The sequence below is a fragment of the Mercenaria mercenaria genome, chromosome 3, assembly GCF_021730395.1.
Source record: "Mercenaria mercenaria strain notata chromosome 3, MADL_Memer_1, whole genome shotgun sequence".
NCBI classification, from domain to species: Eukaryota; Metazoa; Mollusca; class Bivalvia; order Venerida; family Veneridae; genus Mercenaria; species Mercenaria mercenaria.
In genome coordinates this window covers 32,661,629-32,733,717 of record NC_069363.1, presented here as the reverse complement: position 1 = coordinate 32,733,717, position 72,089 = coordinate 32,661,629, and the positions used below count along the sequence as shown (strand labels likewise).

At 34.7% G+C, this 72,089-nt stretch overlaps 1 long non-coding RNA gene across 1 annotated transcript; it reads left to right on the top strand.

The window, feature by feature from the left end:
* Window positions 1–26,233: 26,233 nt before the first annotated feature.
* On the top strand, window positions 26,234–32,478 carry LOC128555542 (uncharacterized). The gene is made up of 4 exons (XR_008370149.1): window positions 26,234–26,543; window positions 28,384–28,519; window positions 29,124–29,292; window positions 29,767–32,478. It is a non-coding gene; the product is annotated as an uncharacterized LOC128555542 (long non-coding RNA).
* The last annotated feature ends 39,611 nt before the right edge of the window (window positions 32,479–72,089 follow it).

Genomic DNA, 72,089 nt, shown 5'->3' with positions numbered 1-72,089 from the left:
CATCTTTGACACTTCCTTATCTAAATTTCAGTAGGATTAAATGGTATTTTTGTTTTATGTTTTAAAATATGTTTCATAATATTACTGTTTTAGACCGACCCTAATGACACTCGGCAGTTTCCGTGCCATTACGTACTCTTGTTTCCTATTTCGGCTTTTTTCGGACGGAATGTAGCTCAACGAGAACATGGCTGTCTGTAAAAAGCGGAGGAAGTCGAACCCCACATGTAGAATAGGTAATATAACGGGCCGGTGTAATGAAGTGTTTCGACCCCCATAGAATAACGACCCCCTGGTCATTATTCTATAGAAAATGTGACTCCTTTCCTGTAAAATATTGACTCCCCTTATAAAAAACTGACTCCCTTTGAAAACTCTATAGAATAACGACCCCACGGTCATTATTCTATAGAAAAACTGACCCCTCCAAGTAAAATACTGACTCCCTAAAGATGACTCCCTTCGAATCTCATAGAATAACGACCCCGGTTATTATTCTATAGAAAAAGTGACTCCTTCCATGTAAAATACTCATTGCCGAAATTACTACATTCGAACTCTCATACAATATCGACATTATTCTATTTAAAAAAGTTACTCTTTCCGTGTAAAGCACCGGCTCCTAAAAAGACTTTCTACGATAATATCTGTTAAAAAGTGATCCCCACCCAATCTGACTAAAGTACATATCCTATAACGCTACGCATAGGATCTGAGAACGACCTATTCATTGCCTCGTTCTGACGACCCTTTCGCTAACCAATCAGAGCCTAACTTACAACATCTTGCAAATCTACCTGTAGCCTTGACTTTTGATATTTACAATTCTTATATCATGATGTATCAGATAGCCGGTTAGCTCAGTCGGTAGGCCACTTGCTTTGTAAGAGAGGGGTCCCGGGTTCGAGCCCTGGAATGATTGCACATTTTTCTTACTCTTTGACATCCGAACAAGTCGTCTGATTGGATAAAATAAAAATAGCAATACTGGAAATCCAAAATATACAGAAGACGAATGTGAATGGGTCGTTTTCAGATCTTCGTTTAGAAGATCAAGTACTTAAGTCAGATTGATCCCCACCAAACCTAACGGACAATTTTACTAGATCTACAACTCTAATACCCTCCATTACCAATAGTTAACATTTTGATTGTACTACTACTACTGGTGCTGCTACTTCTATTGCTATTACTACATGTACTTCTTCTTCTACTACTACTACTACTACTACTACAACTGCTACTACTGATACTACTATACCTGCTTCCACTAATACGTCTTGTACATCTACCTCTTCTTCTCCTGCTGCTGTTGTTGCTGTCATTTATTCCTCTGCTGCTGCTGCTGCTGCTACTGCAACTGCAACTGCCACTACCACTGCCACTACTACTACTACTACTACTACTACTACTACTACTTTCTATTGTTGCCGCTACCGTACTTTACTGCCACTGCTAAGTATTGCAACTTCTATTAATACTAAGTTCTATGCTAGCAGTTTCTTGTGCAGTTTTCTTCTGAAGAATTACTTCATACCGAAGTTTGCAGGGATTATTGACACTGGTGTGTTTTGTGAACGTATTGTGAATTGTTATTTTCCTGAAAAAAAATGTATACACCAAGATACAGCGTCTAGAAATAGAATCCCCTTTCCCGTTGCGGAATGCTCTGAGTTCTATGTCAAGTGATGGTATCTGGGGCTTATGGTCAAACGGAAGGACGGACGGACGGACAAGGGCAAATCTATATGCCCCCCTCCCCCGAGTGGGGGCATAAAATGCAGCAATTAGGCCTTCGATACATGAGTTATCACTAAATTTGACCAAATGACCGGGGGTCGTTCTTTTGTGGGAGTCAATATTCTTCGTGAGGTTCAGTTTACTTTACGTGGGGGAGTCATAGTACTATGATCTGGAGGTCATAATACTATGACCGGGGGTCACTTTTTCTATAGAATGATGACCGGGGGTCATTATTCTATGGGGGTCGAAATACTTCATTACACCGGCTGTATTTAGGGCGGCTACACGCTGGCCTGTCTGTCCTTTTTATTGTTTATAAGTTGATTTTAGATTGATCACGTTTTGATGTTAATTACTTATTTGTTTGTTATTGTAAATGTCGTATGTCACTTAACCTTAGACCACTATCAAATAGTTATGTACTTTATTAGATAAACAGATGCAAACATTTCACTGAAATTTACGTACTCTGGATATGGTGACATTTCGCAGACCTTTAGGTATTCAAAATATAAAAGTTTTTTATGTAAGAAATATTTACAAGGTAAAGTATAAATATGTTCGTGTAATTGTAAATAAATTGTCTAAGGATCCGAACCTTCTTGTTAGCGTTGAGTTTACAGATGTAATAGTAATACTTTGATTTTTGTATACAATTTTCGTTGTATTAGAAAAATGAATTTAACGATCCGTTATACCCGAAAACACGCGTAAATTCGATAAAATACTGCAAACCGAGCGAAATAAAGGCAAGAAAACGTATGATCAAATGTTGGTGTCAGACAGAACATCTTATAATCAGAACTTTGTGTCAGTAAGAACCTTCCCTGCGAATCATGTGGTGTCAGACAGAACATTTGTGGTCTATCCATCCGACTTGAACACCTCGTATTTTCGGAAGTAATGGAGATTTCGCCGGGATATTTGGCAGACAAAGAGACAGAATGCTGGAATTTTTATTGAGGGTAATGCCATGCTTTGGCCTCAGAAATGAGAAAAAAATCCGCGGTTCAATATCCAAAACATTGAAAATCTGGCCGTTGATTTGTTGGTCTTTTTAATTCAGAAAACATTCCTTTGGATGCCTCTTTCTATCCTCGAAACCTGGTAGGAATCTGGTTTTCGTGTATAGGCAAAATTGAAAATACTTACTGCAAAACGAAAACAATCTCTGAAAAGTGTCACGATGTCCAGTTATTTTATCCGTAGGACATGAAAATAAGAAGCGACAGACTCGCCCGCACTCTGAGAGACATGTTGTTTTAACCAAGACGAGAACTGACCTAAATTTTAACCATATATCAGTAAGAGCAGTCTGTCGCTTCTGACTATTGACAATAAATAACAAATGCTGATTGAATGGGATAAGGCCGTGACTTTTATTATTATAATATCATTACAGAAAATTATTTAAATATCATGGCATATTGTATGAGATAGAAGTATCATGAAATGAAGCATGAAATGATAGATTTCTAGCCAAATTGCATAGAAACAAAATAGGCAACGCTATGATGCTGAAGCTCTAAATTTATGATAAGTACACATGTACTAGACAATAGAAGGAGAATGCAAAATTGCAAATTCTGCTAGCAAATCCAGCTGCCGAAATTCCGAGGCCAAGATGCTCAACGAATTATCAACATCATGATAATGGATTTTAAGGAAACAAAAATATGAATCCGCTGCATGTGCAAGAGAATATATAATTAGAATAAAACTGCCAAATAGATACCATATTTTTGCCATGTTTATGCAGCAATATATCAGCAACGAAGTGAACAAAAGTCACGACTAACAATTAAAACTTAAGTCTTTAAAATGATTTTTTTTCTTTTGCTCTTAAGAAGATGATATTTTGCAGCAAAATAAACAAGTCCGCTGCTGCCCGCGTGTTTACTTGATACAACATAATTATCATATTCTACAAAATTAAAAAATATTTTCTTTACTGAATAAAAACAAACAGTTTCTTTTGTTACACAACCTTAAAGTTTCCTTGAATCTATTTCATTTTGTTAACAGGACTATTTCAAAGGGAAGTCGAGTAACTGCGAGCCGGCTGCCTAACCCCTAACTCCTATTTATATATCTTTTTTACCCTCATCTTTTAGTTATTTATCTTAATTTGAAGGGCGGAGGGGGGAGGTAGTGATGTCCAAATGCTGCAAACAGAAAGGTGTCTCCACCCCCGACTTCCTTGATCTATAACATTCGTTTTTCTGGTATTAAATGAAAATTGGTCATGATCCAGGTCTTAACATTTGGACAAATTAAATATACAGATAAATACTTAAATAAACTGGGGAAAAAACCGCTGAATTTCGTATATGAAACACTTTCATATCCATGAGCAATATCTTAAACAATCCATAATGAAGCCTTCATATACATGGTGGCGAACGTTTGACTTCTTGGAAGGAATAATTGTCTTTATCCCTAAAAGGCACTGTATACCGGTGTGGCAGTATGTGGCATGACCTGGTGTACTGGCGCTGAAAAATATATAACACGACAGCAGAATTTTTTCCAAAAATTGTTAGGGTAAGGAGGAAGGGTATTTTTATACATGAAGTGTCGACTTGCCTGCTTAGTTATTTGTGAAGGAATGAACCGGTTTGAAATATAAAATTGATCAAAACGACCAACCCGTGAACCACTCGTGCGTGAAAGTGATTAATCGAGGCACGTTATATTATATGGACTGGATTAGAGTAATAGCAGCAGAAATTATAGTTCATGCGTACCTACTGAAAAATAACATAGATTTTTTTCTCAAGAGAACATAAATTCCTTTATTTTATCCGTAGGACATGAAAATAAGAAGCGACAGACTCGCCCGCACTCTGAGAGACATATGTTGTTTTAACCATGACGAGAACTGACCTAGATTTTAACCATATATCAGTAAGAGCAGTCTGTCGCTTCTGACTATTGACAATAAATAACAAATGCTGATTGAATGGGATAAGACCGTGACTTTTATTATTATAATATTATTACAGAAAATTAATTAAATATCATGGCATATTGTATGAGATAGAAGTATCATGAAATGAAGCATGAAATGATAGATTTCTAGCCAAATTGCATAGAAACAAAAAAGGCAACGTTATGATGCTGAAGCTCTAAATTTGTGATAAGTACACATGTTCTAGACAATAGAAGGAGAATGCAAAATTGCAAATTCTGCTAGCAAATCCAGATGCAGAAATTCCGAGGCCAAGATGCTCAACGAATTCTCAACATCATGATAATGGATTTTGCTCTGATTGCCTAAATTATACTGGTGATTGTGTATACAATATGCCATACCGGAATGCACAAAGTGTGTTGAGGGCCACCAAATATTTTATGAAATAAAATTCGTCCATACAATGGTACATTGAATATTGTATCTAATTACTGAATAGCCACATGCAAGCATTCGTTTATTTAATAATACCAGATTTTCCGGATAATTTACTTTCAAAGATGGCAATATAAGCTATATTCAACTCTATTTGGCCATTATTTCTCTTGATTTTATCTAATCAACAATATGCAGCAGTTACTTTTTCCCTGATAATTTGTTGGATCTAACCCGAAACAGGTCAGGTGGTAATCTTTATAAGACGCGCACTTTATAATTCAGCCATTATTCAAGTATGTAATTACGTATGTTTGAATAGATCAAAAATTTTACTTGATAGTGTTTTGCTTACCCTGCTAGCAAAGTTTCCATTTACTTTCACCAGTCTAAGGTGAAAGAACTCTACCGAGGTCATGCCACCCTGCCACTCCGAGTTTATATTTAGAATTAGCAAAGTCTCATGCAAACCACCAAATGGTTCGACAGTGCTCTCAGGCTGCGCTTCTATTCCTAGTGTATTGTTTGACTCGACAGTGCTTCTTCCTTGGTTCCGGTATAATGACATATATCGACAGCACAACGCCTGTGACAAGAGGATATAGAAGCTGCATGCACAAGCATCTAAATAAAAGTAAATATAGTATCAAAATTATTATCTATTATGTTGGGTTAACCCCCTCGGAATCAAATAACTAAATAATTGAAATACTATACAGATGTTGATTATTGATAAATGATTTCGTGATTACGATAAAGTCACAAAGCGCACAGCCCTAGATTTGGCAGTGTGGACGAAAATTATTAAATAGATGGCGGCATTAAGATACCATACTATTGCAATATTCAAGAATCAATGTTACTGCAATTCCTGTACGACTAAGCCACTGGCAGTGTAATACGGAATATTTTCTTACATAATACATGCATGCGCAGGCACCATCTAGCACTGAAAACACAGTCAAAATCGTAATTCGAAAGCAAAATTTATATGACATATGCCGTTCAGATCAGTTCGATCAAATTAACTTCCTTAGCAATTTTGATTTAACAAAAGCCACAGTAAAACAATTCAATTACAAGCGTAAACATAGATATTACAGACATAAACCCATGTATAGTCTGTATCATATACGGTAGAACACGGACCAAACACAACTTTTCAATAACATCGACTTTTCATCTTTCGCTTCTACGACATCCACATCAAAATAGTTTTTGATAAAAAGCGTTAACATAAATAATGTGGTCATAAACCGATTTACATGGTAGAACAAAAGGGACCGCAGACAACGGTATAATAACATGTAGCTTTTACCTGACTACTTACCTTCAGGTAATGCTACCAAATAACATATTTTAACTACCTTACCCAACACCAGCATAAATTTCTGTTGTCCACATGCCTGTTTTCTTTACCCATCGCCCAAAAGAAATTTACTTTCAATACCTGCTTAAAATAAAACAAAACAATAGATTGTACTTCTGTATAATGAATAAAATGTGACACAATCTTATACTTAATGTATGATTAATTTAAAACCAGTTCCAGTTTCGGAAGGTAAACATAGTACTGCTGTAATTATTACCCGATGTACAGTAAAATGCATAGTCTAATCATCATCATCATAACCGCCACCACCATCATCATCATCACAATATCTTAATTTTGCGTTCAAAGGTATGATTACTAGCCCAACGTCATCATCAACATCATCATCATCATGAGAATACCATCAAAATTATAAAATTAGAACAATTAGTAAATAACCACGATATTATATTTCTTAAACTAGAGATGCTTTTGAAAAAGGCGCATATCTCCCACAACTGCCTTATCAGACTTTCAGTGCTTTGACTATAACGCGACTGCCTTATCAGACTTTCAGTGCTTTGATTATAAAAAACAAGTTCCAAGGGCCTTCATTCCGAAGTGCCTGGGCCGATTGGCAAGTTAACGAACTTGGCAGAGATATTATGATCAAACACATTTTCGTCAAATTTGGTGAAGACTGGATGTGAAATGTTCATCTTAGAGTGCGGACAAGTCTTGTGACAGACGGACATATGGATACAGACAGACAGACAGACACGCACGCACAAACGCACGGACACACGGACACACACACACACACACACACACACACACAGAGGAATGAATAATATATGGCGACCACACCACTATGCGGACCTGCAAAACTGAAAAGAGAAAAGATAAGTTGATATCCAACGCACAAAATACTGGAGAATGCTATTCCACAAACTGATAAATTTGTTTAGTTATACATTGTACGCAACAGACACGGGTGCAAAGGTGAGGATCGGGCACATTGTGCCGCGCAATAGTTAACCCTTCATGCAATAAACTGCACTAAAAGGTAAAAGGTAAAGGTAAAGGTAATTTTATTTACCGTCGCTTTGTGAAACAATTAACATAAGTTCTGCAGAGCTTTTGAGCGACCCTATTTTAAGAACAGTTAAAACCATTTATACCTTACCCCCAGCAGTTTGCTGGTACCCATTTACAGCTGGGTCGACTGTGGCAAACGTGATAAAGTGCCTTGCCCAAGGACACACCGCAATGGGAGTAGCCAGGATCCGAACCAGGGGCCTACACCTCCGTGGGAAAGCGTCTTAGCCCTCTCGACCAATGCGTCCACTAAGCGGCACTCAAGGACATAAACAGGCGGGTGATGTCTATTCCAACATACCCAAATGTTAGAGGTTTGTAGCAAAGTGATCCACAAATATATAAAATATATAATATGTACTGACTTACAAGTACACATTTATAAACAACTTTCGACGGGTCAAAGACCAATTGGCCGAAGAGTTGTAATCCCTGTTTAATATAAGATACAGTCAATTCGAGAAATTTGGTTGAACGGCCGACCATGTATGTCAAGGCCCCCTCTAACGGTTAAGAAGCGCACGCCCTTAACACCAATAATAAGAGAAGGCCAGTCGAACGCCAAACTTAAGATGCTGATCTAGTGGCCAACGTAGGAAGTGAGCTTGAATTTTAAGATACTACCGCAGTATCAAACCTTTAAAAGGCATACCAAAATTGTGGATCATATGAGCCGTGCCATGGGAAAACCAACATAGTGGGTATGCGACCAGCATGGATCCAGACCAGCCTGCGCATCCGCGCAGTCTGGTCAGGATCCATGCTGTTCGCTAACAGTTTCTCTAATTCCAGTAGGCTTTGAAAGCGAACAGCATGGATCCTGACCAGACTGCGCGGATGCGCAGGCTGGTCTGGATCCTTGCTGGTCGCATACCCACTATGTTGGTTTTCTCATGGCACGGCTCATAAATTTTATATAGCTCACGTGATCAACACGGACAGCGTAAAAAAGCATTTTTGAACAAACAAACAAAATTAATTCTCCTGTACGAGTGCGTTGGACCAGTATTTCCTCTGAGAGACATAATAACAACGTCAGTAATAAATTGATAATCATTGTGATCATCATCCAAATCGTCCATTCCAATATCATCATAAGAATCGTCTTGACCACTAGTCGTGTTCACCAACATCGACCTTTTCTGTACATAAATCTACTAAATCCGTTCTAGTATACTTAGTATTATAACCATCTGCAACGACAGCAACATGACCATAATGGACAGCATGATAAATTATTACGCTTTATAAGTATTCAACTGCTAGTAGCAACAATCATAGAAAGATGCGTTCATTCATTCTCAAAAATAAAATGTTGTTGATAATGCTGTTGTAAAATATGCATGTATTGATGCCTTCGGTCTTGAAATGTTCAAAGATATTTCATTTATTCGTTGAGGATAGTCGTTTAGTTTTGACTGTATAAGCAGTGTTAACTTTGAGCTTTCATCCTAAATTATTATAATTTTGCGACGTGTCAAATCTTTGACATGAGACATGTAAAACTGTCACCCAATATCCAAAACACAACGTCCCAACAAAACGGCAACAAACAAATAATGACGATTGCTGCAACTTTTCAATAGAAACGGGGATTTCCCTCGAAAAGAACCCAGCCCCTGATACCGCAAACAACAAATGACTGTTGGACACAAACAACACATGAAAACATCCATTCATGTGCCCCAGCGGCCAACCACTGCAGCCTTGCACCCTTCTTTAATTTAATGAAATACACTGTAAAGGAAAAAGACAATTTGTTCAAAACTTATCTGCATTTTTCTTGCATCCTCCTCTCTGTGGCAACATTACTGGAAAACCATGTGATGAACATATTTTTATACATGAAGTGTCGACTTGCCTGCTTAGTTATTTGTGAAGGAATGAACCGGTTTGAAATATAAAATTGATCAAAACGACCCAACCCGTGAACCACTCGTGCGTGAAAGTGATTAATCGAGGCACGTTATATTATATGGACTGGATTAGAGTAACAGAAGCAGAAATTATAGCTCATGCGTACCTACTGAAAAATAACATAGATTTATTTCTCAAGAGAACATAAATTCCTTTATTACATGGGGCATTCTAACCATAAAATATCATAGTATGACATACATATATACTATTGTAGTGCAATGTTGTACTTACAGAAAATTCTTCTTCCATCGTCTTAGTCGGCGCTTTGTCAACCTGGTGTCATACGTGTCTTTATGTCCGTGTCTTAATAGTTAACACTCACTGTGTACGTGTTATTGTTTAACACATTTCGTGTTAAATAAGTCGAACACACGCGTAAGTAACAAATGTTTCACCGATCAACATGACTTTCCCGTATATAATATATGCTTTTACACTGATTTTATAAGAGATTTTTTTGCATTAAACATTGTCTTGCAGTACTTTCTCATAAAATGTAACAGTGACAGACACCAAGAGTGAATAAATATGCACTGCATTACCTACTGAAGTAAATTATGAAAGCTGTGAAAATGTAAATCTTTTATGTTTTAACCAAGACCAGTGTCAGACGAAAGTTTGGCAGGTACATACAGCTGTAGAGCACCTGTGTTCCAACGAGAGTGACAGTAGAAAAAACATTAGAATTACATGTACAGTAGCTGACTTTATTACATGTTTTTCAGTGAAATATTAGAGTGAAATATAACTGGTATTATCAAATCATACAATCAAACCTGTGTTAAAGACTACCTCTGAACAGAGACCATCTGGCTCTAAAGATCAAATGTTTTGTTTCCCATTTTAACATTTACAGTGTATTTTAACCTGTGAATAAAGACCACCTCCCAATAAACAGTTTTGCTCTCCCAACGGTGGTCTTTATAGACGTGTATTTTTCACTGGTAGGAAACTATAAAATGGGTAAATTTAGTCAAAACATGAATTGCCACTCGTGAAAATATTGCATCTGCATGATGTTTATAATTAAAATATCTTTCACGGGTTGAAGGTGCAGATGAAAATGTCTGGCTCGAGAGTAACTGGTTAGGCGGTAATGAGGCCCTGCATCTGCACCTTCAACTAGTGATAGATTCTTTTTTTTTGCAGCACGTGTGTCATCTTACACCCTGGTGTGTAAGGCGATTTTCTAGCACCGGCAAAAACATGGAAAAATCCTTTCTGGTATAAAATAATTTCAATAGTACAATGAAACAAACAAATATCCTCTCTATATTAGGTTAATTAGTAGACAAGTGTTAAAAAAATGAAAGGCGAGCTTTAGCTGATTTAACGTTATGTTAGTTTAATTTTTGTTTTGTAATATACTTAAAGAGTCAAGGTATTTGATTTCTTTACTGTTTTACGTCTCACCACATGCAGGTCGGAATTTATTATGATACTAGATAGATACCGTATCAGATTAATAGCACATTATACAGCAACTGATGTTGAATTATGCATAAACTTATTATGTAACGCTGCTATGCTGCATGACGCATGCTTTTATATGATAAGTCAAACCTGCTTAAGAGACCACCTGTATTAAGCAAAAACCTGTGTTATAAGACCATTAATTTTAGGTCCCACTATAATGCATTTCATATAGATTGAACCTGTATTAAAAGACCACCTGTCTTATGAGACCACTTTTTTGCTCTGCCTTAAGTGGTCTCTTAAAACAGGTTCAACTATCGTATCTATGAAGCTGGATGAATTCTTTTGAAAATCTCAACTGTTTTGTAAATATTTTGTACCATCAGACACAATGGTTAAAATTCAAATTATCAGGTCTGTTAACTGACTGATTCTTCTTATCACATGCTAGTTCCGGAAACTATATTTAGTGCGACCTTGACTTTTCATCTACAAACGCTAGTTTTAACAGTAACTTCAAATCATTTGTACCTTACCGTTGTAGGTTCGAAACTACATTTGAAAAGTAAAATCTTTCATGTGAGAAAGCCATCCAGTTGACATACGGAAGATCGGTTGTTTTACCAAGGTGTGCTAGCGTCTGCTTGAAATAATGCTTCGAGGGCAACTGATGTCTTTTTCCACTAAGAAAAGTTAAAAGGTCGCCTCATGATCTATAATTGTGTCGGCAGATGTTAATCCCAACAAAAAGGATAGTGATCATTCCTTTTATCGGTCAGAAACTGGTACAAACAAGTGACCGAGTATTGCAGTGGCAATACAGAAGTCCCCTACCGGTGGAAAACTTTGTTAGTGTTCGTCCCGTTTGGTTGTTGGCAACAGTGTTAGTCAACCAAACTGGAATCGTATATACGGAAACTTAAGTATTTGTGGCACTAAAAGTGTACGGCTTTACAAGTCCACTAGCGGGTCCAATAGGGCCATAAACTAGGTCAGTAGGTCATGTTTTAGAAAGGTATTATTTATGCTGGAGGTTCTGTTTAGCAATAAAAAATCTTTGGATGCAATTAAACCGTATTGAACAAAAAGCCTTATACTTCACCTTCAATGCAGATAAAAATTATGGAGTGGAAACAAATTTTTATTTGACCTTAAACAGTGACCTTGACCTTTAACCGATAGGCATATATCATGTGTTGACACATTGTCTCATCATTTGGAACGTGACCTTGACCTATGGATTACAAGCATAAGTCATTTACGTGCATAATCTACATATTGTCTTTTATTCACATATCAAGTTTTACACTAGCTTGAATACATTTTGAGTAATTGCTTGCGGACAGACAAATGTACAGACGAAAGGCATTCCTATAGTTCCCTCCGATAGGGGATTGAAAATACAACAGTTTCGTCTACCTATATTGCCAAGACAGTGGTCCTATTCATGCTTTACATAGCTTTAGGTTTATTTAAACAGGAAATTTCTGGAATCTAACGAAGTAAAACAAAATTTGCACAAACCTTATGAAATTCAGATCCGCAGAATATAAGTTGTTTAGAATTGAGATATCCTCAGAAATTTATAATCGTACCTTGATGAACACGGCAAGGTATTTTGGTAAAATTCGATAGAAATTTGATGAATTAACCATAAGCCATTACCGGAAAACAAAAACACAAAAGACACAGAATTTTGACTTCATAAGGATTTGTCAACAAGTTTAAAAAAAATAATGTTGTTGTTATTCTTCCCTGATGAAGGCTTAACGCCGAAACGTTGGAAGTTAATAATTATCTATGAACAAACGCTACACGTGTTTTTGTTGATTTTTCCTGTTTATCAACAAGTTTTTAAAAAAGTTTTTATAAAAGTGTTAAAATAAATCATTTTAATTATTCAAAATATACATGAATTGATCATAAAATTAATATAATATAATTAGGGTACGAATTTATAATTTCCTAATGGCAGTAAATCTTGAAATTATGGACCAAGTTCGTTGTAGATGAGTGAAATGTCATGTTGAGACGCAGAAATGTGCTCGGTATATCCGAGTTCGTTATATCCGTGTGTTTTTCAAATTAAGCATATAGAAGAAAAATCGACCCAGAAAAATGAATTCCTGATAACAGAGATTTCATTAAAACCGAGTTCGCTGTAAGAGTTTTACTGAGTAAAATTTTTAAAATGATAAGAGTATTAAATCACTTGTAAGTTGTTAAAGGCCGTGGTCATATAAATATGTGATAAGTCGTAAAAATATTTACATTTTGACTTGTAAATCTAATTTTTTAATAACATGTAAAACTAATATAATACTTAAAAAACGCACGTTTACGGCTTCCGTTTCAACGATCGTGCTCGTATTTTTACCATTCATCTCCCGACACCACGCATTCTACATTTTATTCCACTGGAGGCCTACCCGCATCAACATACCTTGACAACGCCCTTCTCCTTAAAGCTTTATTACCCACATTTACCTAATATTTTTAGACCTGCGCCCTTTCCCCTGGGGCTATATTACATCTCCTGTCAGATACCAGTGCATAAAGCCTTACATGGTACGCCCAGACGTGCTGCATATAGAGGTTCAAACCCGCTAATTATTGGTGCCATTGTTTTACTTAAGATTTCTAAACAAGATCGTGCTTGCGGACACCGTTACAGAATAACATTTTGTATGTTGTTTTGATATCCTATTTTAGTGATAAAATTGTAACAGGAGGCTGTAGATTTGCTACTCAATTTCCTTTCGCAGGAAGAGGGGAGTTTTTCTATCAATACAAACGAGCCCGAGTTTCAGCAGTCTGCTCTGTGTGCGCTCTTTATGTATGTCTGAGTATATATGAGTGAATGGTTTGTATTCTGGACTGTGCGGGCATAGATTATTGTGTGAATAGTTCTCCCAGCCTAATCCGAATTAGTATCGCTCTGTAAATATGATACCATCAGATTCGGTCAGTGTACTGACACCATAAATTGTCAAAACATTTTCCAGATACAGAAACTACCTGTTTTACAAACTTCAGCAAAGTTGCTCTCGCTCTTTTACTTTGAGAAGCAAAATAATTTCACCAAATAATAAAACACAGAACAAATTTAAGAACCTTGAGAAAGACAGAGATGATTATCGGAAACAAATATATCGTATTGAACTAAATGGCTATTTATCTAAAATCGATATACTAATCCTCAACGATAACAAGGTTCCCGCCGAAACGCGAGGACGATTCTATTTCATGATAACCGATGAAATACCAACCCATAATGCTTACACATTACCTTCTAAGTAAATATTAGAATTTCTTTCATCTTAACTTTTAGCATGCTAGATAAATTGTCGTCTGCTGGAAATGTCGTCTGCTAAAATTGTAAAGTTCATTCAATTTGCTCCAAAATTGGAGAAATATTGTCAGAGTAGCAAACAGCTTGGAACCTGATCAGACGCCGATTTAATCGGCGTCTGATCTGGTTCCAAGCTGTTTGCAAAGGCTGTTAAATTCGCCTGCAGCAGGCTAAGGGTTAAATATACTATGATTACATGGAAACATAGCTCAGTCGGGTAAAACGCAGATAACAATTGAACATAAGCAAATCATTTTGTGGGTTCGAATCTTCGTGAGTTTTTTTTTCAATTTTTGTCTTTTTGTGTTTTTTTTTTCTTTTCGTTTTCATTTTTACTTCCGTATTTTTGTTTCTTTCTTTGATGGTTTGTATTAATAAACTTTGATAATGTGACAAATGACCTCAATACAATCGACACTGTTAATTTTCCAAAACAAGTAACTAATAATTGCTTTGCAATATAGCTCCAAGATAATTTCATGATGGTTTATCTTTGAACACCTCTGGACTTATTGGACTCAACTGCCACATTATCAAAGTTTATTAGTATCTGTATGTATGCCTTTATATAACACAACAGTATGTTTATTATTTGCATGGCTTAAATGCATGCATTTAGTCAACATCATCTTTAATATAATGCAAAACTTTTCTGATCTGCCATATCGGCTTAAGATACTTCTCTGTTGTGTTGACACATAGTTTATGAAGCAATCTACATGTTTATAGAAATAAAAATTTAATGTCGATGCTGAGTTTCGAACCCACACGGCAAAAGATCTGTTTAACATGGACTGTATGCTTTACCACTGAGCTAATTTCCAATTGGTACAGAAATATTTAGATTGTAACATGTTAGAAAAATGTTGAATTCCCTATGTTCCATTTTAATCTATTTATAGTCATGTTTGTAAATATCAAGTTATCGTTGGGGCATAGTACGTACACCCATTTGTTGTTCATTTTTGTCGTAAGTGTTCATGGATATATAATAAAGTTTATAAATGCATTGAGAAGAATACCTGTATTTGTTCTGGCGTTGGGGTGTTGCACATATCATTACCTCTCATATAAAAAAGCAGTCTATGATTTTGCTTGCTTGCGCTCTATGCTTCCAAGTAATCTGTTAACTAATTCGTAACATAGTGTAAATTGAATCGTGAATAAATGTTTAAATGTTATAGCGTTTTGTATTTATTGCGCACTCTGATTTATCACATTATCGAAGCTTTCTGTCATATGTACAATGTATATAGATGCTTTCTTTCATGGTTAATAAACTACTTATTACAAAGAAAGAATTTATACACTTATTTTTATTGGGTAAGGTGATTGCTTTAAATGATCCATGTTTCTTCGAAAATGAATTCGGATTCAGTGTTGTTAAATTTTCCTGTCTTTTGGAACCATGGAGTCAATTACATGTTTCTATTTGGCGAATATCACCTTTTCTGGTTGGCGAATATCACCTTAGTTAGGTCCGTAGACTTGCATGTTCGCTGATATTATCAAACAATAAATGTTTTATTTTATTACTTCACTTCAAAACAGTTCTGTGATTGATATATCAGTTAGACTGGTCTGCTGATTAGATTACGCGTTGATAAATGGCTAGTGTTTGACCAATATAATATATTATAGTATATCTGAAAAATAGTTGTTCGTACAAGTTTGAATACAAACATATCACTTTTTGGCGGTAACTTGAGATAAACAGAATTAACGAGTCATAAAAATTGCATATATACAATGGATTTAAATGACATTTGTACTATTTTATTATAAGGTTATGGAGCCTGCATATCACCGGAACTGTCAAAAGACAAAATCAAAAAGCAGGCACAATATCCAAAGGGTGATTATACAATACCCAAAGCTATGAAAGCGAGTAAATTGGAATCACCTAAGCGAAATGTTCATGTTCAAGCTGAAAAACTAAACACTACCAATAACACAACATAAAAGTTATGCTAGATCGAAATATAATGAAATGAAAAAGTGGAAAATCACAGGTCGCCCAACACAACATAAACGAAAATGTTGCAGCTCGGTTTGACTGAGTCTGTTTACGGACGGTAGCGGAAATGCAAACTACCGTCCACGTCCTGTAGCCCCGGGTTGAGCATAACTCAACATTTACATATGTTATAAGTACTAGAATATAATTTAGAGACATCCGCAGATATATTCATACGACGGTGCACAGAAAACAATGGGCAGAGCTAAACAAAATGGAATTTAGAGAGGGGATCTATGTTTATGGAGCCTGCATATCACAGAAACTGCCAAAAGACAAAATTAAAAAGCAGGCAACATATCCAAGGGGTGATTAAACAATACCCAAAACTTTTAAAGCGGAATTACTGGAACCATCCAAGCCGAAAGGTACAAGCTGAAAAATTAAACAGTACACTAGCAAAATATTAATGTCGTGCTGAACGATCTAAAGAGATCGAAATATAACGGCTCTGACTGAATGTAGAAGACTTTTTACGACCGCCACACGGTTCATACCCAAAGCTATGAAAGCGAGTAAATTGGAATCACCTAAGCGAAATGTTCATGTCCAAGCTGAAAAATCTAAACACTACCAATAACACAACATAAAAGTTATGCTAGATCGAAATATAATGAAATGAAAAAGTGGAAACCCACAGGTCAAAACGACAAAAACGAAAATGTTGCAGGTTCGGTTTGATTGAGCCTGTTCACGAACGGTAGTGGAAATGCGAGCTTCCGTCCATGCCCTCTAGCCCCGGATTGAGAGAACTCAACATTTACACATGTTATAAGTACTAGAATATAATTTAGAGACATCCGCAGACTTGTGGTTTTGCAAACTTATTACTTCTGTCTAAGCTTTCCTTCGTGAATGAAGAAAATGTCGGAACAAGAAGAATGCTTTTGGTGATGTACTGTGTAATGACAAAAGCCGTTGGTGATGTACTATGTGATAACACATATATTTGGTGATGTATTATTTAATGACAAAAGCTATTGGTGATGTACAATGTAATGACAAAAGCTATTGATGATGTACTATGTAATGACAAAAACTGTTATTGATGTTCTAAGAAATACAAAAACTATTACTAGTATCGCAAAGGCTGTTAGTGATATACTATATTATCACAAAAACTATTGGTGATATTCTATATTATCACAAAAACTATTGGTGATATTCTATATATACTATATTATCACAAAAACTATTGGTGATATTCTATATTATCACAAAAGCTGTTGGTGATGTACTATGTAATGCAAAAACTGTAGTTTTTGTTCTATGTAATGACAAATGCGGTTGGCGCGATGTACTGTTTTATGAAAATTAAAGGCTGTTGGTAATGTACTATGTAATAACGAAAGATGTTGATGTAAAGCTACGTAATGACAAAGGTGTTGGTGATGTACTGAGTAATAACAAATGATGTTGGTGAAGAACTATGTAATGCCAAAAGCTATGTGATAACAAAAACTGTTGGTGGTGTACTATTTAATGACAAAAGCTACTGATGATGTACTTTGTAATGACAAAAGCTATTAAAGATGTACAATGTAATGACAAAATCTGTTAGTGATGTACTTTGTAATGAAAAGAGCTATTAAAGAAGTACAATGTAATGACAAAATCTGTTAGTGATGTACTTTGTAAAGAAAAAAGCTATTAAAGAAGTACAATGTAATGACAAAATCTGTTGGTGATGTACTTTATAATGAAAAAAGCTATTAAAGAAGTACAATGTAATGACAAAATCTGTTAGTGATGTACTCTGTAATGACAAAAGCTATTAAAGAAGTACAATGTAATGACAAAATCTGTTAGTGATGTACTCTGTAATGACAAAAGCTATTAAAGAAGTACAATGTAAAGACAAAATCTGTTAGTGATGTACTCTGTAATGACAAAAGCTATTAAAGAAGTACAATGTAATGACAAAATCTGTTAGTGATGTACTTTGTAATGTCTAAAGCTATTAAAGAAGTACAATGTAATGAAAAAATCTGTTAGTGATGTACAATGTAATGACAAAATCTGTTAGTGATGTACTTTGTAATGACAAAAGCTATTAAAGAAGTACAATGTAATGACAAAATCTGTTAGTGATGTACTTTGTAATGAAATAAGCTATTAAAGAAGTACAATGTAATGACATAATCTGTTAGTGATGTACTTTATAATGAAAAAAGCTATTAAAGAAGTACAATGTAATGACAAAATCTGTTAGTGATGTACTTTGTAATGAAAAAAGCTGTTATGTAAAAAGCGAGTCAGTTCAAATGATGGTTCTCTGCCCTGCCTACCTTACTTTCCATCCGAAATTAATAATATGTGCATTTAGAAACTGTAGTAATTCTCGGTTTAGTAACATTATTTTTGCTGACACAAGCAATATGGATGTTTATGATTTATGATCTGTTACAAAATGCTGTTTCACTGACTGATGCACAGAAATAATGAACACTTTCATAAAGCATAAATAAAGAGTCTGTTTATATCACTATAACAAAGAGTATAGAATAAACGGCTCGTTCATTAACCATTACGTTTTCTCCTTTGTCCTATGTTAAATATCTTAACTGAAAAATTTAATGTTATCTTTCGAACTTTTGTTACATAAAACACTGTTGCTAAATTTGTACGCATTTATCTTCTAGATTTAAATGAAAATATTAAGGAGAACAAATGAGTAACGATTAAAATGTATTAATTGATGTCTTCTATGCAACCGTAACTGTCGAATTGGTTACGGGGAACAATTTTAACTTGAAATATTTGATATGGAAGGGTCGAGTTGGTTACGGGGGACATTGTTGACTTGAAATGTGTTATATGTAAGGGTCGAGTTGATTACGGAGGACAGTTTTGACTTCAAACATTTGATATGGAAGGGTCGAGTTGGTTAAGGAGGACAGTTTTGACTTAAAACATTTAATACAAAAGGACTGAGTTGGTTACTGGGGATATTGTTGACTTGAAGTATTTGATATGGAAGGGTCGAGTTGTTATAGAGGACAGTATTTACTTAAAATATTCAATATGGAAGAGTCGAGTTGATTTCGGGGGCCAGTTTTGACTTTAAATATTTAATATGGAAAGGTCGAGTTAGTTACGGCGGTAACAGTGTAAAATGTGATTTTGGAATGAATACAATCAAGCCTTTGGAAAAGATAAAAACGATATCCGTACTCATTTAACTAAGCTTTGATTAACCACACCAATGTTACGAATGTAAATTAATAGAATGAATAATAATAATAATTTTTATTATGGAATATTGACATATATGATATATGAGAAAAATAGTTCAATAATATATCACCTTTAAATCTTTATAAAGTCGGTCTGCAGTAGTTGTTTTATTCTAATTTAGTAAAGGATAATTATACAAATTGTCATGTTATTACTTTCAAGATACGTGTTTGATTTGGACACACACTAAAACTCAACTTCGATTTCTGCCGGGATTGACAACGTGTGTAAACTCGATAAAATACTGCAAACCGAGCGAAATAAAGGCAAGGAAACGTACGATGATATGTTAGTGTCAGAAATGAGAAAAAATCATCGGTTCAATATCCAAAACAATGAAAATCTGGCCGTAGATTAGCCGTCTGTGTGATTATTTGGTGGTCTTTTTAATTCAGAAAACATTCATTTAGTTGCCTCCTTCTATCCCCGAAGCCTGGTAGGAATCTGGTTTTCACTGATTCACATTGTGTATAGACAAAATTGAAAATACTTACTGTACTGCAAAACGAAAACAATCTCGGAAAAGTGTCAAATTGTCTTGTGGTGTCGCGTTATCACGTTATAGGCTGTGTTAAAGGATAATGTTTATATTACGGATTTCAGATACAATTTTTTATACGACATAACCTTTCATTTATTTTTGGCCTTCTGAATTTGGGAAAATGTTGCCTTCCATCGGGGGAAAACGTACCTTTTTCAGCTGGAGACAGACTCCGTTTACCAGAGTCAGTTGATGAAGGAAACACTTCTCTTTGGTACTACTAAAATTTTATTAAGCATTAACTGTTTGTTTTTGCACTACTTCTAAGTAGTGTTTAGGCTAATTAACTATATTCCAAAACGTAACAAAATTATAAGTTTCTTTGACTGATATCAGCCAAGGTGACACGTATTTCTTATACCTTTGTTTTCTACCGCTTAATATAGTTAACAATTTTGACAGTCTTTTATGAATTCATAAGTTTAACATAATTAATATATATATATATATATATACATTGTCAATGTAAAACATATGGACAAAAACGATGAAACCATCAAATAAAGGATGAACATAATAAAGAATATGATAGTATTACAACTAAATTGATAGTAACATTAATTCAAAATGTAACAGGAACATGGAATTTATAATGAATGTTTCAGATGGTATAGACATGTATTTCACTATTCGCTGCCTCAGCCATGTTAACACACAGAAAATAGCCAGAGTATATGACTGTCACTATTTCAAATGTTATAACATTTCCATTTTTACCCATTTCCACGAGCTTTTCGAGTATGTGAATGTATTGAAAATCTCATTACAGGCATGTAGAAATTAAACATGAACATCATGTACTTATGTATGGAAGCGTATCGGTAACAAAACTTTCTGAAGCACCCTCGTTATACAGGCTCAAGTCTCTGCATGGTCTGTGTCACGTGCAGTTGCTCTTTCAATTATAGATTCGTTTAATATTCTCTTTACCAGGAAGTAGAAACATTGTATAATTGAATTTGTTTGCTTCACGCTGTTCATTAATGTCAAAGAGTTGATTTTCAGCTTCCTTATCGTTCGAACGTAGACCTTTGAATAATAAACAATGGTCTAAATGTATCGACTAGAATTCCTTTCATGTGTGGAGTGCCAGAACTTATAGGATCGTTTCCTGTTATTCAAAATGGAGAGGAAACGCAGATAACATAAATATTTTGATAATTTATTGACATCCATTGATTTAACAAGTCAAGTCAAGTCAAGTCAAATATTTTACTGGCATAAACAGATATATGTCCATATTTGTTGATTTATGGCCATTTCTATATCAAATATTGGTCTGTTTAATGCACGTATAACAAAAAAAATAATTGCCCGTCAAACAATAGCATGCGGTGTGGTAATCGCGTTAACGTCCGGCACATTTCATTACTGTTTATCGTATTTTTGGACGTAAAAGAATAGCAGTCGGATCTAATTCGATGCAAAATAATTGTAACACCCAAATATGAAGGTTTGTAACGAAGAGCTTAGCATAAATATAGGATCTCGTGTACGCACGTTTAGCTTCACGCCACTGATCTAGTACATGTAACATCTAATATGAAATAAGGCACTGCCTCAATCGGGAATCGATCCGACTTAAACTCATCCCATAACATTTGAAAAGAACTGTCTATTGATATCACGGAAGGGCACATTTTTTAACTCGATAGTAAATATCGATCGATGCCGATTTTCGTCGCGACGCGTAGGATCGATTCCCTATCAATTTAAAGGTAGATTTTGGAATAAAACCAACACTGCCCATATTGTATTGTATTGTATTACAGGTAATTTCCGCCTCTTGGATAGGCGCACCCTCATGAGAGGTATAAATATTAACTGTGCTCACCAGGTGCTTTTATTTACAAGTGTACAATACGGGTATATATACCATATATCCATATTTGTACTGATGTGCAAGACGTTGCGGTTCGGACAAGTTATGTGGACGCTTATTAGGCACAAGGAAAAAGCGTATTCTTCAAAAAAGTCCGAAGTCAGACGCTCTGTGCAGGTGCCGGATGTACACATTTTTGAATTCGATAGTATATATCTCATTCGGTATATCGCATGTTACTGTAGAAGGATCGATCCCGATTTCGATTCCTTATAATTCCTGGTTATTCTATGGTTAACGCACAAAGTAAAGTGTGTACTCAGACCGTCCGTTTTGCTCATAGGGCTAATATGAAATAAGGCAAAGCCTCAAAGCGAGCTCAAAGAAATCGGATTTAGCTAAGAATATTATGCATCATTTATTTGTCACAAAGAAACTATTCCCTACTCACAAGAATTCAGGAGAACCCATTCACTTAAAAAAGTCTACATTTAGTGTCACCATACCTGTAACAGTGAATATCATACGTTGCAAAAGTTATGGGAAGCCGGTATCACGGTGACGTCATTACCGCGTTCCCGTTTCTTTCTGCTTATTAATGACATTTTTTTTCCATTTTCTGGCCGATGCCTGATCTTTTAAATGAAAATAATATTTTTTTTTTTCAAACAACTGGAAAGCATTTATTCTTTCATTGTTGTTGAGTAATGAATATTTTTAGCAATTAAATATAGTTCTGTATTCACTTCGGAAAGAAGTACTTCCTGTGAGCACCTATCCGTTAGGGTGCGCTTTTTAAGAACTTCCGACGAAACTTTTCAAATCCATCACCAAGTGTGGAAGTATACTTGCGTTACCGTAAAGCTCGATTCTCGAGCTCGCTAATATGAATTAAGGCACCGCCTAGCATGTCGATTTACCTTTTATATATCCGCTTAGAAAGAAATATTCAACGATCAAGAAAGTGAAACTTCGTTCTAAACTGTAGTTTACATTTAGTGGCATCATACCTCTTACAGCGAATATCATACTGTGCAAAATTTACGGAAAGTCGTGACGGTGACGTCATTCAGCGTTCTCGCACTGGCTTTAGGATTTCTTGTTTGTTTGTTTGCACTCCACGCAGAAAACTTGACGGCCTTTAACACTTCTTTACTATTTTAAAAGTGTTTTTCATTTGCATGTACAGTTTTCATTACCTAAAAAGAAGTAAAATAATCATGTTAGCGCGGTTTACGAATTTCTATGACTAATTCGGGGTGCTCGGATGTTCATGCAGACAACAAGTCTGCGGCGTGTATATAAACCGGAACCGGAAAACATCGAAAAAATTGCCTCAGTATATGCAGACAACAAAGATGAATACCTATATACGGACGTTACCGTCTCGGGGATTTTCATCCCCGGCGCTTTGCGCCGTGTATAAATCCCCTATTAAAGTTTTGTATGGTTATGCCCCTTTTATTCTAAAAACAAACAAAAAACATAGAGCCTGGACGAAATTTACTGAGACAGTAAAAAGCAGAGAAACAGAAACTGAGAAAAATGTTTGAAAATTTAGATTATCTAGTTGGTAGCAAGACTGGTACATGAACTAGCAAAGGTTAGATTTATTTAGGGTTAGAATAATTCTTGCGCAAGTGAACATTTGGTATTTTTTCTTGAAAGTGTCTTTTTGCAGCAAAGAAGTCGCAGTCCCATCCATAATTTGTTTGCTACATTAGATACAAACCCCTACGCACTGCCATCTGACCACATATAGCCTCCCCAGTTCGCTTATACTACTTCCGATTACTCTCTCGTGCCGTCAGAAAAACAATTGAATATTTTGCATAGCACGGTACCTTTGCGTCTGCTTATTTTTAGAGTTGTTGGATAGTATTAACCATTATGTTTTTACCTTTTTCTCAAAAAATGCATTTAAATCTTGGGAGCCGATCAAATCGATCCTATTCAATATAACCCTACAAAGGTTATTATTCCTGACATTGAGTTTACTTTTACCAAATACGTAAAAAATGGTTATTGTAGTGTTTTAGTAAAGAGCAACGAAAGCAAGAAACGTTGGAATTCCACAAAAAATGGTTTTCAGCTTTTCATCACGCCATTATGTTTCGTATAAAATATGATATTAACTGTCATTACTGTGTTTTCTATTTTAGTAATGATGACATTGACCTTGAGTCTAGTGACCTCATAAGCAATCCTAAACATTCATGCAAGGTAACTACACGCCGAATTTCATTGCAATCGAATGTTTCTAACTCAAGTTACTGAGTGCAAACTTTTTTTTCTATTGTGAGTAACAGTGACCTTGACCATGACCCTTTGGCAACTAAATGACTTTTGTTTAAGTTCGAAATGAAGGGGGAAAAAAGAAAAAAAACATAGACAAAGATTTGAACCGAAACCTATCCTTTCAACATTACAAAAGATAATAGGTAAGGGTAAATTTCTCGGGAGCATAGAGCACCACAAACACATCCTCAGAGCCACGCATTTGCAAAGTAGCCCACAACAAAAAGAAGCTGTAACGGAAAAATATTATAGACGGGTTGCTTAAAAAAAGACACAATAGACCAACACTTTAGCCCACTGCACCAAGGTGGAACTTTCTAAGTATGCAGATTACTAAAGTTATCTCATTCCCAAATAAAATTTATTATTTTCAGTAACAGTGACCTTGGTCTTGACCCGAATTACCCCTTAATACATTGTCAACCTTCATTTTTGATTAAAGCTACCCAAATTAAAGATATTAAGGGGAAACCATTTTTCTATTTTTAGAACCAGTGACCCAAAAAAACATCCAAAGCCAGTTCTTCATACATAAAGTTTGGTGACAGAAAGTAACTAAGTAATAAACCGGATGCAATGTTCTAATTATATATGAACATTTCGAACCCTAAAGGGGTTTGTATTTTAAATGACTGACCCAAGACGGGATTGTTTAGTACTACGTTTATTCACTACGGAAGATACAAGTTAACTGATTTACAGTATAATACAGGCATGTATACATTCTTAGGACAGGCACGCTATACGCTAAGACGGTGCAGGAGGGAGGAGTTATATTTCATGAATGAGTGACCATTACAATCTTCCTATCTTCAGATCAAGTATATAACGTGAAGATTATAACACGAACAAAAGTAGAACACCTAACTTCAAAGAAAATACGTATCAACAGTGTCGATTAAAATGTCTTCGAATAATTTCTTATTTACTCATTAATCTTGTTTTGCATAATAACGTATTCCTTCTCAGATTAAAATCGTTTTCCCAGAACGAAATAAATGTCAATGTCAAATCATTAAACTTCACTTATTCAGATTTACGATTGATTAAGAAGTTCTTGAGAATGTCATTATCACCGAATTCAAGAAATAATGTCTGTAAAATTAACAGATTATCTTCTTATGTCCACCATGATACCAGAATCGTTTGTGAAAACACCATAAACATATGTTTTAATTGCTTATAAAGTTAATGTCCTTTTTGTCTGAAGCCCATTAATTAGACAACCCATTAATCTGTTCGCTGATATTTTATTATCCACAGCTGTGCAAATTAGAGAGCTAGTCTCTGGAAACAGATATTTAGATTATTAATGAAAAACAACTTTACATCAAATGGCTACCAGCAATTGTTATGTACATTTGTTTCACAATAAAATAACTTTTTTTTTGTACTTTGCAGGTATTATGATGACCTGGCTATTTACAACACGTCACAACAGAATTACAATGTTTTGTACTTTGCAAGTTTTATTATGACCTGACTATTTAGAACACTTCCAACACAATAAATAAGTATAAAATAATATGGAATTTTTCTTTTACAACTGAGACACATGAGTTCGTCTATAAACCTTCTAGGAGGCCTTTGTTTCAGTTCTGATTTTCGCGGTGAAGCAACGTTGGTGTACACTGGTATTTGTCATCGGTTTGAAATGGGATATGTCACGGGTAATTGTCCGATCATTGTGCTGTACTGTGACTATTAACTCGAGATTACCTTACCGACTGAAGAGCTGAGCGGTGTGTTAAGTTTATTCCTTATATATTGTTTCACAAGTACTTTGTCTCCAGGTTTTATAGACGGATTTACAGCACCATTGGTTGCCATGATGTTTTACCGGATGTTTTGGGAAGGGCTGACTTCTAATGTTGTAATAACTTGTAGCCCAACCCATTTGCTTTTGTTACTTATTATGTACATGTGCTGTGTATTACTAGTATGTGTTCAGAAGCAATTAAATACGATTAAATCAAATTTTAATGCGCACACGCTCTTTACATGTGGCAGAAAGACTGATTAACAATAAGTAAAATACATAAAGTCATCATTATATGTGACGTCGTCTTTGAAAACCGGTCCAGATGCGGCATGACGTAATATCGAGAAACAACGTCTAAAGTTGCGCCAAGTTTACGCGCGCAGCTTTCTTACACATGTTTTAATTAGCAAAAGTTTGACCGTTAAAGTACGACTGCTTGTTACATGACTGATAACAGCCTACTAGAGAAAGAATATTTAGACATAAGACCTGTAAAAAAATAGTGGTATTAAGCCTGAGACAAAATATTTCATTCAAAATCAGTTGTTTCCCCTTCGCTACTGTATGTTTCCGGTTTCGGATTTTATCAGGGAAGCATGTGAAGTTTACTTTTGTTTAACTACCTTTTGTTCAACGATGAAGGGATCTGAGACTTGTTATACTGTTTACTGATTTGGTAAGTACCGTTTATAAACAGTTGTTAATGTAGATTCTCTAATATATTTGAAACTTTCACTGAAATAAGTCTGTCTTTTACCCGGAAGTGAATCCAAAACATACCGAGGGAAATTGGGTAAGGCTATTTTCCATAGGGCAAACGAACTACTGTGGCCATAGTCGACCTAACCCTAACCTCTAGTCAGTATATTAGAGTCATAATTTTAGTGGTGCAAAGCCTGGACTATGGCCGACAAAACTATAGAAAGTAGTGTTTCCCAGGGAAATTTATGAAATTTTTCTTGCATACCAGACGGGGATTTCCGGTATTTTTACCGGTGCTGGAAAACTCCATCTTACACCCCGGGGTGTAAGATGACTCTCGTGCTGTAAATGACGTATTACGAACTACATATATGTAGAAGATTTATGTAGTAATTTATATTTTATTTAAAAAACGGAATAAAAATTCAATACCTTGACTGTTCCTATTAGTTCCTGATAGTATATTTCTCGATTCAAATCACGTTATTTTATCAAAAATACATAACGTTACGCTGCAGCTGATAAAACAAAACCGGAACTAAACATTGTTATTTGTTTTGAAACGTCATGACGTCTTTCCTGTTTACGGACGTTGGTTTCCCGCGCTTTGTTTAAATACACTGCTATAAGAAATAGTTCTAAAAGGAAAGCCGTTCGATTGATTTTATTTTTATTATTATTTCTTGAAATCGGTATGCAAGAAAAAGAATCAATCACTGGTCGCGGGTAAAGATGGGAATATCCGGCACTCGGGTAACTGTTTAGGCGGTAACTCGGCTGGAAGCCTCGTTACCGCCTAAGCAGTTACCCTCGTGCCGGATATTCCCATCTTTACCCGCGACCAGTGAAAGATTCTTATAATCTTGTGGCCACTAAACACAGATGATTTCATTATGCCTGTGTATTTAATATAAAATGGCCAGTTGGGTTATCACAAAGATTATTGAAGGCAGGCAGCTTCTTACTCAAGGTGACAGGATTCATCAAATTATTTTATTGTCCATAGAAATACAAAATACATGTAGCTATGAAAATTAATAAATTTGATGCAGACTTATAGATGCCTGCCTGTGTCACATCATTTCCCGAAAAGTCCTCTCTTACAGTAGTAGCCAAGGTATTTTAAAAGGAAATATGTAGATGTCCAGTAACCGGACGCCTACCCTGCATTCTAGCTGTCCGGCAACAAGACGACTAGCCTCGCCGCGAATATTTTTCTAGCTGTTCGGCGATCATTTTATATATGAATACTGTAATGAATAAATTTATTTTATCATATTTTTTTGGCATACTAAGGTTTGAATATTCACCTGTAAGACTTATTCAGACAATATTTTAAAATTGATTACCGGACGCCTAGAAAACCCCTATAGGATAGGGTAGGATAGGGTAGGCTAGGCGTCCTGTTACGGGTTGGCTAAAACACTGGCTTGGTTACTGGTTACCGGATGTCTAGACACTTCCATTTATAAAATGGTAACTGTTTTTGCTGTGGGTCTCATAAGTCATGTTATTTCTGTCTGCTGACTACTCTCTTTCCATTATTGTTGATTCAGAATGTTTTTTAACAGGATGATTGTATATGGATAGTGGGAATTTATGCTATATAATGAAAATCTTATTTTTTTTTAATTTTTGAGCCTTGCTGTGTGTAAAACAATTTATGATACTTTAAAAAATATATTCATAGTATAATAACTTTTAAAATATTTTGTGGTAAGTTAATGAAACCTTTCACAGTCACATTTTTAATTAAGTATTCAGTTTTTGATTTTTAGTGATGTTTACAGTACATGTAATGTATCTTCTTTCAGATAATATTCCTTGTTCCTTTGATGGTTCATTCCACTACAGCTGGTTCATATACCCTACAACAGCCAGGAAATTGGTCTGTTTACTTTAAGATCTGAAGAAAATGTAACATATTTTGGATGTGCTTTGAGGAATCAGGTAAGTAACATGCAGCTAATGGCTCCTATTATAATTTAATTGCTATATATTATTTAATTATACCTCTGTCTAGGTTTTGTTGGAGCCTATACAAAATAAGTCTACTTCTACACTTATGAATTGTACAATGTATGTACATGTACTATGACTATTGAATGGCTTAAACTGACAAAACTGACATTATTGAAATTTAATTTCAACAATCCGGTTTTGAGGAGGATCAGTTTGTTTAAAGTCTTCATTACATTGGCTATTAGCCTGAGAAAAGTCTGTGGCACTCAATAAGTACATGGATAATTTGAATGCTTAACACTACATGTACATGTGTATAAGTGGATATCTCATTAAGTTGTAGAAGAGTTCTAAATAATAGGAATTTTAATTAATTATTTGAAGTAAATCAATTAATTGTAATTTAGTTTAATTGTAATGTGATTATTTTCAAATTTAATTAACCCATTCTTGACTTAGAAATTGTGATATTATTGAATTTTTTTACCAGTTTTATTGCACCAAGAATATGGATTAGAATGAAGACTATAAAGGTTCCTGAGATACATGAAGATAACAGATATTTTTACCAGACTTTTAAATCTTTTTTCAGGAAGGCAAGTGTTTCCTCTTGTTTATGAAAGCAACTCAATTGGTTAAGGGGCAGACAACTTGTGAGCATGGTACATCACTACCTGTACTGGTATTCCATTTTGACAATGCTGCTAGCTAGAATAGAAATAACATCTTGCTGTGGTATGGTCTGTGGAGAGCTTTACTAGGTAACAACCATTTTTGGTAGCTGTTAAAACAGTGTTTACTTTTAACCCTTAGGCCACATGAGGCAGCCTTTGCAACCAGTGCAGATCAAGATCAGCCTGCACATCTGTGCAGTCTGATCATGATCTGCAGTGTTTGATATTTAGTCAGCATATTTTCTATGAGAACCCTCTATAAGTTATAAATGGTACTGTCTCTTTTTAAGATGGAGAAGTCCATTTTGCAAATTTAGCAGGTTAAGGGTTAACACAATAAATGCAAATAATGTGTTTTAGAACATCCTATATGCAGTAATCAAGATCTACAAACAAAGTACATTTTATATACTGAAAGCACGCTGTTGTCAGTCTGTCAGTATTTTAGAGCATTGGTTGTAAGAATCATCTATTATCAAATAGTGATAACTCTGCTTTTATTAAATAAAGTGACTCCCAGGTAAATTATTTAAAATAAAATGTTTCACTTATTTGTTACAGGAAATCACAGATCGATTGAATATTCAACAATGTTCACAGACCATGCAAAGTTTGAATCTGACTTGCACTTTTGAATTTAGAAGAATCTGTGGAGGAGGGTGAATGCTGAGACCTTTAATAATACATGATATTGCTGACACAGTGTGTCAGTCATCAAAGAAAGGTCATAGCATTGCACAGTTGGTCAACAATGATTTAAATCCTGTCATATTCTACCAGTGGAGAAATATCTTATCACAATATAATATCTTATCACAATATTTTAAACTTTTGAAGAAGATAACCAAGTATTACCACTTTATCATGTCTGCAGAAACACCTGGATTGTTAGTGTTAAAAGTGACAATCAAGTTGAGACAGTTAACTTACTTAAATCTACTCCCTCTTGCCAGACGAGTATTATTGACATGGAATGACACAAGCCTGACAATGGTACCTGTATGAACTCATAAGAGAATAGTATTTGTCTGAAAAGTCAAAGGATTCTGTTTGTCCCAGACCACTTGAACTGAAAACTGAAATTGTGATTGACAAGGATTTTTCTGAGAACTGAAAAAAGAAAGAGAATGTAAAAGATAGAAATTGTTGTTGAATTCAAACGTTTTAATACACAACACTTTAGCCTGTTTTGCTGTTCATATAGATGTGTTTAGCTGTTAAGGTTAAACATCAAGTAAAGGTTGTAGTTTCAGTTACAATGTACCTACATTAAAGTATTGGCTGGAAATAAATATTTACTTTTCCCCAGAGCTTGTTGCAGTGTTACCTTCATCAAAAGTTATGCTATTGTGTTAATTATTAAAGTATTTTTAGAAAAAGGAATTTAGTATGTATGTTGCCATGGTAACATAATTCAAATTATATTTCACTGAAATTAAGGATTTGTATTTCAATAAGGGATCTACAGTATATAATGTAATGGTAAAAGTATGTTCACTTTCTTCAGTATTGTCAGTTATAACTAGCCAGTGAAAAAAACAGATTATGAGGAAAGGGATGACTGAAATGTTTATTCTTACGATAACTACTTTTGTTACTTTTTTTGTTTTGTTATTTTAATTTTTTTTATGTGAAATTTTCTGATTTCTTTCCTGAATACTTATACTTTCAAATATTTAACTTATTAGAAATACTTTTTTAAAATAAGCTCTTGTTTTTAAGAATTATTGTAGGAAAAGGGAATTTAAAACATATGTCGCCATGGTAACACAATTGTCTTAGAAAATATTGAAATTTTTTAATTAGATATACTTTCTAGTATTCTACTTTAAAATAAGCATAAACAGTAAAAAAATCAATAGTAATATATGTTTCATTTATTTCAAAATAGTCATTTATTACCGGCAGGTAAAAGGCAAGTTATGAAGAAACAATGACAGAAATTTCTTATTCTTATAGTTATTTTTCATGTTACAAACGCTGTCATAAAACAAAACATTTTAATTTTTTTAACATGGAATTTTGAGATAATATTTTTGAATACATACCACTTTATAATATTCAAGTTATCTGAAACACTTTTCCAAATTTAGCTCTTTTTTAAAGTATTATTATAGAAAATAGAATCGAATGCATATGTTGCCATGGTAACATAATTTAATAATGTTTTTATAGAAAATGTAAAGGACTTTAGCCAGCTAGATGTTTGCACTTTAAGTGAACATCTAAATATTCTTTTTAAAAGAAGATTCATTTATTTAAAAATAGCCAGTGATTACCAATAAGTGAAAACACAAACTGAAGAAACAACGACTGAAATAGTTTATTCTTGTGGTTATTACCCGTGTTACGAAATCTGTCATAAAACCAAACATTTTATATCTTTTCACATAAAATTTTCAACTTTTACTTTCGAATACATATACTTCGAAATTTCAACTTATAAGAAACATTATTTCAAATTAAGCTTTTGTTTTTAAGTTCTATTGTAGAAAAAGGAATTTAATGCATATGTTGCCATGGTAACACAATTTGAATAATGTTTTCATAGAAAATATGGAAGATTTTAATTAGCTGTATTTTTCTGTTTTAAGTAAGCATCACAATAATTTCTTTTTTATAGTAATAGAAGGTTCTTTTTTTCCAAAATAGTCATTTATTACCAGCATCTAAAAGACAAGTTATGAAGAAACAATGACAAATCTAACTTATTCTTATGGTTATTACCCATGTTACAAAAACTTGTCATCAAACCAAACATTCTTAATATTTTCATGTGAAAATTTCAGAATATTTTTATAAATACATAGGCCTTCTAATATTTTACTTTTTAAAGTCCTTACTTTAAGTGAACAAGTTTTTTTAAAGTTTTATCATAGAAAAGGGAATTTAATATATTTGTTGCCATGGTAACACAATTTGAGAAATATTTTTATAGAAATTGTTGTAGATTTTAGTTGATTATCATTTTGTGTAATAAGAAGGGATCTTATATATATCATGCAATTGTAACAGAAGATAAATTTATTTCAGAATTGTTAGCCATTACCAGTAGGTGAGAAATAAAGTAGAAAGAAAGAATAACTGAAATGTTCTGTTTTTATTTTTAATATATATGTTACAAAATCTGTCATAAAACTGACAATTTTGAAGATTTTCATCTGAAATTTTCAGGATTTATTTCTGAATGGGTATACTTTTTAAATATGCAAAAACCTGAAAATGTCAAATTTCCTCATCTGGACCCATTTTCTCAGTCATGGTCACATATTATGAATTGTTTTGCCACAATAAAGAAGATTTTGATGACACAATTTATTGTCCGTAATGCCTTGATTAAAGACAGATATGTTATTAATCATATCTTACCTGAGAAGCCGGCTTTACTCTTATTTTCGTCAGAAAAGAACAAGCATTCTAAAGTCTAGATACAATCACAAAACAAATATAAATCTTGTCCCTTACATTTGAAAATGTCATATTTTCTTTCATTTTATTTGTCAAGGGATTTTTTTTTATTCAAAATTCAAATAGCGGATGTATATATTTTCTCTGAGTTGATTCTCTTTGTCACCGAAGTTGCTATTTTAAAGGCCTAGATCCACTACATAATAAGTGTACCCCTCCCCATACCCCCACCCCCAAATCCAGTAAACAACTCCCATCTTATCTGCTGCTTATCAACGATTATGTAACAGTAGCTGATTAGAGGGCAATTAGCACAGCAGGGGTCCCAACTAGGCCATGAAGATGTGTGCAGTGGAGTTGAAAGAAATGAATTTCCTCCCATGAATGTTGAATAATAATAATAATAATAATAACAATAATAACAATTATAATTATTATTATTATTATTATACAGATAATAAAAATAATAATTATTATTATTCTAATGTTATATAGATAATAATAATAATAATTATTATTATAATCATTATATAATATTACAAATAAAATAATAAAACATATAGTAAATATATTAGAAATAATAATGATAATAAAACATGAATATAGTGAAATGTCAACGAATTATTTGTGTTGACAAACAATATTTTCCAATATCATAATTGTTATGAAAAAGGTCATTGATGAAGGTGATCCTTCCATTATATTTATACAGAATACTTACGAAAAGAATAGACAAATGATTTTCTCATATACATTCATGCACCATTACTGGAATAAAATATTACTGGCTAAAATCAAATTATTGTGTTCCATATTTACTGAATTTTCAATTTCAATAATAAGTTTCCTAAAGTGTATTTTTTCATGCTTTACTTTATAACACTTAAATGCACATTCGGTTTTCAATCTTAGACAAATATTATTTACAATATTCTGCAAGCATTAAAACAAAACTTTTAGATGAGAGAAAGTCACATTTTTCTAAAATATCTCACATCTCCAAACAAAACTTGAAAAAATAAAAACTTTGCTTTTTTTTCCTAAAATGATTTTCTTATTATGTTGTTATTATTATGTTTGATCAACAAACATTTTTCTTCACAAAAATGCCACAAAATAGGTATAACTTTAAAAGTGATCACATATTTATTAAATAAAATAATCTCACTAATTGATACACTTGTAAGGTAGACTGACTCTTCAATAAACAATGACCCTTGTTTATTGGAACCATACTGTGATAGTCATTAGCCTCCAACTGTGCTGATGAAGACAGAAATCCCTTGGCCCACTGCCAAGATCTAGGCCTTTAAGTAATATACGGGAAATCATTACGTAACAATTATGTCATGTCATGATAAAACATAAGTCACATTGGTGATCAAGACCATAACATTGGATTTAGAGGATGTCACCTAATTAGACCGGATCATATAAGATACCTTTGATGTGACTTACTTTAATCCCCTTATGTCATCAACGCCACAGTCAGTACACACTCGGATTAATATATCACGTGGCGGAGCTATTTTGACAATCAAGAATAAACATATCACACGATATCTAAAATTTTACATAAATCTATTAGAATATCCTTTGGAACTTTGATGGGCATTTCCTTTCTAAACGATGTTCATATAGATGTAAAATTCTAAATTCGTACGATCTTGATCAAATCAAGGACTTAAATTACAATTGGAATTTATTCACTTAAGTACAATACCAAATATATCTCTTATGTTTGTATTCTGGATCATTTTCATATTTTGATAATACTCATTTCTGCCATTTATTTGCATGCAATTTATCTTCTGATTTGTACATATGATAAGCTGTAATGCTTAAATCTAAATAAATTATTTGTTTTGTTCTCAATTCGTAATCAATATTAGTAAAAAAGAAATAACGATTTAAAGATGATAATTATTATCTATTTGAATGCGGAATGAATTTATCCACATATGGGTTTAACTGGATACAAAATCAAAGGATGGATTGTGTTCGTCTTTGTTAAAGTTAGCATTGGGGGCTGTAGGGGACTTAATAGGTGTGCGTGTGAGGATGGGGGACGGGTACATCAGTTGGAATAAATCTGTAACCCCGCCAAAATCTTCAGTTTTTGAATTTTTATAATCCACTTCATTTTTAAAATACCTCAACTTCTCTTAACTAAACTTTTAATTTTTAAGTTCGACTTTAATGATATTACCATGTAAGCTAATTGCGACAGGTTGCAAGTTCATGTTAAGAAATATCCATGCAAATAGAATCTGCTTAAATTGATGGAAAATATCAATTTCTCATTTGTCTTGAACCTAAATTTGTCGAGACGAAAGATCAATATTGCTGAATAATAGTTTATTGCCTGTTCATTATGAATCCCTTATCATCAGTTATAATATCAAGCGGTTAGTTGAAGTATCTCATTTTGAGTAAGGCAGTTGTGGATGTACAAAGATTTACATATATTTTCCTTTGTTCTGCAGTGGTAATTTATTATAATACAGACTCATGTTGATCGAAGAGATTGAAATGTGATATAACTTTAACGTAGTTTATATTGTGCGGTCATGTCTTTTTGCCATACGTAGAGTGCATGCACATGCGCGAAATTTAAAGACCTTAACCATGAACATTCCGTTGCTGAGGACATCCCTCTATAGTTAAATACTTCATTTTCCGTCGAATGTCGGCATAACATTTATTTTTCATCTTTGCTTTAGTGTCTCTTTCTCTTACGTACTTGTCCTTTCTGTAAATAGAAAACTGAGGAAGTCTTATTTTCTTTCATTTTTTCTGTTAAACATGAGTTCATACGTAGAAAGCCCTGTGCTTGGAAGCGGGATACTCCTATAGTTCGCGAGGAATCTACTGATTTCAGTTTTTAAATTCTTTCCAGGTGCTGATGCGGTTTTAATCGTAATCGTTAACTAAAGGCTTTATAAATGCTTCCGCTGTACCGTTTGCCACCGGATGGAGTGGTGTTATTTTTCTATGTTTAAAACCAAAACGATCTGCAATGTCCGAGAAGGATCGACTGTTGAATGGCGAACCATTGTAAGTTTTCACGACACTTAAGACAGGGATAGATAACAAACTGAATAATTTCTCTGGCTGATTTTTTAAGATTGTAGAGTAGTTTTCAATAAATCTTGAAACGTAATTTATCATTCCAAAGAAAGAGCGAACCTCGCCGTGATTTTTTGGGGTTTTTTTTTCGACGTTCTTGATATCAGTAATACCCTCAGGATCTGGTGATATTCCCGATTCAGAAAACACATATCCGAAGAATTTTATTTTGCTTTTTCCGAACTCACATTTTGCTTTGTTGAGTGTCAGATTTCTGTCTTGCGACCGTTGCTGAAGTGTTTCTAAGTTTGTGCCATTTCTTATGAATGATTGTGTCATCTGCAATGTTCAGTACACTATTTAATCCATTTATCACACATCTGGAAAATTTCTTGGGCCACACTTACCACGAAATTTAACCATTTGTACCTCCAGTGTCCAACATGAGTTGCGAACACAGTCGTATTTCTAGATTCCTCGGAAAGTTCGAGCTGACGGGAAACCTTTGAAAACAATGTAGGACCATTTAGTTCCGTGATGATCCACTGTGAGCATGACATGTCTTTCACGTTTCAATGTTGAATTAGCTTTATGTAAACATACAATTAACAGGTTAATGCGTATTACCAGTACCTGGCATCAGGTTTACAATACATGTATACTACCAGTAAAAGCTAGAAGTATTTTAACCGTCAGCTGTTAAAGCCGGCCGAAAGGGTGAAAAATAAGCGTATTTGTATATGAACAAATTTGATACGGATCAAATATAGACATTTTTAGAAAGCAAACATAATTTAGGTCTTTGATTAACGGCAGTATAGATATACCTGTAACAGAAAATGATTAGTACATCGAGATGTGGAGCAGTTCTAAAGAACCATAGAAATTAAGACAAAGATAGAATTGAAGGAACGTACGCCTCCAAAAGGAGAACATCAATGTATGCATAGGCGTGTAAACATAAAGGATATGCAGCAAAAATAGTAAAATAACGCAGAAAATGACGATAAATCAAATACACAAAGAAATACATGGTCCCCACTTGGATGCTTTTACCGTTTAAATGTTCACAAAACCACACCTTAACACCCATCGTGTTCCATAACTGCAGGATCTTGTCGATTTCAGTCATAAATGTTGGATGAATTCCTTACACACGTTATTTTAACATGATACAGAAAATGTGAACCACATCAATGCTCGTGCAAATGTATATCTCGTACGAACAAAATGTACATGTTCTCAACGAGTCCGAATGGGAAGAGCAACATAAAAACACATTGAAGAGTCCACCAAAACAATACAGAGACAAATATCTGTTCAACTCAGTCCCAGCGTGAGAACCATGGAGTATTCTCCGACTGCCCGTAATTTCTGTTGTAAAATAATTTATTTGGAAATTGCGATGACTGAGAATCTTGCCAATCTATAAATAGCATCCCCATAAAAGATTGGATGTTATATACCTTGACACAGAAGTTTCCTCGTAACGTTCGATCTGGAGCTTGAGAAAGGCTCAAAATAAAAGAAAATAGCTGAGAAAAACTGCATTCCAGAACCTGCCGTAGATTCTGTTTAACAAAACACAAAATCGTCTCAGATTCACATACGTTTAGTAAAACTACTACTGAAAAAGTTTGACTGAAATAATATACAGGGCAGGTAGCATTCATTCTAGCAAAGGTAGTTATAAAATACAACAACAAGTCTTCCATTTATTAAATTATGTGGTGATATTGGTATATAAAATAGAAAGTAATAAAATATGACTGTAGAATTGCTAATTTTATTTGCAATACTTAAATTCTCGACATCAAGCGTTCTGATCACGTGTTTAGACACTGTAGATGATAAGCATCAGTTCATCACCTTAATTAGTGTGCATCTATTATTTTTACAGTTATAAACAAAATCTGACATGAATTAATTTACATTTGTTACTTAACGTATTATGAAAATATGTTAATGATCCATATTGATACACATTTATTAGATGTTGACGCTTATGGATCAGACCAGTGAGTCTGTCATTTGAATTTTATATCGTCTTGAACCCAGTTAAACGTAAAAGGTGTCCAAAGAAAAGACTTGATTAGTGCAAAAATCACCAAGTAAAAGTGTTACACGCTGGACGAAGACAAAACTGATGCAGAAGTTTACAAAGTGCATATGCAAACTCAGTTGAAATGTTTTCCTTCTTCGTTCTATATATTACTTCTAACCGTACATTAGAGTGCGACAAAGTTTGAGATTAGAATAAATTTTCTATTCTTAGACGTACTTGCACGCAAACGAGTGCATTGCGTTGCAACAGCTGTTAAATAAGTATTATATATGTAGAAGTTACCAAAATATAAATGAATATTTAACTGGGCAGGCCTAGCTAAATGCCATCTTTACTTGCAGATAAAGCCCTCTATCTCTTATCTCGTAGAGAAGATGTTTTTCCAACATAAAATTACACAAAAAGGAACCAACTTTTATATAGAAAGAGTCTCTTTGGGTTTATATATTGCAACGGGTAGTTCTCAGCCGGCTAATGCACTTGCAATTGCCTGCACAGAAGGCAAGGTGAATAAAGCCTTCATAGTATATGAAAGCTTCGATTTTTTCCGAAAAGTTATATGTTATACAGACACTCCGAGACGGGCAGGAAATTAGATTTAAACAGGAATCAGTATCGACATACGGACTCTTTAAACCTTATATGATTAATCACTGTATAAACCGCAGATATATACATTTTTATAAAAAAAAATATGTACGTCAATGCTGTTGCTTTCTAAATAATCAATTATTACAGCAATTCACGAATCAGTCATTTACTCTTGAAAAATAATGTCTGCGGAAGTTTAAAGTAATGTGTTATTGTTTTAGTCAACAAATAAAAGTCAAACCATAGTGTTTATTACTTCGCATAAAATCAATTAATACCAGTCTGTGAGTACTCGGTTTATTTACTATATACTCTTTAGAGAATAATTCACTCTATATTCTTTAGAGGGTTATTTACTATATATTCTTTAAAGGGTTATTTACTATATATTCTTTAGAGGGTTATTTACTATATATTCTTTAAAGGGTTATTTACTATATATTCTTTAAAGGGTTATTTACTATATATTCTTTAGAGGGTTATTTACTATATATTCTTTAAAGGATTAATTACTATATATTCTTTAAAGGGTTATTTACTATATATTCTTTAGAGGGTAATTTACTATATATCCTTTAGAGGGTTATTTACCATATATTCTTTACATTTATTATATATTCTTTAAAGGGTTATTTACTATATATTCTTAAGAGGATAATTTACTATATATTTTAGAGGATTATTTACTATATATTCTTTAGAGGGTTGTGTACTATATATTCTTTAGAGGGTTATTTACTATATATTCTTTAGAGGGTTATTTACAAAATATTCTTTAGAGGGTTATTTAATATATACTCTTTAGAGGATTATTTACTATATATTCTTTAGAAGATTATTTACTATATCTTCTTTAGAGGGTTATTTACTATATATTATTTGGAGGGTATTTACTATATATTCTTTTGAGGGTTATTTACTATATATTATTTGGAGGGTATTTACTATATATTCTTTTGAGGGTTATTTACTATATATTTTGGAGGGTTATTTACTATATATTTTTAGAGGGTAATTTACTATATATTCTTATGAGGGTTATTTACTATATATTCTTTAAAGGGTTATTTTATATATATTCTTTAGAGGGTTATTTACTATGTATTCTTTAAAGGGTTATTCACTATACATTCTTTACATTCAATATATATTCTTTAGAGGGTTATTTACTATATATTCTTTAGAGGGTTATTTACTATATATTCTTTAGAAAGTTATTTACTATATATTCTTTAAAGGGTTATTTACTATATATTCTTCAGAGAGTTATTTACTACATATTCTTTAGAGGGTTATTTACTATATATTCTTTGAAGGGTTATTTACTATATATTCATTACATTAACTATATATTCTTTAGAGGGTTATTTACTATATATTCTTTAGAGGGTAATTTACTATATATTCTTAAGAGGATAATTTACTATATATTTTAGAGGATTATTTACTATATATTCTTTAGAGGGTTATGTACTATATACTCTTTAGAGGTTTATTTACTGTATATTCTTTGGAGGATTATTTACTACATATTTTTTGGAGGATTATTTACAATATATTCTGTGGAGGGTTATTTTCTATATATTCTTTGGACGGTTATTTACTATCTATTCTTTGGAGGGTTATTTACTATATATTCTTTGGAGGGTTATTTACTATATATTCTTTGGAGGGTTATTTACTAACTATTCGTTGGAGGGTTATTTACTATATATTCTTTGGGGGGTTATTTACTACTTGTTCTTTGGAGGGTTATTTACTATCTATTCTTTGGAGGGTAATTTACTATATATTCTTTAGAGGGTTATTTACTATATATTCTTTAGAGGGTTATTTTTTATATATTCTTTAAAGGGTTATTTACAATATATTCTATGGAGGGTTATTTCCTATATATTCTTTGGAGGATCATTTACTACATATTCTTTGGAGGGTAATTTACTTTATATTCCTTAGAGGGTTATTTATTATATATTCTTTGGAGGGTTATTTACTATATATTCTTTTTGGGGATTATTTACTACATATTCTTTGGAGGGTAATTTACTTTATATTCCTTAGAGGGTTATTTATTATATATTCTTTGGAGGGTTATTTACTATATATTCTTTTTGGCGATTATTTACTACATATTCTTTGGAGAGTTATTTACTATATATTCTGTGGAGAGTTATTTTCCAGATATTCGTCTGAGGGTTAATTACTATATATTCTTTGTAGTGTTGTTTACTATATATTCTTTGTAGTGTAATTTACTATATATTACTTGGAAGGTTATTTACTATATTTTCTTTGGAGGGTTATTTGCTATATATTTTTGAAGGGTATTTACTATATATTATTTGGAGGGTTATTTACTATATATTTTTGGAGGGTATTTACTATATATTCTTTAGAGGGTTATTTACCATATATTCTTTAGAGGGTTATTTAATATATATTCTTTAGAGGGTTATTTACTATATATTCTTTAGAGGATTATTTACTATATATTCTTTAGAGTGTTATTTACTATATATTATTTGGAGGGTATTTACTATATATTTTGGAGGGTTATTTACTATATATTTTTGGAGGGTATTTACTATATATTCTTTAGAGGGTTATTTACCATATATTCTTTAGAGGGGTATTTAATATATATTCTTTAGAGGGTTATTTACTATATATTCTTTAGAGGATAGTTTACTATATTCTTTAGAGGGTTATTTACTATATATTATTTGGAGGGTATTTACTATATATTCTTTTGAGGGTTATTTACTACATATCTTGGAGGGTTATTTACTATCTATTCTTTAGAGGATTATATACTATATATTCTTTAGAAGATTATTTACTATATATTCTTTAGACGGTTATTTACTATATATTATTTGGAGGGTATTAACTATATATTCTTTTGAGGGTTATTTACTATATATTTTGGAGGGTTATTTACTATATATTCTTTAGAGGATTATTTACTATATATTCTTTAGATTATTTACTATATATTCTTTAGACTGTTATTTACTATATATTATTTGGAGGGTATTTACTATATATTCTTTTGAGGGTTATTTACTATATATTTTGGAGGGTTATTAACTATATATTTTTTAGAGGGTAATTTACTAGATATTCTTTAGAGGGTTATTTACTATATATTCTTTAAAGGGTTATTTAATATATATTCTTTAGAGGGTTATTTACTATATATTCTTAAAAGGGTTATTTACTATATATTCTTTAGAGGGTTATTTACTATATATTCTTTAGAAAGATATTTACTATATATTCTTTAAAGGGTTATTTACTATATATTCTTTAGAGTGTTATTTACTATATATTCTTTAGAGGGTTATTTACTATATATTCTTTAGAGGGTTATTTACTATATATTCTTTAGAAAGTTATTTACTATATATTCTTTAAAGGGTTATTTACTACATATTCTTTAGAGGGTTATTTACTATATATTCCTTAGAGGGTTATTTACTATATATTCTTTAAAGGGTTATTAACTATATATTCTTTATATTTACAATATATTCTTTGAGGGTTATTTACTATATATTCTTTAGAGGATAATTTACTATATATTTTAGAGGATTATTTACTATATATTCTTTAGAGGGTTATGTACTATATATTCTTTAGAGGGTTATTTACTATATATTTTAGAGGATTATTTACTATATATTCTTTAGAGGGTTATGTACTATATACTCTTAAGAGGGTTATTTACTATATATTCTTTAAAGGGTTATTTACTATATACTCTTTAGAGGGTTATTTACTATATATTCTTTAGAGGGTTATTTACTATATATTCTTTAGAGGGTTATTTACTATATATTCTTTAGAGGGTTATTTACTATATATTCTTTAGAAGATTATATATTATATATTCTTTAGAGGGTTGTTTACTATATATTCTTTGGAGGGTACTTACTATATATTCTTTTGAGGGTTATTTACTATATATTTTGGAGGGTTATTTACTATATATTCTTCAGAGGGTAATTTACTATATATTCTTAAGAGGGTTATTTACTATATATTCTTCAGAGGGTAATTTACTATATATTCTTAAGAGGGTTATTTACTATATATTCTTAAGAGGATAATTTACTATATATTCTTTAGAGGGTTATTTACTTTATATTCTTTGAAGGGTTATTTACTATATACTCTTTACATTTACTATATATTCTTTAGTTGGTTATTTACTATATATTCTTTACAGGGTAAGTTACTATATATTCTTAAGAGGATAATTTACTATATATTTTAGAGGATTATTTACTATATATTCTTTAGAGGGTTATTTACCATATATTCTTTAGAGGGTTATTTACTATATATTTTATTGGATTATTTACTATATATTCTTTAGAGGGTTATGTACTATATATTCTTTGGAGGGTTATTTACTGTATATTTTTGAAGTGTTATTTATAAATATTCTTTAGAGGGCTATTTACTGTATATTCTTAAGTGTTTTTTACTATATATTCTTTAGAGGGTTATTAGTCCCCTACTGGTTGAAAACCAGTTTTGGGGACTATAGGAATGCTCTTTTCCGTCATTCCGTCTTTCCGTCATTCCGTCATTCCGTCCGTCCGCAATTTCGTGTCCGGTCCATAACTCTGTCATCCATGAAGGGATTTTAATATTACTTGGCACAAATGTTCCCCATGATGAGACGACGTGTCATGCGCAAAACCCAGACCCCTAGCTCAAAGGTCAAGGCCACAATAGGAGGTCAAAGGTCAACAGGGCTTTTTCCTGTTCGGTCCACAACTCTCCCATCCTTGAAGGGATTTTAGTATTACTTGGCACAAATGTTCCCCATGATGAGATGATGTGTCGTGCGCAAATCCCGGACCCTAGCTCAAAGGTCAAGGTCACAATTGGAGGTCAAAGGTCAGCAGGGCTTTTTTCCTGTCCGGTCCATAACTCTCCATCCATGAAGAGATTTTAATATTACTTGGCACAAATGTTCCCCATGAGGAGACGACGTGTCATGCGCAAAACCTGGACCCCTAGCTTAAAGGTCAAGGTCACAATTGGAGGTCAAAGGTCAACAAGGTTTTTTTCCTGTCCGGTCCATAACTCTCCCATCTATGAAGGGATTTTAATATTACTTGGCACAAATGTACCTCATAATAAGACGATATGTCATGCACAACTTTCAGACCCCTAGCTCAAAGGTCAAGGTCACACTTAGCAGTCAAATGTTAACATAACATGAACAGGGTCTGTTTCGTGTCCGGTCCATAACTCTGACATTCATTAAGGGATTTTAATATTACTTAGCACAAGTGTTCCCCATGATGAGACGACGTGTCATGCGCAAATCCCGGACCCCTAGCTCAAAGGTCAAGGTCACAATTGGGGGTCAAAGGTCAACAGAGTTTTTTTCCTGTCCCGTCCATAACTCTGCCATCCATGAAGGGATTTTAATATTACTTGGCACAAATGTTTCCCATGATGAGACGACATGTCATGCGCAACACCCAGTACCCTAGCTTAAAGGTCAAGGTCACACTTTGAGATCAAAGGTCAAGAGGATTTTTTTCCTGTCCGGTCTATAACTTTGTCATGCAAAGCAGGATTTAGATATCAGTTGGCACAAATATTCCCCTGGATGAGACAACATGTCATGCGCAAGAACCAGGTCCCTAGGTCTAAGGTCAAGGTCATATTTAGAAGTCAAAGGTCAAATTCAAGAATGACTTTGTATGGAACATTTCTTCTTCATGCATGGAGGGATTTTGATGTAACTTGGACCAAATGTTCACCACCATGAGGCACCCTTTTTTTTAGAATTACATCCCTTTGTTGTTACTATAAATAGATTTTATTGTAACTTTTTTATTACTGGCAGTAGAGAAAAATCGAGACCACTTTTCTGTGGTACAGCATGCATGTTACATCCAATTTTTAGGTGTATTTTGACCTATCTCTACCTGGTAAAGAGTTTCTTGTGGACTTATATTATTAATTTTTTTTTTTTTTTTTTTTTTTTTTTTTTTTTTTAAAGATTAATTTCCCTTTGTTGTTACTATAAATAACTTACATGATAACATTTTTATAATCAACCAAAAAAATTCAATATTAAAACAACTGTGGGTTTTTATATATGCACATTTTAATCCAAGTGTGTTGTTATAATGTTATAACATATTGTATATGTAGTACAATATTGTTTATACATCATTGACAGATATCAGTTCATAATGTTATACTGCAGTAGAAAAAATTAGGTGCCTTCCAGTAGGGGACTTTGTATTGCATGGCAATATTTCATTCACTTGTTTACTATATATTCTTTAGGGGATTGTTTACTATATATTCTTTAAAAGATTATTTACTATCTATTCTTTGGAGGGTATTTACTATTCTTTTGAGGGTTATTTACTATATATTTTGGAGGGTTATTTACTATATATTCTTAAGAGGGTAATTTACTATATATTCCTTAGTGGGTTATTTACTATATATTCTTTGGAGGGTTATTTACTATATATTCTTTAGAGGGTAATTTACTATATATTCTTTAGAGGGTTATTGACTATGTATTCTTTTGAGGGTTATTTAATACATATTCTTTAGAGGCTTATTTACTATATATTCTTTGGAGTCGTATTTACTATATATTCTTTGGAGGATAATTTATTATATATTCTTTGGAGGGTTATTTACGATATTTTCTTTGGAGTGTTATTTACTATCTATTCTTTGGAGGATTATTTGCTACATAGGTTATTTACTATATATATGATTTGGATGGTTATTTACGATATTTTCTTTGGAGTGTTATTTACTATCTATTCTTCAGAGGATTATTTACAACATAGGTTATTTACTATATATTCTTTGCAGGGTTATCTACTATATATTCTTTGGAGGGTTATTTACTATATTTTCTTTGGAGGGTTATTTACTATCTGTTCTTTGGAGGGTTATTTACTAACTATTCTTTGGAGGGTAATTTACTATATATTCTTTAGAGTGTTATTTACTATATATTCTTTGGAGGGTAATTTACTATATATTCTTTAGAGGGTTATTTACTATATATTCTTTAGAGAATTATTTACTACATATTGTAGAGGGCTATTTATTATATATTCTTTAGAGGGTTATTTACTTTATATTCTTTAGAGGGTTATTTATTCTATATTCTTTGGAGGGTTATTTACTATATATTCTTTGGAGGATTATTTACTACATATTTTTTGAAGGATTATTTACTATATATTCTGTGGAGGGTTATTTTCTATATATTCTTTGGAGGGTTATTTACTATATATTCTTTGGAGGGTTATTTACTAACTATTCTTTGGAGGGTTATTTACTATATATTCTTTGGGGGATTATTTACTACCTGTTCTTTGGAGGGTTATTTACTATCTATTCTTTGGATGGTAATTTACTATACATTCTTTAGAGGGTTATTTACTATATATTCTTAAGAGGGTTATTTTTTATATATTCTTTAGAGGGTTATTTACAATATATTCTTTGGAGGATTATTTACTACATATTCTTTGGAGGGTAATTTACTTTATATTCCTTAGAGGGTTATTTATTATATATTCTTTGGAGGGTTATTTACTATATATTCTTTTTGGGGATTATTTACTACATATTCTTTGAAGAGTTATTTACTATATATTCTGTGGAGAGTTATTTTCTATATATTCGTCTGAGGGTTATTTACTATATATTCTTTGTAGTGTTATTTACTATATATTCTTTGTAGTGTTATTTACTATATATTATTTGGAAGGTTATTTACTATATTTTCTTTGGAGGGTTATTTACTATATATTTTGGAGGGTATTTACTATATATTTTCGGAGGGTATTTACTATATATTCTTTGGAGGGTTAATTACTACATATTCTTTAGAAGGTCATTTACTATTTGTTCTTAAGGTGGTTATTTACTATATTGCTAAAACTTTTACATAAGATTACTAAATCTAGCAAGATCGACTCCCCTATAAATGCTACTGGGTGAGTTTGGTCAATATCTATGTCCTCTCAAATCGACATATTACCGGGAAAGAAAACAAGAGCTGTTGGAGGACAGTAACGCTCGACTATTTAACAGCCTTGTCGCTTGAATGAATAAGAAAGTCGAAAAAGGGGCATAATTTAGTAAAAAAGTAAAATAGGGTTATAGAACCTGCATAGTGCTTTTCAGCTCATGACAGTGAACTAGTGTGTGAAGTTTCAATCCTTTCCCATTAGTGGAGATACCAGCTTACATACAAAAACTTAACCAAAAATTTCTATGTTGAAAAAGGGGCATAATTTTGTAAAAAGGCAAAATAAAGTTATGGGACCTGCTTTGGGCATGTCAGATCATGACAGTGAACAAGTGTGTGAAGTTTCAATCCATTCCCATTAGTGAGTACTGAGACACCAGCTTACATACAAAACCTTAACCAAAAAATTCTAAGTCGAAAAAGGGGCATAATTTTGTAAAAAAGCAAAATAGAGTTATGGAACCTGTGCAATGTAAGTCAGTTTATCACAGTAAATAAGTGTGTGAAGTTTCAATCCATTCCCACAAGTGGTTACTGAGATACCAGCTTACATACAAAACCTTAACCAAAAATTTCTAAGTCAAAAAAGGGGCATAATTTTGTAAAAAAAGCAAAACAGAGTTATGGAACCTGTGCAATGTAAGTCAGTTTATCACAGTGAATAAGTGTGTGAAGTTTCAATCCATTCCCATAAGTGGTTGCTGAGATACCAGCTTACATACAAAAACTTAACCAAATCGGGACGCGGACGCCGACGCGGACGCCGACGCATGGACGAGTCCAATAGCTCTACTATTCTATGAATAGTCGAGGTAATAAAATGTCTTCAGAAATTTATAATTGCTCACCATAAATTTAAATGGATTTCTAAGATAAAAGACATTTGAATTCTGTAGGTTGACCGTCAGTCCCAAATTAGTCACGTGTTCATCCATAAACACATTAAACCAATATATACAGTCATGATATGCGCAGGTTCCTCTGTCAAATAAATGTCTAATTTACAGAAGTAGAAGTTATAAAGACGAATATTGCTTTGAAGACAAGATTTGTCTTCAAAGTACAAGCATTGTTCCAAAGATGAGACCTCAAGTTGAAACCGCTACTAGGATCTTATCTTAAGAAACCTAGTGAAAGTTCTCGATGTTATTATGAAACATTTTTAAAGATAATCTCAATGACCACTTTCTAAATTCGTCGTAGTTACATCCATATTCAATGATATACGTTGATATTTATACAGATGCATTTTGTAAATGATTATACATACACGAAATAGCAAACGGTTCTTTGATTTCGTATTGCTAACTTATATTAACATATTTATCAGTCTAAGTATTTACAATATATTTCAAATATATGCATGGTGTAACAGAATTCGTTCAGCACATGCTCTTTATTTAAAATACTACAAAAATCTACGAATGACAAGTTGTGAACTTCCATGCAAGAAGTAATCGGATATTCACGTACAGAACTGATCAATTCTCCTAACCTATTCAATACAAATATCTCATGTAACAAGCACGCGTCTTGAAAATAAAATCTGTAAAAAGATCATTGTGTTGAAAGCCATTGCCGTTTAATGTATGGTGTTGTTTAAGTGCTAAAACATAGTTATATGAAATATGTTTTGTAAAAATGAAGCAGAAACTTTATGACAAAAATGTTTCAAACGACATGCAAAAATAAAATAACATCATATGTAGGATTACATGATGACAATGGTTTTATAGATTTTCAACTGTAAACATACACGTTTCAAATGAGCATTGCTTTGATAACGGCGAATTCGTACCAAGCCACACGCAATTATATCTTTTAATGAAATACAAAGTACGTGATGGTATTTCATGTATGTGTCGGATAATACTTTAGCACTAAAGATTTCAAGATTTTATTTCAAAGTCTTGTCTCATTAACTGTTTAATTAGTTAATTAGAAAAACAATAAAACGTAAGTACTATGTTTAAGATTTGGATGTTGGCTAATATGTAATTATAATCTTTGTATTGATACGTTTTAACTTCTTAAAAGAAAATCTGAACATATATGAGAAGTAAATGTTTTGTTTAAATGAATTAGTAACCGAAAATGTCGACATATTAAATTACCTACAGCTCTATCGTTTAAGCTCGACAACACAAACTAAAAGAATTTACAATTTCTTTATATTACATGTGTTAAAACAGTTTTCCGTTCATATTTCCTGTATATCTAACACAACATTACAAGATATTCTGCCTCCCTGTATGTTGGATAGTCTAACACAACATTACAAGGCGTTATTTCTCCCTGTATTTTAGGTAGTCTAACACAACATTACAAGATGTTCTACCTCCCTGTATATTAAGTAGTCTAACACAACATTACAAGATGTTCTACCTCCCTGTATGTTAAGTAGTCTAACACAACATTACAAGATATTCTCCCTCACTGTATGTCAGGTAGTCTAACACAACATTACAAGATATTCTACCTCCCTGTATGTCAGGTAGTCTAACACAACATTACAAGATATTCTCCCTCCCTGTATGTCAGGTAGTCTAACACAACATTACAAGATATTCTACCTCCCTGTATGTCGGTAGTCTAACACAACATTACAAGATATTCTCCCTCCCTGTATGTTGGATAGTCTAACACAACATTACAAGATATTCTCCCTCCCTGTATGTCAGGTAGTCTAACACAACATTACAAGATATTCTACCTCCCTGTATGTCAGGTAGTGTAACACAACGTTACAAGATATTCTACCTCCCTGTATGTCAGGTAGTCTAACACAACATTACAAGATATTCTACCTCCCTGTATGTCAGGTAGTGTAACACAACGTTACAAGATATTCTACCTCCCTGTATGTTAGGTAGTCTAATACAACATTACAAGATATTCTACGTCCCTGTATGTCAGGTAGTGTAACACAACGTTACAAGATATTCTCCCTCCCTGTATGTCAGGTAGTCTAACACAACGTTACAAGATATTCTACCTCCCTGTATGTCAGGTAGTCTAACACAACATTACAAGATATTCTACCTCCCTGTATGTCAGGTAGTCTAACACAACATTACAAGATATTCTACATCCCTGTATGTCAGGTAGTCTAACACAACATTACAAGGCGTTATTTCTCCCTGTATGTTAGGTAGTCTAACACAACATTACAAGATATTCTACCTCCCTGTATGTTAGGTAGTCTAACACAACATTACAAGATATTCTACCTCCCTGTATGTTAGGTAGTCTAACACAACATTACAAGATATTCTACCTCCCTGAATGTTAGGTAGTATAACACATTACAAAATATTCCACCTCCCTGTATGTTAGGTAGTCTAACACAACATTACAAGATATTCTACCTCCCTGTATGTCAGGTACCGCCTCGGTAGCCTAGTGGTAGAGCGTCCGCTTCGAGTGCCGGACGTCGTGGGTTCGATCCCCGGCCGCGTCATACCAAAGACGTAAAAATGGTACAAGCGGCTTCTTCGCTTGGCACTCAGCATTAAGGGGATAGTGCCAGGACTGGTCAGCCCGGTGTCAGTATAATGTGACTGGGTGGGGTATCATGCCACGTGACTACGGCGTGATATTCCAGTGAGGCAGCACTATAAGATTGGGAATTGTGCTCACTGCTACAAGTAGACACCGTCGTTTATATGACTGAAAAATTGTTGAAAAAGACGTTAAACCCGAACACACACACACTGTATGTCAGGTAGTCTAACACAACATTACAAGATATTCTTTCTGCCTGTATGTCAGGTAGTTTAACACAGCATTACAAGATATTCTACCCCCCTGTATGTCAGGTAGTCTAACACAACAGTACAAGGCATTTTCCCTCCTCGAATGTTGGAGAGTCGAACACAAAATTACAAGATATTCTTTCTCACTGTATGTCAGGTAGATTATCACAACATTATAAAGCATTCTCCCTCCTCGAATGTTGGAGAGTCTAACACAACATTACAAGATATTCTTTCTCCCTGTATGTTAGGTTGTCTAACACAACATTACAAGATATCCTATCTTCCTGTATGTCAGGTAGTCTAACACAACATGACAAGATTTCTACCTCCCTGTATGTCAGGTAGTCTAACACAACATGACAAGATATTCTACCTCCGTGTATGTCAGTAGCCTAACAAAGCATGACAAGATGTTCTACCTCCCTGTATGTCAGGTAGTCTAACACAAAAGTACAAGATGTTCTACATCACTGTATGTCAGGTAGTCTAACACAACATGACAAGATATTCTACCTCCCTGTAAGTCATGTAGTCTAACACAACATGACAAGATATTCTACCTCCCTGTATGTCAGGTAGTCTTACACAACACTACAAGGCATTTTCCCTCCTTGAATGTTAGAGAGTCTAACACAACATTACAAGATATTCTTTCCCTGTATGTTAGGTTGTCTAACACAACATTACAAGATATCCTATCTTCCTGTATGTCAGGTAGTCTAACACAACATGACAAGATTTGTACCTCCCTGTATGTCAGGTAGTCTAACACAACATGACAAGATATTCTACCTCCCTGTATGTCAGGTAGTCTAACAAAACATGACAAGATGTTCTACCTCCCTGTATGTCAGGTAGTCTAACACAAAAGTACAAGATGTTCTACATCACTGTATGTCAGGTAGTCTAACACAACATGACAAGATATACTACCTCCCTGTATGTCATGTAGTCTAACACAACATGACAAGATATTCTACCTCCCTGTATGTCAGGTAGTCTAACACAACACTACAAGGCATTTTCCCTCCTCGAATGTTGGAGAGTCTAACACAACATTACAAGATATTCTTTTCCTGTATGTTAGGTTGTCTAACACAACATTACAAGATATCCTATCTTCCTGTATGTCAGGTAGTCTAACACAAGATGACAAGATTTCTACCTCCCTGTATGTCAGGTAGTCTAACACAACATGACAAGATATTCTACCTCCCTGTATGTCAGGTAGTCTAACAAAACATGACAAGATGTTCTACCTCCCTGTATGTCAGGTAGTCTAACACAAAAGTACAAGATGTTCTACATCACTTTATGTCAGGTAGTCTAACACAACATGACAAGATATTCTACCTCCCTGTATGTCATGTAGTCTAACACAACATGACAAGATATTCTACCTCCCTGTATGTCAGGTAGTCTAACACAACATCACAAGATATTCTACCTCTCTGTGTGTCAGGTAGTCTAACACAACATCACAAGATATTCTCTCTTCCTGTATGTCAGGTAGTCTAACACAACATCACAAGATATTCTACCTACCTGTATGGCAGGTAGTCTAACACAACATCACAAGATATTCTATCTCCCTGTATGTCAGGTAGTCTAACACAACATCACAAGATATTCTACCTCCCTGTATGTCAGGTAGTCTAACATAACATTACAAGATATTTTACATCCCTGGTTGTCAGGTAGTCTAACACAACATTACAAGGCATTCTTTCTCCCTGTATTTCAGGTAGTCTAACACAACATTACAAGGCATTCTACCTCCGTGTATGTCAGGTAGTCTAACACAACATGACAAGGCATTCTTTCTCCCTGTATGTTAGGTAGTCTAACACAATATTACAAGGCATTCTTCCTCCATGTATGTCAGGTAGCCTAACAGAACATTACAAGGCATTCTCCCTCCCTGTATGTCAGGTAGTATAACACAACATTACAAGGCATTCTGCCTCCCTATATGTTAGGAAGTCTATCACAACATTACAAGATATTCTACCTCCCGGTATGTCAGGTAATCTAACACAACATTACGAGATATTCTACCTCCCCGTATGTCAGGTAGTCTAACACAACATTACAAGGCATTCTTTCTCCCTGTATGTTAGATAGTCTAAAACAACATTACAAGATATTCTTTCTCCCTGTATTTGGTAGTCTAACACAACATTACAAGATTTCTCCTCCCTGTAGTAGTTGGGTCTAACACAACATTACAAGATTCTACCTCCCTGTATGTCAGGTAGTCTAACACAACATTACAAGATATTCTACCTCCTGTATGTCAGGTAGTCTAACACAACATTACAAGATATTCTACCTCCCTGAATGTCAGGTAGTCTAACACAACATTAGAAGATAGTCTACCTCCCTGTATGTCAGGTAGTCTAATACAACATTACAAGATATTCTACCTCCCTGTATGTTAGGTAGTCTAACACAACATTACAAGATGTTCTACCTCCCTGTAGGTTAGGTAGTCTAACACAACATTACAAGATATTCTACCTCCCTGTATGTTAAGTAGTCTATCACAACATTACAAAATATTCTACCTCCCTGTATGTTAGGTAGCCTAACACAACATCACAAGATATTCTTTCTTCCTGTATGTTAGGTAGTCCAACACAACATCACAAGATATTCTACCTACCTGTATGGCAGGTAGTCTAACACAACATCACAAGATATTCTATCTCCCTGTATGTGAGGTAGTCTAACACAACATCACAAGATATTCTACCTCTCTGTATGTCAGGTAGTCTAACATAACATTACAAGATATTTTACATCGCTGGTTGTCAGGTAGTCTAACACAACATTACAAGGCATTCTTCCTCCCTGTATTTCAGGTAGTCTAACACAACATTACAAGGCATTCTACCTCCCTGTATGTCAGGTGGTCTAACACAACATGACAAGGCATTCTTTCTCCCTGTATGTTAGGTCGCCTAACACAAATCAAGGTATTCTTCTCCCTGTATCTTAGAGGTAGCCTAACAAACATTACAAGCATTCTCCCTCCCTGTATGTCAGGTAGTCTGACACAACATTACAAGGCATTCTGCCTCCCTATATGTTAGGTAGTCTATCACAACATTACAAGGCATTCTGCCTCCCTATATGTTAGGAAGTCTATCACAACATTACAAGATATTCTACCTCCCGGTATGTCAGGTAATCTAACACAACATTACGAGATATTCTACCTCCCCGTATGTCAGGTAGTCTAACACAACATTACAAGGCATTCTTTCTCCCTGTATGTTAGATAGTCTAAAACAACATTACAAGATATTCTTTCTCCCTGTATGTTAGGTAGTCTAACACAACATTACAAGATATTCTACCTCCCTGTATGTCAGGTAGTCTAACACAACATTACAAGATATTCTACCTCCTGTATGTCAGGTAGTCTAACACAACATTACAAGATATTCTTTCTCCCTAGTATGTTTAGGTAGTCTAACACAACATTACAAGATATTCTACTCCGTATGTCAGGTAGATCTAACACAACATTACAAGATATTTACCTCCCGAATGTCAGGTAGTCTAACACAACATTACAAGATATCTCTCCCTGTATGTTCAGTAGTCTAAAACAACATTACAAGATATTCTACCTCCCTGAGTTAGGTAGTCTAACACAACATTACAAGATGTCTACCTCCCGTATTAGTAGTCTAACAAACATTACAAGTATTCTCTCCCTGTATGTTAGTATATTACAAGATATCCTTTCTCTCTGTATCTTAGGTAGTCTAACACAACATTACAAGTTATTCTCCCTCCCTGTATGTTAGGTAGTCTAACACAACATTACAAGGCATTCTGCCTTCCTGTATGTTAGGTAGTCTATCACAACATTACAAGATATTCTACCTCCCTGTATGTCAGGTAGTCTAACACAACATTAGAAGATATTCTACCTCCCTGTATGTCAGGTAGTCTAATACAACATTACAAAGCATTCTCCCTCCCTGTATGTCAGGTAGTCTAATACAACATTACAAGATATTCTACCTCCCTGTATGTTAGGTAGTCTAACACAACATTACAAGATGTTCTACCTCCCTGTAGGTTAGGTAGTCTAACACAACATTACAAGATATTCTACCTCCCTGTATGTTAAGTAGTCTATCACAACATTACAAAATATTCTACCTCCCTGTATGTTAGGTAGTCTAATACAAGATTACAAGATATCCTTTCTCTCTGTATCTTAGGTAGTCTAACACAACATTACAAGATATTCTCCCTCCCTGTATGTTAGGTAGTATTACAAGATATCCTTTCTCTCTGTATCTTAGGTAGTCTAACACAACATTACAAGTTATTCTCCCTCCCTGTATGTTAGGTAGTCTAACACAACATTACAAGGCATTCTGCCTTCCTGTATGTTAGGTAGTCTATCACAACATTACAAGATATCTCTCTCCCTTATTCAGGTAGTCTAACACAACATTAATATAGAAGTATATTACAAATATCCTCCTCGTATGTAGGTAGTCTAATACAACATTACAAAGCATTCTCCCTCCCTGTATGTCAGGTAGTCTAACACAACATTACAAGGTATTCTGCCTCCCTATATGTGAGGTAGTCTAACACAACATTACAAGATGTTCTACCTCCCTGTATGTTAGGTAGTCTAACACAACATTACAAGATATTCTCCCTCCCTGTATGTTTGGTAGTCTATCACAACATTACAAAATATTCTACCTCCCTGTATGTTAGGTAGTCAAATACAAGATTACAAGATATCTTTTCTCTCTGTATCTTAGTTAGTCTAACACAACATTACAAGATATTCTCCCTCCCTGTGTGTTAGGTAGTATTACAAGATATCCTTCCTCTCTGTATCTTAGGTAGTCTTACACGACATTGCAAGATATTCTCCCTCCCTGTATGTTAGGTAGTCTAACATTACATTACACGATATTCTAACTCCCTGGATGTTAGGTAGTCTAACACAACATTACAAGGCATTCTTTCTCCTTGTATGTTAGGTAGTCTAATACAACATTACAAGGCATTCTTTCTCCCTGTATGTTAGGTAGTCTAACACAACAGTACAAGATATTCTACCTCCCTGTATGTTAGGTAGTCTAACACAACATTACAAGATATTCTACCTCCCTGTATGTCAGGTAGTCTAACACAACATTACAAGGCATTCTTTCTCCCTGTATGTTAGGTAGTCTAACACAACATTACAAGATACTCTACCTCACTGTATGTCAGGTAGTCTAACACAACATTACAAGGTATTGTAAAAAATCCCAGAACTGTATTTTTGTACATGTATATTTTCAACTGCCAGCTTGTTTATTTCTATTTATAACGCATGTAAACACTCAAAAATTATTCACTTACTTACAGTATGAGTATATCTGCCTAGATTGTCAAGTCACTTCACTTGGTATACAGTTCTTATATTTACGATTTTCTGCAGAGCAAAAAGCTTCTGGCACAAGACCACAGTTATTTGCCCTTGGTTGACAATACGGAAGTGGTTACGCGGAAAATAGTTCCTCTGTTTGATGGTGAATATTGGTGAATTTTTGAGTGAAAACCCTGCAATAAATGGCATGATTTAATAGAGGAGATATGAAATAGTAGGTACATGTACAATTTGACAGAATGAAAATGTCAGAATATGCATAACATGACTTTTTGATAGGGCCTATTTTGCCTGTTTGCGGCCATCTAGAGAGTACTCTTCATACGCATGTGATTTGGTTCAAAATGGTGGAAAAAAGAGCTGTGGTCTTAGGCCTGATATCTTTCATGGAGGCTGCCATTTTTGTTGTTGTTGTTGCAGACCGGTAGCGAAATATTTACGATTATGTGACATTTACTTGGTAAAGGTGTAAGGTACCTATGTAAACAGCAACAGTATACATTCTATTATTCCAGCCAACCTTAGATTTGATTAGATTTAGGCCATATTTGTTGCATTTTATGATTTTCTGATGTGACAATGTAAAATTACCGGTCTATCTAAGCGTCTGCTAACAGCCCCGCTTCAAAGTGTTTTTCCATGATTGTGATTAAACTACTTCATATTTCTTAGAGTGTTATATATCAAAATACTTGTTATGAAACAAGGAATTGTTTGAGGTTTACTTTCACTTAAGACCTTGTTTATTTAATACATTATTTGCGAGAAACCATGGCTGAAGCTCCGTAGAGAGACTGGTGTCCTGGAATCCCGGCCGGTCATCGTTATGTGATTTCATTGGAGAACGGTGCCCGGTCTGTATTTGATTGGTCTACCCGGACACACCTTCCTCACCGGGCCTTCAGCCATTGGTCAGTTACATCACGTGGTCACATCCCAGGAGGCTATATATTGGCTGGAGGACAATGGTGTCAGCGTTTTGTTCGTATACGTAGTTCTTGCGTAAGAGCGCCAAATTAAAACTAAAAGTTAGGCAGTAAGTCTTTTGAAACCATCCGTCCGTCTTTCCGATATACTGTATATCCTGAGCTGTGTCCACATTATATGAATAAGTTATACGTGTTTCAATGTGAAACTGAACTGTTTATTGGTTTATTGTGCTTACTTGAAATGAATAGACATAGAGTGTAGTTAACTCAAGCGCGTATTTCGCGCGTCATTAATTTTGGAACTTTACTTTAAACTTTGTTATTAACTGTGTGTTTTCCCTGACATCCGCCGGCCGTTACAATTTGGTGTCAGGAGTGCAGATGTTTTATTGCTGAATACATCTCGAACCGCGCAAAAGTTAAGGCTAGATTAACGTTATTGAACAGATTCTACAGTAGAGCTAAATATGAACTGTAGTATATGATTTTACAATAACTCGGGCGCACATACACTAAAAACGGTATAGTGTATTACGTTAGGTACATGCGTGAGAACTTTAATTTTGTTGCTGACACTAACATTTAGTTAAATAACTAGACTATGTACAGTGCTCAGACAGTTATGTTTTAATTGTAATTTATTGTGCTTACAACAAACATAGCTGTATTAAAGAGACATGCTCTATATAACTTATTAACTAGCTGCAAACACAATTCAATAAATAATGGCAGATAACTCAGACACTGAAGTTTATTTCAATGTAAATAATCAAAATGACAATGACAAATAAATACTGATGATGTTGCACACAGCAATAGTGACAATGATTATACAGACAATAACAGTTGTATAAACAATGAAAGACATAATGAACACGAGCTTATGCATGAAAGTGAGGCTGGTATATGCCAATAACCAGCATCTAACCTGGGCACACCAGTCAATAGTAGACAACTAGTAGTACATAACAGCAAGTCAAATACTAGATGCCACCAGTCTAGTAGGTCCTCTAGTAACCACAGAAGGGCCAGCAGATCACCTGGGTCTGACCATTCAGTTATATCCAATGGATTCAATCACATACCTAATCATGCTAGACGCCACCAGTCTAGATCTAGGAGGTCGTCTAGATACCATAGACGGACCGAAAGTCATCATTCTGATTCCTCTGATAGGAGTCAAAGTCCCTCATATTTCTATAGGCCCAATACTAGTAGACGTTACCAGTCTAGTCTTTCGCCTTGTTACCAGACACGAGCAGTGCAACATCACAGGAATCCAAATAGATCTGGTGATAGACGTTATGGACTTGAAGCATCAAGAGAAAGATATGAGCATAGGAGAAATGTCAATTACAGTAAGATTAATTGGGACAGGTATATGATATTTAGTGACTATGACTATGACAATAACTTCATTGTTAGACCTCCTACACAACCACATCCATTCTATTCCCGACCTCACAACCCAAATTATCATACATCTGTACCTAGTCTGAAACCGGAGCCTTATTCTGGACAAGAATCTTGGGAAGAATACTGTTCATATTTTGAAAACTGTGCAGAGTTTGGTAACTGGAATGATAGATATAAATTTCTGTTCTTAGCGGCATCTCTCAGGGGTCAGGCTCGCACCTTCTACATGAGTCTGGATCCACATCAGCGACAAGACTACAATGCCCTGGCATACCAAATGCAGCATAGATTTGGCAGCAGTATCCATGCTGGCAAATGACTAAATATGCTGGAAACAAGGCAGCGCAGACAAGGGGAAAGTATTACTGCACTTTGCGATGACATTCGCCAACTTACTAAGAAAGCGTACTACCAGCTGGACAGCAGAGCTCAAGATGCAATTGCACTCAATCACCTGTACAAATTAATACCAGTCGAAATGAAATGCAGATGCATTGATAATAACTGTACTACCTTGCAAGATGCTGCTGCTGTCATAGACAGATATGAAGCTATTATTGGAGAATCAAACAGCAGAAACACTAGGGGTAATGTGCGTGCTATAGACACATCTGGTATTGACTCAAACGTTTCAAATCTTCTCCAGAAATTAGATTCTAGACTTGAACGATTGAAAATGCTTCTGTTCCGCACACCACTACAAAAAGACAAGACTCAAGGTCAAAACCTATGCGACACTGTTACACATGCAATGCCACTGACCATCTATATAGGGAATGCCCATCTAGACACAGACACTAGAACTACCATCCTTCATCAAGCAATGTAAATCACAATACACCTGCTAAAACCTGATCTGAAAACTTATCGGGAAACGCGACCGTGTCGACTGAGTAGGCCGTGAGTCGACAACTGAAACAACAAGGCCTGATAAAGTAACTACTCAGTCAGACACCATAAAAACAGGCCATATATTAGGCAAGAAATGGGAAAATGGGTTTTACACAAATGGAACAATATCTGGCCAACGAATAGAATTTCTAATAGATAATGGCTCCACAGTTACAATCATTTCATTAGACAAATTCAATAAAATTGACAAAGAGCAGCAGCCAACTGTTGAAACATTCCCTACTCCTGTTCATGATGCTAGTGGCAGTACAATAAAAACACTAGGTAAAACTGTTATTAACATTGAATTAAATGGTCATTTGTTTGAACAATCAGTCCTTTGTGATACTGTACAAGATGGTATCATTGGTCAAGATTTTCTTTTGCAGTATGTAGGGACCATAAACTATAAAATTGGCAAAACTGTAACAAAACATAATGAAATAGTGTTGTGTCGGCAGTGAAAAGTCAGTCGTGTGTAGAGTTCTGGTACGAAAAACAACTGTAATTCCTGCAAATTCAGCAATATGGCTTCCAGTTGAAATTAATGAATCACAGAAGTTAACAGAGTATGGTTTAACTGAACCTGTAAAATTATCTTCTGATGAATTTGGTATGGTCCCTGGTGTAATCGAAACATCAAAATCAAACGTTTGTATAAATTTTGTAAACTGCTCAAACAAAACCGTGACATTATATGAAAATCAAACGGTATGGTCTTGTGAACCATACGTTGATAATAAGATTTAACAGGAAACAGTAAGAACCTTGAAACCTGAAAACACAAATAAAGAAAAAGAACTACCTGAACATTTAAATGACCTATTCAAAAGAAGTTCTATTCATTTATCAGAAGATGAAAGCCAGCAATTAAAAGAAATGCTAATACAGTATGAATGTGTCTTCGTGAAGTCTTCTAACGATCTCGGTAAATGTGATCGCGTACAACACAGAATACATACAGGAAATGCTATACCTGTACGACAGCCAGCTAGACGTCAGCCAATGGGAAAAGGACATGCTGAAAGAGAAGACATTTACAAAATGCTTGAAAAAAGTGTAATTGAGCCATCGAACAGTCCTTGGAGTTCACCTGTAGTACTTGTTACCAAGAAAGATGGCAGGATTCGATTCTGTATAGACTATAGGACCGTCAATGATTTTACGATAAAAGATGCATACCCACTATCCCGTGTTGATGAGTGCTTGGATGCACTTGCGAACTCCAAATTTTACAGTTCAATGGACTTATGCTCTGGATTTTGGCAAGTCGAAATGGCTCCAGAAGATCGTCAGAAAACAGCATTTGCTACTATTCTTGGTTTATTTCAATGGTCAGTTATGTCTTTTGGTTTAGCCAACAGTCCATCAACTTTTCAATGACTGATGGAAGATGTTTTACAAGGTCTGCAATGGATAGAACTACATGTACTTCTTTATATGGACGATATCATTTCTCCAAGCAGCAGCGTCTCAGAAGGTCTCCAGAGGTTGCGAAACATCTTTGATAACCTTCTTGATGCCAATTTAAAACTTAAAGCTTCCAAATATGCCTTCTTCCAGAAGCAGACCAAATTCCTTGGGCATGTTGTCTCGGAACAGGGTGTATCAACAAATCCCGACAAAATCACAGCTGTGAAAAACTGGCCTCAACCAAGGAAACCCGAACCTTTTTAGGCCTATGTTCGTATTATAGAACATTTATCGAGGGATTTGCAAGTATAGCCCGACCACTGCATATATTATGTGAAAAGGGTGTCAAATTCCAATGGATAGAAAGTGCTCAGAATACTTTTGAACAGCTAAAGAAAGCTTTAACAAGTGCACCAATTTTGGCATACCCACTTCCAGACACCCCTTTCATACTTGACACTGATGGAAGCGACAAATGTGTTGGTGTAGTACTTTTGCAAAAGCAAGACGGTCACGAAAAGGTTATTGCTTATATGAACAAGTCACTTAACAAACATGAAGTGTCATACTGTACGACAAGAAAAGAACTTCTCGCTGTAGTTGTCACTTTAAGAACCTTTCACTCTTATCTCTAAGCACAGATAATGCTGCAGTTAGCTGGTTAAAACAGTTGAAAAGGCCTTCAGGTCAAATAGCGCGTTGGGTTCAAGAATTAGAAACCTATGATTTGACTATTGTCCATCGCCCAGGTCTTAAGCATTCAAATGCAGATGCTTTATCACGCAGACCTTGTCGTGTCTGTGAACGACAAGAAAAATTGAACGATAACGCAGATGACGATGACTGTGAAGTTTCTTATACCGAGTCACTTTTTCCGCGACAGAATGACAAACAGGACGAAACATTTGATTCTTCTGAAAGGGTTATGAAAATGACACCTAGTACTTCAACCACCAGATTTTATCTTGATGGTTGGAGCCCGGCTGAAATACGCCAAGCTCAACTTAATGACACAGACATTGCTCTTCTTATCAATGCAAAAGAGAATAATGCAGAACGACCACACTGGGACCGCGTGTCATCAGGTACTACAATACTGAAAACATTATGGCGGCAATGGGATCGCTTAACTTTAATTGATGGGTTACTTCATTGTAAATTTCAAGATACAGACTTAAACTGTGAAAAGCACCTGCTTGTAGTACCAAACAGTAAAAGACATGACATTATGCATTATTTCCATGACATTCCATCAGCCGGACATTTAGGAATTGAGAAAACGCTCCACAGGGTTAAACAATCATTCTACTGGCCCGGAATGAAAGACGACATTACCGAATACTGCAATACATGTGACCAGTGTGTTGCTCGTAAATCCACAGCAGCATCAAAGGCTCCACTACAGCAATACTTAGTAGGCGAACCTATGGAAAAAATAGCCATGGACATTCTTGGCCCACTTCCTCTAACAAACAATGGTAATAAATATATATTAGTCATTGTAGACTGTTTCACCAAATGGACAGAAGCATAGGCCTTACCAAATCAGGAATCTAAAACAATTGCAGAAGTAATTGTCAATGAATTTATCTGTCGTTTTGGTTTTGACTGATCAGGGTACTAATTTTACATCCGGTCTTTTTAAAGAGATATGTAATTTCTTACATATCGATAAGATTCAGACCAGCAGTGTAAGGCCGCAAGTAAATGGAACCGTAGAACGCTTAAATAGAACACTACAATCTATGTTGACGATGTTCTGCCAAGATGATCAGCGTAACTGGGATGTTTACCTTCCTCAATTACTCATGGATTATCGCGCATCAGTACATACAAGTACGGGTTTAACTCCAAACGAAATGGTATTTGGACGCAATGTTGTTATGCCATTAGAAGCCGTTATTGGCATACCACAACATAATGATCAAGTTCCCGTAGATTGTTCAGTTTATGTTACTAACCTACGTCAAAATATCAGTAATGTTAAAAAACATGCCAGAAAATCTCTTAAAGTGAATACAAACAAAAACGTCATTATGATCTTAAAGCAAAGAAAAGATCTTTCCGTGAGATCAACTGATATGGCTCTATAACCCTGCTAGACGAATTGGCGATTGCTCTAAATTAACATCAAAATGGAAGGGTCCATATGTTATTGTTAGACAGCTAGATGACGTAACATATTTAGTAAAAAGCTCACTGCGAATAAAACCAAAAGTTTATCATGTTGACAGACTTTTAACATACCGCGGTAAAAATCCTCCTAAATGGTGTTCATCTGCACAAATACAAACTTAAGAAAGACAAAAATGTTAGACAGTTACTTATGTTATTAGTTTAATGTTATCAATGAAAATGTTTGCACTGAAATTACATCATCAGACAGTAATTTCGCAAGCTGGAAACAATTAACTATTTGATTTTATCAATAAACTGTATTGAATGTGAAAGAGACATAAATTTATCAGCCTGAGCATAGAAAAATGACACATGACATTTATAATATTCTTTCAGAATGGAATCTTGCTGGATCTGTAAAGCTGTGTTCCAGACCAGGAAACAACTAAAGCAGCATGCTGGGAAGGAACACTCAATACTATCTGTAATTTGCCCAATGTGCTGCCATAAGAAAGTGCACTTCAAAAGAGTTTCAGATTTGAAAGTTCATTTCTTGAAATCACATCCTTCTGAATCCAAAGAACTGGATGATGACGCTTTTAATGAAAGCAATGGGTTCTACCTATCTGTATTTCCAAAAGAGTACTCCAAGTTAGTACAAAAAGATGATCGTTTGAACCCAAGTGTTTGATATTTGTCTTCTGACCTGTTTCGTCGGGCCCTTAAGGGTGTTTCTCTTGTTGCTCTGTCTTCTGAAAAGGCATTGCGTACATACGTTTTTGGTTCTTAAGGTTTGCTTTTTATATATTTATACACGAGCAATTTTGTGTTTTACATGCCATGCCTTTTTGTTTCCATTACGTGTGTTAGAGATTCACCTGGAGGGGATTACTTTTATTTACACTGTCCCATGTCTTTGGAACATGGTGGGGGTAAGAGTGAGGTTGGGTGCGCACCATAAACCGGTTTAAGCTCCACAGTGGTGTTTTTACCACTGACCGTTCCAAGGCGGTGCCCCACTGTGTTCCTTTGTTTGTTCGTTTTGTCCTTGTGTGTTGACTTTGTGTGCGCGCGTGTGTGTATGCTTATTGTTCGTCTTGTCCTTATGTGTTGGCTTTGAGTGTGTGTGTGTGTGTGTTGTTCGTTTTGTCCTGATGTGTAAGCTTTGAGTGTGTGTGTGTGTGGTGCACGCGTTTGCGTGCTGGGGGGTTCATTTTGAGGAGGCTGCGCTTTTGGTGCGTGGCATTCCCTGTTTGATATTTCTCTTTGTTTTTGTACGTTTTAGGACATTGATGATTATGTGGGCAAATCGTTTAGAGGGTAAATGCAAAACTAGGGAAGAATTACTGGAAGGATGGGAAGTAGGTGATGATGCCTGTGTTATGCCTCTTGAACTGATTGATCCACAGTTACCCGACACATCTGATGACCTTGTAATAAATCAAATTTCCTTGAACACTAGTAACCCTCATATTGACTTATATCAAGGATATAACAAGTTACGTGTTGCTTTGACCAATGATCTATTTGAAGATAAACTAGCCATGAGAGCCATTGCACGCAGGCTGGCTGTACTAAAAGATGCTGCTAGACATGAACATTTTGACACTAGCCTTGCTGAAACATGTCCAGAACTGAAATCAAGCATTGCACTTAAATTAGGCATACACAGGAATTTAATTAAGGAGGTACATGTTATTAAAATTGAAATGGGCTCAAAGAAAATCGAATTAGCATCAGATGTCACAGATTCACCTGCAGTACCTAAAGAAACAGCCACAATTACCACAAGTCCAACACCGCCTGCTCAAATTTCAAACATTTCAAATGTTAGCAGTTCTTTGAATAGTAACCAACATTCCCGGTCTGTTATTGTGCCAAAACGCAAGGAAACAGTCATTAGTACCATGAACTCAGATTTTCTGGCACCACAACAACCTAAAAGCAACAATCAAGGTTATCGGGCTACAAAGTTACTTAGAATGGGTGCAATGCCACTGTGTCCCCCTGCCAGAAGGGAGTGGATGGAGGATGAGTCCGTTACATTAACAGAAGGAAACCTAACCTGTAAGTGGCCACCAAAAAATTGGAAAAATCTCTCACCTGTCCAGAGGCTGCTACAGCTGGAAATACTAACTTTCAAAATATTACAGGAACGTGGGGTAAATACTAGCAACTTAGAACGTTCTGACATTCTAGACCAGTTTAATTTTCTCGTCTTGCCAGGAACTAAAGCATACTGTTTACCTGATGCTGGGAAAGATCCGACCGCACACTCTAGGTATCATACCTATGCACCTCTTAGGATGATAGCCAACAGTAAAAACATCAAACAAAGAAAAATATCAAACAGGGAGTGCCACGCACCAAAAGCGCAGTCTGAAAAATGGCTCGCAATGCTAGAGTGTAGAAGTATGCTCCGGGACACTACCAATGATAAACTTTTAAGACAGTTTGACAAAATTCCATTTAGAATTTAGATTGTAGACAAATGTACTAGTCTTGTTCTTTTTTCAAAGTGCTAGGTATTTAACATAAATTTTTTCACCTATTTTGTGGTGCTCAATTGAAGTCATACTTTTGGTCCATTTCAAGAAAGTGTTTTTGATTTTTAAACAATTACTGATACATGTTTTATTCAATAGACAGTTTAACTCTACTACCATCAATTCTAACAGATTAAATACAGGTTGTGTCTTAAGTTGTACATACCATAAATTTTGTCTAGCAGATGTTTTAACTTGATATACAGTTTAACTTCTTATATTGACGATTTTCTACAGTTGCAAAAAGCTTCTTTCATGGAGGCTCCATTTTTGTTGTTGTTGTTGCAGACCGGTAGAGAAATATTTACGATTATGTGACATTTACCTGGTAAAGGTGTAAGGTACCTATGTAAACAGCAACAGTATATAATATATTATTCCAGCCATACTTAGATTTGATTAGATTTAGAAACAAAGAAAAATATCAAACAGGGAGTGCCACGCACCAAAAGCGCAGCCTCCTCAAAACGAACCCCCCCAGCACGCAAACTTAGGCCATATTTGTTGCATTTTATGATTTTCTGATGTGACAATGTAAAATTACCGGTCTATCTAAGCGTCTGCTAACAGCCCCGCTTCAAAGTGTTTTTCCATGATTGTGATTAAACTACTTCATATTTCTTAGAGTGTTATATATCAAAATACTTGTTATGAAACAAGGAATTGTTTGAGGTTTACTTTCACTTAAAACCTTGTTTATTTAATTACCCGCCGCCAGGAGGCGGTGGGTTTATTGGTATGCTAAAAAAAATTCACATGTGGGACATGGAGCAAGTCACGCGACAGGTTTTTGATCCTGTACAGATTTTTTTGTTCGTAGATGTGTGATACACTAATACTTTATTTAAATGATAAAATATTCTATGTATTTATATTATTTTTTCTAAGAAAAAAACTTGGGTCACGTGACACGTTTCGACCATTTTCGTAACATACTGTAAGTTACAACCATCTCGGATGACCGTCACCTAATTCACACGATCCTTTTGTTTATTATGACTGATCTGAATATACATTTCTGGCGGCGGAAAAACCTTTTGACTTGTACATTATTTGCGAGAAACCCTGGCTGAAGCTCCGTAGAGAGACTGGTGTCCTGGAATCCCGGCCGGTCACCGTTCTGTGATTTCGTTGGAGAACGATGCCCGGTCTGTATATGGTTGGTCTACCCGGACACACCTTCCTCACCGAGCCTTCAGCCATTGGTCAGTTACATCACGTGGTCACATTCCAGGAGGCTATATATTGGCTGGAGGACAATGGCGTCAGCACTTTGTTCGTATACGTAGTTCTTGCGTAAGAGCGCCAAATTCAAACTGCAAGTTAGGCAGTAAGTCTTTTGAAATCATCCGTCCGTCTTTCCGATATACTATATATCCTGAGCTGTATCCACATTATATGAATTAAGGTATACGTGTTTCAATGTGAAACTGAACTGTTTATTGGTTTATTGTGCTTACTTGAAATGAATAGACATAGAGTCTAGTTAACTTAAGCGTCATTAAATTTTGGAACTTTACTTTAAACTTTGTTATTAACTGTGTTTTTTCCCTGATATCCGCCGGCCGTTACAATATTCTTCCTCCCTGTATGTCAGGTAGTCTAATACAACATTACAAGGCATTCTTTCTCCCTGTATTTCAGGTAGTCTAACACAACATAACAAGATATTCTACCTCCCTGTATGTCGGATAGTTTAACACAACATTACAAGGCATTCTCCCTCCTCGAATGTCGGAGAGTCTAACACAACATTACAAGGCATTCTTTCTCCCTGTATGTTAGGTAGTCTAACACAACATTACAAGATATTCTACCTCCCTGATGTTAGGTAGTCTAACACAACATTACAAGATTCTCCCTCCCTGATGTCGGAGATCTAAACAACATTACAAATATTCTCTCCCTGTATGTTAGGTAGTCTAACACAACATTACATGATATTCTACCTCCCTGTATGTCAGGTAGTCTAACACAACATTACAAGATATTCTCCCTCCCTGTATGTCAGGTAGTCTAACACAACATTACAAGATATTCTACCTCCCTGTATGTCAGGTAGTCTAACACAACATTACAAGATATTCTCCCTCCCTGTATGTCAGGTTGTCTAACACGACATTACAATATATTCTCCCTCCCTGTATGTCAGGTAGTCTAACACAATTAAGATATTCTCCCATTGTATGTCAGGTTGTCTACAACACATTGACATGATATCATCCTTTGTCAGGTAGTCTACACAATACAGATATTCTCCCCCCCTGTGTGTAGGTGTCTAACACACTACAAGTAATTCTCCCTCCCTGTATGTCAGGTAGTCTAACACAACATTACAAGATATTCTACCTCCCTGTATGTCAGGTAGTCTAACACAACATTACAAGATATTCTACCTCCCTGTATGTCAGGTTGTCTAACACAACATTACAAGATATTCTCCCTCCCTGTATGTCAGGTTGTCTAACACAACATTACAAGGTATTCTCCCTCCCTGTATGTCGGATAGTCTAACACAACATTACAAGATATTCTCCCTCCCTGTATGTCAGGTAGTCTAACACAACATTACAAGATATTCTACCTCCCTGTATGTCAGGTAGTCTAACACAACATTACAAGATATTCTCCCTCCCTGTATGTCAGGTAGTCTAACACAACATTACAAGATATTCTACCTCCCTGTATGTCAGGTAGTCTAACACAACATTACAAGATATTCTCCCTCCCTGTATGTCAGGTAGTCTAACACAACATTACAAGATATTCTCCCTCCCTGTATGTCAGGTAGTCTAACACAACATTACAAGATATTCTACCTCCCTGTATGTCAGGTAGTCTAACACAACATTACAAGATATTCTCCCTCCCTGTATGTCAGGTAGTCTAACACAACAATACATATCCCCCTGTATTGGATAGTCTACACAACATTACAGTATTCTCCCTCCCTGTATGTCAGGTAGTCTAACACAACATTACAAGATATTCTACCTCCCTGTATGTCAGATAGTCTAACACGACACTAACACAACATGATAAGATATTCTACCTCCCTGTATGTCAGGTAGTCTAACACAACATTACAAGATATTCTCCCTTCCCGCATGTTGGATAGTCTAACACAACTTTACCCGTTAACCCGATACCCCCCCCCCCTTCCCCACACACACAGTATGAGTTTTTTTTCAAGAGCAAATCACTAAATGAGATATATTATTTCGATTCTAACACCCTACCAAGGATTTTGAAGTACAACCTCCAACACATATTTCAGGGTGCATGTACCACGTGCCTTTTTCGCTAATCTGGGGTGCAAAAAACATGGCGGACTGCTCGATAAAGGTAACATTTTCTTAAATATCTTTTCAGCAACCTGTTCAAATGAAAGGAAACATAGATGAGTGCCGTCTTATATGAAAATCCAACACTCGGCTACAAGTTTTCTGTCTCAAAGTTCGTTCGTTTTCTCTAAAAGTGCAACCGCGCAACCGAAGTGAACAAATTTGATGATGTTAAGACGGGGGACATTTTCGCAAATTCAATAAATAAACCCTTTAAGAGACCGTAAAAGACTATTTTGCGACACGGATATTTGTACGAGTATTGTCTTGACATATAGACTTTAAGAAATTACAAATTAAGAGCCTTCAATAGCTTCCGAGACCGGATTTATCAAATTGCTAAGCGGGGGTCCGTTTTTCTTAATGCTAAGACGGGGGCTTGATTTAAAGATTTGTTATTAAAAGTCTATCTACTTCTTTTAAGTTTTCCCGATGTTTATACTGCTTACTGTAAGAAAAATTTCGTTATATGTGTAGTAAAATTCAAATGGTTATGACATATGAAAGCTTTTCGCCGAGTGTAAAATGTGAAATTTTACCTAAGGTGAACTATTAGTACTTAATTTGACTGATTTTATTGAAAATGCACCAACTTTCCATTTATGTATTACATTTCTAGGTCGACTAAAATGGCATGTGTAACCTTTGTAACAAATACTGTTAAGCTTTTGAAAAATCAACAGTTTATATTTAATTCTATTTCAGTCGCGTTAACTTTGAATTCTTTTTTTCGTCTAAATGAAATATATTTGCGCATCTGACATGAGCGTCAGTAACAGTTGTCAAAAGAAATCGGAAATTGTACTGGTTTCGTTGGTCATAAAATGTATATGTTATTTCAAGATCTCTTATTTTAGGACATTTTGTTCGGAATGTCCTTTTTGGTTAAAAAACATGAAATATTATTATCAATGAAGTACTGAAGTGCATAAATTTACATTTCAGACATTTGTGTGCCAGGAATGTGGAAAGACATATAAGTCCAGAAAAAGCCTTCTGCGTGGCTTTATTTCCAGAAAAAGGCGACAGAAATCACTGATCTTATAACTGCGGCAATCGGTCTTTCCCGGTGAGACTAATAATATTATTACTAGTACAATGTATATTATAATATTATTACTAGTATATTACGACCTTACATTGGCATATATTAAGCATTGCTCATTTTGTCCATCTCCTTTTTACTTCTAGAAATTGTTTTGACTATAATGTGGATTACTTTACATCTTTCACAACTGATATGCCATGGTTTGCAGGAGACCGTAAATGGTGGATATTTTGGTCCTGTGTTTCAATGACCCTTAATCATTCCCATACAGTATGCATCGGTGTCCAACTTCCCATTTTGTTGTATCGAATACGACGAATAGCCTATACAACCCACAGAATATCATTTTACTGAGCAGTCGTTTGAATGAAGTACTGGCCTGCGATGTATACGCTCATCTTTTTTGCAGATCGACTAATATACATGAAGGCTTTAATTCTTTTTGTGTCATTATTTTTTGCAACAACGTACTGAGAAATTTGACAGTGTTAACGTTTTTGCGTGCATTCATAAATAATTTTACCTTACTCACAACTTATTTGTCTTTGTATGAAATTTAACGCCAGTTGTATTGTGATCAGTTTATCGAACCATTGTTCCCGGGAAGAACCGGCACCATATTCAAATATTCTTAAAAGAAATGACCACTTTCTTTCATAAGAGACATAGTCGGTTTTGGGCTTCGAATCATGGTCGTCTGTGAAAGAGATCTTACGACTCGACAATTGAGGCGGTCGACCTCTTTATAGTATGATAAGTATCAAAATGATCACTGCGTCTATCAAACCAGTAGTGTGTTTTATGATAAATATTGGCTCTGAATTATGTTTTCTTTTGTTTTAATTCAATGGTTTAAAAAAAGAGTTCTTTAAACTTTAACCTTCGAACATTTACTATGATTTCACAACACATGTAAAGAAATTATTGGAAATTAAGACTGATAATTCAATACTTGTATCTAAATAACATTCGAAAGTATGATAATTTACTTCAAACTGAAGTTCAGATATGTATTCAAACAAAAGCGAAAAAAACAGCACAGTTATGATCTAAAGAGAAAAAAAAAGGATTAATATTGCTGTGCAGATTCTCAACCATTTCAGTGGTTGCCTAAAGAAACAAAGCAAAAGTAAGACCTTTAGAGACCTGTTTCAGCTAGCATGGCCAACATTCCAATACATTGACCAGTAGTTTCGGCAAAAGTAGTCTCCCTTGATCGCGGACCCGATAACCTTTTTACTATAGATTTGTTTAGAAAAATAATTTCAAACATTAAAAACGTATTTTATCGTTATTTAACAAAATTTTATAACCTCGTGAAGTAATCTTTATTTTTTCCCTTTATTTCAATATATCTTTTATCGCTGTGATACAAAAAGTTATTGCTTCCATTTTTATTTGAAGTTGATGACTATGGTTTCTATGTATTTCTATACAGAAATTTTGAAAAGATCGGTTATGTCAGGTTATCGAAAGTTAAACCAAAAGAAGCAAACTAACTTAAGCAATGAAGACAAAACCAATGCAATAAAAACAGACTTACTATTTTTCCAAAGCCTACCTGGAAATGTAATAAAACTATTAAGATAGGGTGTCACCCAGGTATTGAAGTACTTCCGGGTCGTTGTATCCTAGGAAGCAGTTAATTCTTTGAAATTTGAAGTTCCCGATTTGAAGCCATCTCTGCTTTGACTTGTTAAACATTTTGTGTCATTTCCTATGTCACAGGCGCATCTTTAACCCATATTACCATATGGTTGTGTGGAGACCCACGTTGCTGAAACTCGACACGATAGAAATAATCCAGTATCTCACCAGCTGGCTGAGAGTGGTGTTTCAAAACATGATTAATAAAAATTTGAACGCGACGATCAAAGTAACGAGCACACGTCACAGGGTCAGATTTTATCAAGTGGCATTTGTCTAGCCAAGAAAGATTGTTTATTTCATTTATTGACATTTCATGACCATGGACAAGTTTAGCAAGTGATTTTAACAAAGGTACCCACTTGGTTTCTGCGGCTGAAAATGAACAAAACCATGTAGGGATCCCAAGCTGACGGATCATGGCAAAAACATCTCGTTTCGCAGATTCCCAGTATGGTGGTGAACCACGTAGTGTCCGAAGGACTTCATAACCATCATTCTGCATAGTCAATTTGTCAACAAAACCAGGTGTAAGAATCTCACCAGCAGTGAAAGTCACCCCTTTGGACTTGCACTTCCTTAGTGCAAGAGAAACTTTATCTTGTATCTGCTTGATTTGAAGCCTTTTCAATTTAAAAAATATATTAGGCAGGCACATAGCAACACGCCTGTCAACACAGCGTAGTTCCCACTTGCAAATATCACTGTAATGCAATGGAACAATACGTTCAGAATTTTCCACACGTCTCTGACCACAAAATACAGTTGGGAAAGAAAGAACCTCTGAGTGAAAGTCCTGGAAAAGGCCAACTGGTGAATTTTTCTCACCTGGTGCAACAGATAATACCTGATTAAATTCTCGGAAATCAACAGATTGTAAACAGGTATCAAGATTACCTGTAGGTCTGTCTAGAAAACTGTCACCCTCAGTCCAATTATCACTTGAGTTATCATCACCTGTATCATGTTCATCAATTACCTGATCTGAACTGCTTGGTACAACCTGTGGGTGTTGAAGCCATGTTTCATTAATAACAATTCCTTCGTTTTTAAACAAGGAACTATTACCTACCAACCATTTAGCTGCTTCAAACACTTTGTTTGGTCTGATATTTTCAAATGCAACATGGTGTTTATATGACAACTTGCGCTTTAATTTTAACATTATTGTT